The sequence below is a fragment of the Rhea pennata genome, chromosome 4 (assembly GCF_028389875.1).
Source record: "Rhea pennata isolate bPtePen1 chromosome 4, bPtePen1.pri, whole genome shotgun sequence".
NCBI lineage: Eukaryota > Metazoa > Chordata > Aves > Rheiformes > Rheidae > Rhea > Rhea pennata.
Window position 1 is genome coordinate 54,588,961 of NC_084666.1, and position 72,089 is coordinate 54,661,049.

At 40.4% G+C, this 72,089-nt stretch overlaps 1 protein-coding gene across 1 annotated transcript; it reads right to left on the reverse strand.

The window, feature by feature from the left end:
• Positions 1 to 19,632: 19,632 nt before the first annotated feature.
• On the reverse strand, positions 19,633 to 49,974 carry PCDH10 (protocadherin 10). The gene is made up of 5 exons (XM_062574790.1): positions 47,377 to 49,974; positions 45,964 to 46,022; positions 45,282 to 45,388; positions 36,675 to 36,980; positions 19,633 to 19,672 (listed from the first exon to the last, which is right to left on the reverse strand). The coding sequence occupies exons 1-5, from the start codon at positions 49,972 to 49,974 to the stop codon at positions 19,653 to 19,655; spliced, it is 3,090 nt and encodes a 1,029-aa protein (XP_062430774.1). The 3' UTR covers positions 19,633 to 19,652.
• Positions 49,975 to 72,089: the final 22,115 nt, after the last annotated feature.

The window sequence follows — 72,089 nt, forward strand, 5'->3', positions numbered from 1 at the left end:
GACCCAATACTGGCTCAGTTTTCTGTGAGGTTACAGGACCAACAAGCTGTAGGACATATCACCTCACATAGAAAGCAAAAATCTTTTTAGTCTATTATTTCTAATAAGCATTCATAAATGCATCATCTTTCATTCAATAGGTGAGTGGAGTCATTTCATACCTGTCTGTTTGAGAGCAAGGATTCACTTTCAGAATGAGAACATATTTCCCACTGTTTCTCATTTTCTTGAGGATTTTCATATAATTTCCTGAAGTTGCAGGCCAAGGAGAACTACCGTTTGTTTTTTGTTTTTAATAATTTCCTTCACTAAAAGACAAAGGCAATCCCCACTCCTACACTGAGTAATTCTGAGATAAGAGAGCTTACAAGGTAAATAAAGACTTTTGATTAAGTTCCCTCTCTCTTCCTATTACCTGAAATTGGTCTGTTACAGAGAAGAAAATTAATTGTTCATATTGGTGTTCCTGAAGAACAGTTTTCAGCAGAGAAACTAGCACGTAAGAATCAAAGCAGAATGTATGAACCTCAAGGTACAAAGCTGTATCTGATTAACTAGAAATTAATAGCTCTGGACCTTAAGAGCCCTTCAAAAACTTTAAGATTCAAGTTTTCAGCTACTGCTACGGCCTAAGAACATCATTAAAAATCTCCCCCAGCCTTTGCCAAGCTTGAACTGTGGAGGCAGCTGCAGGACTAAGGATCGCAGTTACACCCTTTGCTAAACTCATTAAGGATTTCCACAGCTGAAACAAATCCACTTCCCACTGCGGATGAGTTTGCATTAGGATCCAACCTCGTTAAGTGAGTAACTGAGTGAAGAATATAGAGAAAGGGAAAGAAAAGAGGGTTTCTGAAAGGAGATAAATCTTCCTACTGCGGCAGAGTTCACTGTCCTGTCTCCAATGACAATATCACTTACTGGCTTCTACCATATTCCCAGAGCTGTTTTGACAGTTATAAAGAGCATATCCATCTAAAGGCCTCATACTGAATATCTGTAAAGGACCTTTTAAAATGTCCTTAACTACCGAAGCCTTTTGTCCAGCCTCCGAGCCACACCAAACACAAAAAACACAGTCCAGTAATAGTAACTGGTAAGTGCGCCTGGCTATCACATAACCAAATCCTAGCAGGCACGCATCTTCCGCTTTGTTCCTTTACAACCTCTGATCATCTACAGTCCATTTTCAAGTACTCAAGGAAAATGAGGCTTTTCAATTGGCCTGGCCATTAAAGTCTTAAACGGGCTAGATCAAAGCAGAAGAATTAAATGGAGGTGGAATGAGAGAGGAGATAGAGGGGGGAAAAAAAGAAAAAATAAAGTATTGCCTAAGTTTGTACAAAGCCATCACCACTTGACCATTACAGACCAAGTTTCTGGGATTTCACTCAGTGCTCAGCCCAGAGGCAAAGCTCCTGGGGGCACAACTCGCGGGGCAGGCAGCTTTTGTCGATACACTCGCTGGATCTTGCCATTATTTATGCATTACCGCCAAAGCAGCAGTCGCTTTTTTAGTCGGACCTACTCCATTACTCTAAAAATAGAGACATAATAAATATCATCAATAAGAGGAGTACAGAGGCTGCTTTCTACTCATCAAAGTTAAAAAAAATAAATAAAAATAGTGCTGAGGTCCCATAAAGCCTTGAAGAGAAACGCACCCAGAGCACTTTTCCACATAGCTCCAAGACTACCTCAGCCCCTTGGCTGCAGTGTCTCGACGCTTCTTCTTTTTTTAATAAAAAAATAAATAATAATAAAACAGTTTTCACTTGAGGACGGGGTGCTCCCACGCTGGCGGGCGCTGTTTGCAGCCCGGCTAAAGCAGCCTGCCCCAGCAGCCCGGATTTCACAGCCGTTTTAAGGCAGAAAAGGCCCGTCTGACCCGCCTTTGAACTCACCCACCTCACGGAAGAGGCGACACTTCGGCGCCGCAGACGTCGGGGGAAGGAGGCAGCGAAGCGCCCCTAAACGCCCCACGAGCGCTGCGAGACGCCCCGGGCCGCCTGCCCCCTGCCCTCCCGGGCCCCCTCACCTCCCCCCGGCGCAGCTCCAGCTCTTCTGCCCCCCGCGGAAACGCCGAGCCAAGCACGGCCGGCCAAGGAGCGACCCTCCGCACCGGTGTCATCACCATTATTACTGTCTTATTTTTTTATATATATATATTTTTAAGCACGCAAATGGTTTGGAGGGCCTGAATGCAAATCTTTCCCCCGTGCAAACTCGGATGGAAAAATTAATAATAAAAAAATCTGAGCGATTCCGTGGTCAATGCATTTTAAACAAAAGCGGAATATATATATGCACATAATTTAGCTGACTGCATTAAAATATACACATGAGAAAACATTTCACATATAAAAGGACGTGGTGTATTGCCATTCGTGAGGAAAATCTGCATGGCTTTTCAATAAAGGATTGCTAACTACTTTTGCAATGAATTTTTTTATGCTCCTAAAGTAATGTTGTTTGGAAATGTCACTTGCACACCTCCCAACTCTTTCTTACTCCCATTATACTACTCCTCAAGCTGGGGCTCCGCCAGGAAGACACAGTAACAGCTTTCTCCAGGAAATGCAAAACTGAATTAGTCCTCGTCTGCTAGGCCCCGTCAAAGACCAGAATGAATTTAAGCATCTGTTGTCATTTAAGCGCATGAGTAGTCTCTCTAAGCAACCAAAATGACATATGAGCTTTAAATTAAGCCTGTGATTTAAAACTTTGCGGTATCAGTTCGCCTCAGCTAAAGTAATAAATAGTGACAAGACACCAGTGCGGGCAATAGCACAGGGGAGACAAGTGCAATTCTCGGGTTTCACGGTAACAAATAAACACCCGGAAATGCAGTATAACAGCATCGATCCAGGCAGAAAAGCAGCTTCGCAGCCGCGGGAGGTGGCCGTCGCAGGGAGGGCGACCAGGCCTTTCTTCCCGGTGGGATCCCACCCAGCAGCCGAGGCCCCGCAGCAGCCCCCTCCTGCCTGCCCCCTTCCTTCCCTTCCCTTCCCTTCCCTCCCGGCCCATCCCGGCCTCCCGCCTCGCCTCCGGCTCTCCCGGCTGCGTTTAATGGTTTGTGCCTGTCGCCCCAAACGTCGAGGGAGCCTGAGGGTCGGCGGAGGCCCGTTTCCGGAGCCTCCGCGCTGTTTCGCTCCGCGGAGCGGCGCCTTCGACGGCGAACGCGTGGGGAGCCTCGCGCCCCGGGCTGGCAGCCGGCTCTGCGCGCTCGGCCTTGCTTTTCCCTCCACGGCGGTGGGGCCGGCCCGCGCCGCTCTCCGCCGGCCCCCGACCTTCCTTCCCCGCGTTGCAGGAGAGCCGGGGACGTCGGGCCGCGCGACGGGGACACCGGAGGGTCCGGGCCGCCGGCCGCCAGGCGTCATCCTCCGGGGAGGAGGATTTAAGCTTTTGTCGCGGTGTATTTCTCTTGTTTCACTTCACATCCACTCACCTTTTGGTATTAAAAAGAAAAATATAAACTGATAAGCTATCCCTAGGCAGAGTTTTCGCGCTACCCGAGACGGTCTCTGTGGCCGCAAAGATCCTTCAATAATCTGTCAAAAACTGACATCGCTGTGTAAAGAGCTGTTCCTTTCTATATCTCATTTTAGATTGATGTACGTGCCACTTTTATATCCTTCAGCTCAGTATAACATTTGCCCTTTCATGTTCGCGGTTTAAGCCACTGGGAATTCAAAGCTATTTCAAAGCATAATTATACCAATCTGCATATAAAAGGCTATATGTCCTACCGAGGGTTCAGTGGAAAAAGAAAACTCTTCGAAAGAAGAAAATTAGAAGTAAATCCCACAACTAAGATTCAGTAAAGTTAATACATTTTTCACCTGATGTGAACAGTCTATGGATTTGTAAAGCCACTGGAAAATTGTCTAAGCCACTGTACCGAGCCAGTCTTCGTATATAAAAAAAAGTAGCTGTTACAAGGGGCCCGCGGCTTCAGAGCTTGCTCGCTTCTTGGTCTGCTACAGGGGTCTTCACGGACCTCAAGGCATGCTGCAAGGCCAGCTGGTCTGAACGAGCTCTGAAGGCGCCGAGAGCCTAAACAGGTTTCTTGCCGCAGGCTGTTTTTGTCTCTGGAGGAAGGAAAGATCCACTGCATAGGTAGCAACACCACTTATTTAAGATGTCAGAGAAGGGCTACAGAAGAGGACTTTCAAATAGGTAACTAGATCAAGAGGTCTTCACTTTTTTTTTCTCTCTCACTATATCCTGATAATGCATGGTATGATGTTGTTTTGCTTTGCCTATCATACTGTTATAAAACAAAACTCGAGGTGTAAAAATAGTAGCCGCAAATGCTATATATGCTGGTTCTCAGAAATAAGTTGTTTCATAATATTCCTTACAATGAGCATGCAGTTACTCAGTTAACCTTGTTGATATCATTAAAATGGTAAAAATTATGAGACTGGTTTTGATGATAACTGACTTGTTTTAAGCACTTTGCTTCAAATCCCTATGACAGAAATATTTTTTCTTGATTTAAAGTTGAGTTACACATATTCACAGGACCTGAAGAACATTATAATAAATTAAAAAAGGAATGTTTCCAGCATAATCGTGAGTGCTAGTCATACTGAATTTCTGGGATTATGTTTCCCTACCATGTACCTCTTCCTTTGCTAATTCTCCATTCCTCTTCCTCCCACGCTTGTCGTCATACTCTCCTTCATGCAGCTCAGTTTTCCTTTCTCCTTAAGTCTCCTTCATCAGTTTCTCCTTTCTTCTTCATAAATTTAGACGGCATGTAGGGGTTGTTTTCACAGGAGCATAAAGGCACCGGGAAAGCAGCTCCAGCTGAGCTGCTTTTAGTCTCTCCCACCGACTTCTGCAAACACAGTCACCCATTTTGTCCTCTCTAAGTGACACACCGCACATAAACAAACCCACTCCTTTCCGTTTTTCTAGGAAAAGCCTAAAACACTGGTAACCATTGGTTGGCCGGGAAAAGCATCCCCAAAAGTCAACCCAATATTGTTAATAAAATCCTGGAAATTTAGAAATGCACAGCTACAGGACTTTCCTGTAAAGCTGATACTGGGAAGAAGCTGAAACACAAGATTTCATTTTAAAAACGGCAGATGAGAATAGTCAAGACCATCAGAAATACTGGAACAGCTTAGGAAAGTCAGAAAAAAGAACAGCTAACATTTTTGTATTTGTAGCCTTTACTTAAAAAAAAAAAAAAAAAAAAAAAAAACAAAAGACATATCTGTCTTTGAAAAGGATATAATATTGATTTCTAAACTGTAAGGAAGATCTTTCAATAGGGCTTCAGCTCGGATTATATTTTTTCAGGCCAAACTACAGTAGTAAAATTAATAATAATGATTATTTACTTTTAAACAAATTTGAAAACATACAATCAATTATTGATGCTTCCAATGTGAGCATGTATTGATAAACATGCATTCGTAAAAAAAAAATGCTGGAAAAAAGGTGTCAAATGACAGCAAAGGATTTCTCAAAGGTTTGTGAAAGACAGCGTTCAGTCCTGATTAAAAGTGGTTTTTTGCTTATTATTTGGAAATGCCATAATTTGCCTTTATTTAAATATCCTGTGTATTTTAGAAAATTTGATAACTTCAGGCTTTTAGCATAGAAGCATCGAAGCATATGGTAATCCCAGTCCCAAACACTGAAATGTGCCTGTCTGTGCCAACTCTTAATTACCAGCTCATTAACACTCAGGTGTCAATTGCTGGTGGCAAAGGCAATACTCAGTTGGCCTAGTTTCTGTCATGCACAATGTAATTAAATTGACCTCCGCAAAAGGAGCCCAGTAGTCGCCTGATACCACTTGGACACTGATTGCCGCACTAATCACAATCGTGTAATTTAGTGAATCACACAGTGTAATGAGGGAACGACTCTGGAGAGCACCAAATTGTACTTGCATATGTAATAACGACTTTAAGGACAATTAGGGAAATAATCGCTGCTCTGTTTTCTTCCAGGCTAATAATGAACTGTAGTAACTCTTTGAGTTTGCGTTGTTGATTTAAAACTTTAGTGGCTATCTACTGTTTTAAAATAAGGGTTAGCAGCAATTAAAATGTGAAAAAGAAATATTTTAATACGAGTAACAGAGCTCCATCTTCTTCATTACTGGCCCCACGGTGGGTTAGTTTCAGGTACCAGCTGTCTGTTTAGTAGCTGAGAGACCTGTGGTGGGTTGTGCGTGAGAAGGCTGATTAAATGTGTCCTGCTGGTCTGCAGAAGGGGCCGGGTTGCCCTCACGGCCACGTCACACACGTGTCTTGCACGCGTGATGTTAACATAAAGGACCCACGGGCTGTGGTTTGGGGGGAGAGTGTAGGCATGTTGCTTCTGGATAGGTGGTCTTGCCCTGGTACTGCTACGTGAGCAATGTGTATTGACACAACTACTTGTTTTTAGCAAAATTTTTAAAAAAATGTGCTCTGAAGAGGACTCTTTCCTTTGGAATTTAGGAAGATGGAGGCTCCTAGGCTTGGGAATTTTTGTTACCTTTATGAAGCAGCAAAATTTGGAGCATACCGCTCTCTCTATATAGAGAGTCATTTCAGCGCTGCTTAAATCTCGAACTCCCCCAGCACCCCTCCCTGTCCCTGGTCTGGTTAGCCCTCTGGCACCGTGCACTAACTGGGGCGCTGAACATCGGTGCCTCAGCTTGGCTGGGACGGAGCTAGGCTGTAACCTGCAACCCTGTTCAAACCTCTGAGCACCCCAAAGTCCAGCTGCAGCTTAGACGTGGCGTTTTGTCTTCTCAACGCTCTGAATCCCTAAACAGGTCTCTGCATCTAACACATGTCCTGACCTTCTGGGCTTAGTATTTCTTTAGAGAAAAGCTCTAATCTTCAACTTGTTGCATCCTTGCTCGTTTTACGCCAACCTTTAGTCCATCTTTCCTACACATGGTTTATGGAGTACTGTATAGATTAGATTCCCTCTTCTCACTCTCGGTTATTTTCCTTGTGGTCCTGCGTTTGTACATCTAAATGCTGCTGCTGACTCTAATAATTAGGTTGTCAGGTCACTTTGGGCAGGCTATCTTGTATTTGTGTGTTTGTGCATTATCTAGTATAAGCAGCTCTGTCTATGAGTGGGTCTCCCATGTACTATTGTTTTACTAATACTGACAGATAAATAAAAATCTGATGTCCAAATGAATAAGGGTATTTTGTCCTTGTACTAATGCATTATGTTCCTCAGCAAATCTGAAAATACTTAATGAGAAGCTGAATGTGTGGGGACTTCGGTTTGTGTCAATTTTTAACACAGAGTAAAGCTAAAGACTGAACTCAAAAATTCAAGATTCTGCGATAGGTGTTTTATATACAATAAAAATCCATATCTTAAGACTTTTCTTTTTTGCTGATACCAGTGGGATATCTGAGTGGGATATATGATCAATTAAAGTGTCATGGTAAGTGGTAAAAAAAAAAAAAAAGAAAGAAAAAAGAAAATGCCAAAGAGTGCAAGTCATCTAATGAATACCTAGTGAGCTGGGAGAAGAATAAAGATAAGAAAAAACCCTTTAGTTCCTTGAGAATGATGTAAACAGATTTGCTGACAAGCTTATGCAAAACATGTAGAAGGAGAAAAATCATTTCTAGAGATGTTACAAAATCTAAAGAATAGATGAAAGCATTTTGTCAATGATGTGTTTATTAAAGATAGTGAATTCTGGAGAAGTGATCTATCTAACAGAGAGAAAGCAATGCCGTGTGAACAAAAGGGAAGGATCTCTCTTGAAGAGCAACGGGCCGTCAAAGAAAGACACTTTCCAGTGAAGTGCTAACAGATAAGACTCAGTGATTCAAAGGTACCCAATCTACAAACAAAAGGAATTTAACCCTCTGCTTCATGCATAAGTTCCCACCTGAAGAACAGTGCTAGGAAGGATTGAAGGAATGCACAGTTAAGGGAGGAAGAAAAATCAATAGTACCATCCCAGTAGACATTTGTAAACTGATCTTATGTTTACTGAACAAAGACAACTTATATTGAAAAAAGAAAAAAAGAGGATGGAAATACTATATCCACAATTATGGGGGAAAGGAAGTCTGCCTCTTTTTTGATGTACTAATTTACTTTTGAAAGATACTGGGTATATCTGGCACGTGAAGTATTTTCTAGATAAAAAAATATGTTAAACAACTAATTTTGTTTTGGTCATAGATTCTGAAGGGCCTTTCCCTCAGCCTGCATGAGGACCTACTGAGGGCTTCACAGGAGTCATCTCTTCTCTAGAGCTCTGACTCCACATCCAAAGAAAAGCAGCCAAAAAGTAACTTAACTTTATACTGAAGATAAAGTGAGGTGAGTTCACCACATTCGGAGGCAGGTTGCATTATCCCATCAACATCACAGTTAGCGGCAAGCTTTTGAAACACAGGCTTAACATATGCCAGTGCATTAATTTGCTTATTGTTGTAATTATTGTACAACATAACCACAAATTAATGTTTCAAATAATAATGCCTGAAATATTTAAAAGCATTTTTCATCCACCTTTTGAGAGGCAATACACAAAACAAATTCTGATAGATGTTTTGAGACATGTGATAGATGTTTTGAGACATGTGGATTTTGCTTATTACCCCTATTTATTTTCCAGCATTGTGAGTTGTTCATTCATTACCTGTGTTGTCCAAACCACTCCCTTTGTATTGCATTTTGCTTTCCTCCCCTAGGGAAATCGAGCCCTCGTTCCTATGTGTGTTTTTTCCCCTTCTTTACTGTCTTTGCCTGTCTTTCTTGGCCCCGGCCAAAACTCGAGTCTTGGAGGACTCACTTTCTCCATCCCATTCTTGGCAGGCTGTACAAATCCAAGCTTTCGCTAAGTGAAGTTACAAGAGCACTTTAAGTTATGACATACAAAGGACAGCCAGAAGTGAGTGGGCCACAGTGTCATTCGTTTGGCCGTTGTGTCTGTGACTACACACCCTCTCGGGGCCAAAAGAGAAAGGTGGCACTGATACAATTCAGGGTGAATTTAAGTGTAACGTGCTCTTTTAAGCGCACATTTTCTCCCACTTTATCTTAAATATGTTGAGTAAAAGTGCATGGGGAGTATAACAGATTTTAAAATACAGAACCCATCCTGAGAGGTATCTTACTAGCACCAGGATAAACATCCTCTGTTGTCCCCTTTCTTCTTCAAAAGCCCCAGGGGAATCTCGGGAAATAGGACCGAAGCAGGGAGATGTCCTCACCTCTAGCTTGGGGTTAGCTGGGACAGCTGCTGTAAAACTGACAACATTTTGGCATGACCAGCTTACAGTAGGAGCTCAGAGTGATTCAATAAAATACTCCTTTTATAGTCTTTCATTCTTTCTTCCACCAGGTTGTGAGTTCTGTGCTGTGACCTTTAGGAAGACAACAGAAAATCTCATTTTTTTTTAATTTAGTCTGTATTCATTGTTTATTTATGTGTATTCACTCAACTGTAAAATTGTACACACACAAATGTTTGCTGTTTTGTTTACTGGGTCAGTTTTCTTTACAGTGGACCCAATAGGGCAAGATACTCACCTATAGTAGCCTGGACAAATGCACACTAGTCTTAAGAACCTACTTTTACTCCCCGTGGTTTATTTAGGCTAAACTAGAATTGAGGTAGGATTTTACCTATACAGCAGCAGGTATAGAAAAATTATTCATACAAATTTAATTGTCATGTGTCTCCCGCAATTCCTCTCATAATATTACTTTTTTGAGACATTGTCAAGCCAACGTAAGTGTCCTTTAAGGGGGGGATACCGAAGAAAGAGGGAGGGGCAGGATTTTTTTAGGTATGGGGTTTTTCTTTTTAAGAGGAAACCAAAATGAAGGAGAAAAAAAGCAAGGATTTGGGGTAATGTGCATGCACAGTAAATGTTCTTGTTTGATGTATTTGAAGTAGCTATTATTCTATCATCTATAATAAATTCTATATTCTAATGTTTTGAGACATGTAAATGTTGCTTATTACCCCCTAAATATTCTAGCATTTTACCATGGCGTACCAGGAAGGGAGTCATCATAACGTAAAACCCAGGGCGGGCACTGGGCCACCACCAGTCCTGTTTTTCTAGGTACTCGCTTTTCTGTTAACTTTGTCATTACGCAGCCTTGCTGCTGTGTCCTTTCCTTTTCCCTAAAAAAGGAGATACATATACAAAACATATAGTTGATACTACTGGTGCCATTTAAAATGAGTTTATTACTGCATCATCAAAGTAGCTCAAGGGAGTCAGAGGAAATGGGTAAATCCTCTTTTTATACCAGCAATTCTGTAAGTCACATTCTTATTTTGTTTTTACATTGTGTCTTTCTGGTTTACAATGCAGTTACTCAGGCCAAGGAAATAACAAAGTACTATATCCCAGCGTAACTCGTACAGTAACTCTGTTGTCATCAACAGGATGACTTAGGATAGATTTATCTTCTGGGAATTTCTCAAATTGTCCGGAATTTCTGAACTTTTCAACATCTGCCAGGATAAATACTGTAAGTCCTTCCCAGTAATGCGTCCTGTTAATATCAGACTCTTAGACTGCCCATACTACCATTATGGCTGATATTTTATTGTAATACATTCATCTTTATGATTAACATGTCAGATGTGGTTTGTTCGCTTGCCCTCTCCCTTTGGCAAGAGGACAAACTCTCTAATGGTTATGTCTAGCTCCATCTGTGTGTCACCTACTAATACATATTGGGAAAAAACTTTTGTAAAATACTAAATACTCGCTGAATTTGAAAGCAAGCAAACGAGTCTACATTTAGTCAGTGGTTAGCTGTAGAAGGTGGCACATGCTCCTGCTTCCTGTACCACAAAATGTTTTAAGTGCTTTTGGAAAACGGAACAGCAAAATAGGGGACCATACTCTGCAATTTGTTGTTTAGAAACTCTTCTAAATTGGATACAGTTGCAGAAATAGTTTCAAGTAGAGAGAGACCTGAATACAGAATTCAGCTTTCTCTGAATAAATACTCCAAAAGTCATACAGCCTGCTCGGGAAAGCTTAGGTAACTAGTTTTTCACATCTTGGAGTTTCTGAGGGATCATATTTTTCAGGTGTTCTGAGAAGACACATAATGAACAAAAAAAAAGCAAAGAAGTGCTGATGGAGGCTTCTTTTTATACCATGTTTTACTGATCATAGTGTTTGCCCATGATGTTGGCCCCTGAGGCCAAATCCTTCTTTTATATGGTGGGATCTAAACCCAATTCTCTTTTCCCAAGCCCCTCTAATCGCCAAATCCAAGAGGATTTAGGCTCTGAGTAGAAAGATGAAGGGCTCTTCATCTCTCCCTTTGAAGCTGGCCCATTTTGCAAAGAATAATTACATATTCTTTTGACAGAGAGAGTAAGGGCACCAAATTACATATTGCTCTCTAGACTACTAGTTAGCTCATTAACCTGCATGTGGGGAGATCTCAGTATTGTAGTACCCATGTGGTTTTATATTATTTAATATTATAATCACTGTTGTTGTTGTTCTTTCTTATTATTTTGATTTAGGAACTAGGTTCTATTCCCACCTCTGCAATAAGCTGCATTATGAAATTTCTCAATTATGCCTTCAAAAAATAAAGATAGTGATACAAGCATCTGTCCTAACACTGGAGTATATTTTGCTTACCAGTAAAGTATATAAAACACATAGAATGGCAGTAAAGAGAAGATACAAGTTTGAAATAAGTGAATGTCTAGATTCTCTACTGCTAAAAGTTATTTTTTGGAGAAGAACGATTTTTTTTATTGCTGAAGCTGTAGCCTTGTGCATATTAGCACATATTAGCTGTAGACTTCTCCCTGCAAATAAAGGATTAAACACCTACACAACAGGTCTGCATGCAAACAGTGGTTTCCATTTTACTCCAGATAAAATGGAAATTAGGAAAGAATTTTCCCCAGTCCAGTAAAACATCTTTGCAGCCTGCTAATATTTTTCTGTTACTATATTTTATCTCCTTGTCCCTGAATACTGGAGGTCTGTAAAAGATTTATATTAAAAGGAAAAAGAGCTACACTACCTCATTTTGGTTGGAATTGTTTTTTGGTAAGTGGTACCGCTTGGATCAGATTTACAAAATAAAATGAAATAAACCTAAGACTGAAACAAAGCAACCAACAACAGGGATTAAAGTAGTAAATTTAAAACCTTTAGTATTAATATAAGTTTCTACATGATGAGGGCTGCTTGAACTCCACCTGTAAGTCTAAAGGTTTAAAATACTTTAAAAGTTAAACCGGTAGATCTATTACTTAACTATACACAACGACAGAAACACAAAAAGAAACACAGCCTTAATGGTGAAAAGCATAGCGAATTAATATCCTTTAAAAATTGCAGTTTTAAGCAGAATGTAGTAATGCGTCTGGTAAAGAAATTTGTAAACTCTAAGATTTCACAGTAGGCCTTGGGCCCAAGGCCCTTGCTGAGGTCTGGCTGCGGGGGCTAGGGCAGCCCTGGGAGCTGCTTCCAGCCTGTCCCCCGTCCCCGTCCCCACGGTGGTGCCCGACGCCGGGGCTGCCCCCGGTGCCCTGCTCCCTCGTGGGGCAATGGGGCAGGCCCTGCCCCCGGGGAGCTGCCAGCGCCGGCTCCGGGGAGCCCTGGTCCTCACGGCTGGTCCTGACAGTGGGTCACTGCGAAAGAATGTGGTAGCTCCCACGCCAGCGTTCCTCAGCTCCGCTGCGATTTGTACACATCTGAACGTGGACATGGAGTGGCGAGGGGCTGACTGATTTTTTAACTGGTCTTTTTCAGCAGTTCAGTGAGGTTTAATGCCATCGTTACAAGGTATACTGCATTTTCTCCCTAGACTATATTAATTAACTATCTTTTCCTTCCAGCACTCACTCTCTCTGTCCTGTCTCTTTGTTGGCAGTCAGAATATAAATCAAACCAAGCCTCTTACAAAAACTGAAGAGCTGTGAGCTCCAAGGGCATCATTTAGCCTCATCTTCAGAGGTTTGAGCAGGATAATGTTTGCTCACATTCACTTTTGCAGAAACCATAAGCCACAACAAATATATTGCTCTCATGGTGAAATCTTTCTCTTTCATGGTATTTATGTTCCTGAAGAAAGCACTATTTAAGTACCAATTAATGTTATCTGTGAGACTTGGAAAAGTAGCCCTCTTCCTTTCTTTTTTTTCCCTCTTCATAGCAGAAGACTGACACGTCACTGCTGTTTTGCCAGCAGCCCATGCAGACTCTGCTCTATGTTATTCTGACACCTATCTGGAAAAGCTCTAGAGATGGAGCTGGAATTACTATGGCTGTCATTAGGATTATATTTTGACATCAGACCTCATTTGGGTCTTTTTTCTTTTTTTTTAGTCTGATCAACAGGGAATAGCCTGTGCACTGAGGCGCACACGCAACCTTTCAGAAGATTACCTCGGTACTCTGCTTGTGTACTCTGAATAGTAGACTAGAAAAGGTGACTAGCAACATCTTTCAGTCTAGATCTGAACAGATATTATGTGCATAGGATCTATTTTTTACCTTCCAAAACAAAACTTTCCAAAACAGTCATTATTCTGGTCTTTTCTCTTCTTTGCTTGCTTTGTTCATGTTTTCAGCCATGGTAAGAGAATACTCTGTTTCAATCAATTTTTAATTCTTTGCTCTTTGAAAATAATAATAATAATAAAAGAAAAGTGCATCTTTTCAGGCCTGCACTTCTGTCCTGATCTTTTTGAAAACCTGAACTGAGGTATCATTTAATTGCTTTGTTATTTTGCCTTGAGATAAAGTAAGTAGAAACAAGGCTGTTTGTTTGAAACTCACACAAAGCCTTGTCCAAATTGCAAAATTTGATTGCACAACTTGTTAAAAACAGAGCCAGTGAAGTTTCCTTCTTCTTTTTTTTTTTTTTTTTTTTTTTTTTTGTGTGTGTGTGTGTGTGTGTGTGTGTGTGTCAGATAACTTTATTTTAGGCTGCTCTTGTTTAAAAATGTGTGTGTGAAGAAAGAAATGAAAACTTCCTTTTGCTCACCTTCAGATCACTAGGGCTTGGACCATTGCCTTTAATGGAATTAAGATCTGATGCATATGAAGTACAGCTCAGTTTTGCAACTGAAGGTTGGAACCCAATACTTTAAAAACGTAAGGTTGGTCTGGTTACATTCCCTTCATCATGTTGTCATAAGGCTTTGTTATACAATGTGTTATTCTTCATTGTTATTGCAACCCCATGATGAGTTATTGAAAATGTTTTAAAGCTGATCATGAGATGAACTCTAATCTTTGAAGTGCTTGTTTTCAGAAGCGTAATGTTTCATTCATATTTAGGTTTAACTGCATTTTCCATAGTGTATAATTTAATTAAATATTTTAATATATATTTACCGTTTTTCTCTTCAGCTCTTTTCATTTAGAATGGTAAACAAGTTACCTGAATCCTGTTTGACAATGTTGATGTCTTCTGATTGACTAAAGTGTTTTGCATCCAAAGGACATTTTAATCAGTGCTGACACAGAGAACAAGAAAGTTTAGCACAGTATGTGTCATCTTGACTCAGCAAGATTTGCAGCAGCACTCACATTTGTTACATTTTTTGACAAGATGCTTCTGAAATGAAGCGTTTGCTTTCTGGAGAACTACACCCACATAGACTTAATTTTTCCTGATGTCTCAGCCAACATACAATATCATGAACTTTATTAACAAATTCAACACAATTTCAATTCAAGAAAGCTGTCCAAGTTAGTTCTTGCTCATTTCTTACATATGGGGTATCTACAAAAACACAGATGCTCAACAATGGATTTTTAATGGATATGTGTATGTGTATTTGTTTATAGATATGTATCCATTTCATACCAAGACAGAGTAACAGATTAAAGAGAAAAGAAAATGAAGAAAATCTTAAATAAGCACTTGAGTTCTGGTTGTAGGCATCACTGCAATGGATTTAACTGGCAGTTTCAGAATTTCTCATAGCACAATACTGTAATAAAGTCTTACTGTCTGGTTTTACTTTACTTCAAATAGAATAAACAATTTTATATTCTATAGACACATCTGATGCCAATGTTTTGTAATCAAATTGCAGTGAGTAAATGTATATCAAAGATTTGGACCCTTACTTTGGACCTCAGGTCTTCTTATAAATTTTAATTAATAAGTTCTGGTGCCACAAAATTCGAGACTTGAACAAGGAATGGTAGCAGGATTATGGCCATTTTTTTCTGTGTAAGACATATAAACATTTATGAGTCTTGCAAAATTGCAATGACAATTTATCAGCCTAGGAAGACTATCTATTTATCTGCCCTTTACCCTGAGAAGTGATAATACTGAAAAAGAAAAAGAAAAAGAAAAAGAAAAAGAAAAAGAAAAAGAGGAGAGGAGAGGAGAGGAGAGGAGAGGAGAGGAGAGGAGAGGAGAGGAGAGGAGAGGAGAGGAGAGGAAAGCCTACTAGGAGTAGGTAAAATTTTGCATGTCAAATACTGACATGCGTTTGGCTTTGGGAGAATGCATAAAGAAAGGGATAATTCAAATGCTGAGTGCAAATCTCCATGTTAAGGAAGAAGTCTAACTTTCTAAGGTCATAAATATGTTTCTGCACTTATGTTTGTGTTTACTGGTAAGAGAGTACCCCTTTGAGAAAAAATTCAGTGGCAACTTACCAGATTTTGAACTATAATTATACACACACACACATATCCCCCACATAATGACTATTAAGCATGAAGTATAATCATTACAAATACGTTGTATTTATCTGTGCACTGTCATTCCACTTAACTTTTGCAACAAAACTGTTGAAAAATTACTACACCTTGTTCAAATTGGTTGAGGCTATATTAATGGAAATAGCTTTTTTTTTCTCTCTCTCAATAGGCAGTTTAGTAAAAACTTGTATTAAATAATCACATTTTAATTCCAGTAGCGGAATTATTAAGTTTTGGAAAAATCAGTCTGGAAGAAACTAAAGACTGGTTTTGAAGAAATTGAATAGGCAAGTTGCTTAGAAATCCATTGCTTTACATCTAAACCAGGAATTAAAAAAGAAAAGGTTTATGCATTTGATTCCATTTTCTTATCCTGTCTTCTGCGCTGGAACTCCATCTGATTCCAAAGACAGTTTTTCACACAGGCAGCTTGCTCTATTGTGTTCATGAACTGCAAACCCATACATTAAGTATTGCTTTTGACACCTAACTGAAGGATAGAACATTCTTGCCGCTAGAGCAGTGTACAGATAACCTTCTCCAAAACTTGCTATGCCAACTGGAGAAATTTTACAGAACAACAGGGCTGGAAGTGATCTCAGCTAGTCCATGCTTTTTCTCTGAGGCAAGTTTAAGTACACTTAGATCATCCCTGACGAGTATTTTTTGAACTATTCTTAAAAACCTTCAATGAAGGAGATTCCAGAACCTTCTTGACTAGCCCATTCCAGCCTGTGGTTATAGCTGTTTACCCTTAATTCTTAATCTAAATATTTTCTGATGACTACTTCTGTTAATTTTCATCCAATATGCAAATCTAGGCCTTAGGTATTTGCATTACACACGCTTAAAGGAAGAGGCTAATACAGAAGGCTAATATTTAAAGGCATTTACATACCCATCGCTGCAAATAGGCACCTAGTAGCAAAATCAAAAATATGTAGGTGCTGAACCAGTCAATTCCAATGGGAGTTGACTGGATATGAAGAATAGTTTCCCCAATAAAAACATGGAAATAGCCAACAAATTGAACCTCTGTACTGCTGAATATGGTTCTTAGCACCCTTCTTCGGATACAGCAGCTGCAAACTCTCTTTCAATGTAGTGTCAAGCTCATGGCATCAAATGTTACCATATTGGAATACAGTGACCTAGGGAAATAACCATAGTTAAGTCTTTAAACATTTTGAGAGCCCAGGCAGTAGTACTTAAAAACTTCCTGCTCCTAAACAATTTTGCATCCAACTGTTATTCCCTTTGGGACATTCCTGATGAACTCAGGATTTCTGTGTGTACAAGGACCAATGTCTAGATTGCTTAACATAAAAAAAAGAAAAAAAAAAGGACATGTGTCTATCATATACACAGTTCATGGAAAAAGTGCAATGATGGAAATTAATGACATGGCATGATATGGTTAAGTTTTTAAAAAATGGCATTCAAAGTGTGAAGATAGCTTCATTAAATAAAAACACTTCAACTGTCTATGAAAAAGAAAAAAAATATATATTTTTCCTCACAGAGACTGAAAGCAATCCTAACTTACAGTACATCTCATATTAATGGGACTTGGAGATAAAGAAAAAAGTTCCATGAAGGGCAAGGACTTTCTTACTTTAAAAGCGGAAACAGTAATTTAAGACTCCTTTAAATGAAATAGCTGTCACAGATTTCATTACTATTCTTCATAAAACTAATAAGGCATGTAAGTGACTAAAAGTCCCACTACCTAAAGCTAGAGACACATTTCACTGTTGTGTTTGCTCAGATCAATAGCTATATTACCTGTGCTTTTTTTTTTTTTTTTTTTTTGCTGTTTTACATAATATACACATTTTAAAAAGGATCCCAAGAAATATGTTGTAGTTATACAAATATGCTAGAAATATGCATTAGAAGTGTGGAACAAGCACATTTTGTTCAGACTAATGAAATTAGCAACTTTAGGGCACAGTCCAGGGGTCCAGCTATCTGTACAAAGAACTCCCGCACATTCATTAGAAGTCTGGTTTGGATTCAGGATGATTTCCATACAGATGAGTTATGTATTTCTATCTCATAAGAAACTGTCACTATAGAAAAAAAAAAACAGGAAAAAAGGAAGGAAAACTAACTATTGGCACAGTGCAGTGGCTAAATTCTGGCTCTTGCTCACCCCTCATTCATCCTGTGACAGCATTGGTGGGCCTACCGGAATTCCTATGTAACAGCACTATCCAAATTCCACTGCAATCCATGGGAGGCTTTCTAGCGTCTTACTTAGCATTGAATCATCACTACACACTGGATCAAATTTGGCTAGATATCTGTTGATCACACCATGTTCTATCATTTGGTTTCAACATTTGACAAATATTAATACTGGAAAAAAAAAACACAATACAAAAAGAAAAAAAAGAAAAAAAACCATTTTACTCATTTTTTTACATTTAGTAGATGGTACTTAAATTCCATAGACATGAAAGTAATTTTAAACTTCACCTTCAAAAGTTTGCCTTTTTCAATATTTTATAAAAAAATGTTCCAAGATACCATTTCAGACGAGAGTTACCACAGAACGTAAAGATTATATGTAAGGGCTTAATGCTTTTCCCAACAAAGATGGTAGCCAACCTCTTTTTAACTCCAGTGAGAGAAGAGTCAGCTGAGAACGTTTCATGTTCCTAATTTCAAATCTCGTTTGTAATAAAAGAGTCAATAGTTTGGCATATACTATGCCTTTGTAATTTGACTTCTATCAATCACTATTCCTAGCCACAAGAGAAATATTTGTTTAGGCAATATATTTGTATAGTTTCACAAAACTATGTTGAAGAGAGATGTGTGTGTATATGTGTCTTTGTGTATATGTATGCGTACTTATGAGTTTGGGATGATTTCCTTAAAATACTTAACTTCACTTACATTATTATCTTACATTTCAAAATGTACAGACACCCAGTGTTTTTTTTAACAACATATACAGGTGAGTTCATAGAGCTTTATAAAAGATTTTGTGATTCCAAATTAAAAACCATAGAAATATAATCAAAATAATGGAGAGTGATTTATACTTTTGATAGTACATAACGTTCATTCTGGTAATATTGACAGCTGCATCTTTGGCATTGAAAATTCATTACAACTTTTAGACAAAATGTTGTTGCTCACAGCTTTTTTTTTTTTTTTTAACAAGAAAAACAGGATTGACCAAAATACGAATATTGGGAAGTACTATTAAAGGTTTATTTTATTTTTGTTTTTTAGCAAGGATAGCTTAGGAACCCTGAATTACCTTCTCACTTTAGTGTATGGTGTAGACTGTATGAATCCATTTAAAAATCAACTAAATTGTACCACATTTTTTCGGAAAATTTTATATAATATAATATATATATATTTTATATTTATTTAGAAGCTTTGAAATAGTACAGTAAACACTTTGCAACACGGTGTATAAACTACAGAATGTCTTTGATAATTTTGTGGGTCTTCAGATTAACAACATTTTTATGACCCACAGGTGAAAAGAACATGATCACAATCTCTCTTGTAAAGTTGGAATAGTTTGGGGAACACTTGATCACACAAAAATAATATAAAACAGTCAAGTTTAAAACAGTGATATTGCATTTATAATGCACATTTCTTTTATCTGTACGATTGGCTTCTTGTGGTGAATATAAACATCTAAAGGGCTCAGTGACATTTTGGAGAGAGAAAGATAATATAGTGCTGTAAACAGGCACACACTGATCAGAGAGGCAAGATCAGTTGCCTCTGAAGTTTCTACAGTTCTACACATTTCAACTCATTTCTCAGGCCTGCTGAGAGCAATTAGGTCCTATTGGTGGCCATGATGTCTCCAACAGCACACAAATCCTTCAGTTACACAGAACTGGATGGCCAAGATAATGAAGTTGAAAGTTGATGCTTTTTGTTGGTCGACTTTTGTGCAAATCATGCTGCTTCAGGTAAGTCCTGTAGAAGTGACTAGCATATCCTTTTCCGTGCTGTGGGAAAGAAAGAAAGACACTTCTGAGAAAAAAAAAAAAAAAAAAAAAATCAGTCTCCAACACTTTGTAGGTTTAGTATTTCTTAGAATGTAGAGAAACAATCAAAACTTGTCACAGATTGTCGCTTAAAATTCCCATTGTAGCAGAGCTTAATGTTGATTCACTTCTTAGAGAAAAGTCTTTCTGAGGTTTGATAGTCGGAAAACCAAACTTCACATGCTGTTTTATTATTCTGTCTAACATGTCATGGGAAGTGTTCCAGTGCGCGCACATAGAATCAGTGTAACAGAGCAAATATTCAGACTTCCAGGTTCAATATTAATGGAATTTCAACGCCTATTTTCTCCTAGTTCATCTTGTTATTTGTAGCAAAATCTAAAATTCCCCAAAGATTCAGAAGCTGGTTTTCCTTCCCTTTCAAAGTGAACCATTATCCTCCTCATCAACTGACCCTTTAGTCTGGTTTGACAAAGAGATGAAAAAATGGTGCGTTAGTGTTACAATTCAAACTTCAGCATTTACTGTCATGCTGTAAATTAACTCATGTTACAAAGATGAAGAAGGTCAATGCATTAGCAAAACCCATATCCTAATCCATCAGCTGTGGCAGCTGTATTACTTCAAGACACTGGCTATTTTAAGGGCAATTGGGAGCACAAGTAACAAATGATTTGTACCAGGATTCAGAAAGACCCTGGGTTAAATCCTGACCTCAGTAATACGAAAGTGAGACAAGGAACTGGCCAACTTGTTTAAGTATTATTATTGTTGTTGTTTACTAAAGCTGTAGTAATAAAATATGAAGTTTTATCTTAGCTTCCAATCAACTAAATCCCTACCTGAACTTCAGTATATTGCTAGGCATGAAGTGTTAAAGCTGAAATAGAAGGAGTCTTCCTAACTTTATAATGAATGCTCAAACCAAGCTATTTTTATACACATGTTGATGTTTGCCTTCCAACACACAAATATAACCAATCTCCTTTCCATTTAACCTAAGTATATATGTTAGCTATACTTAGTGCATATTCACTAGTAAACATATGAAATGTTTCTACTGTAGCATAGTGAAGTCAGATTACAGGAAAATATGTTAACATGGGTGTTGTATGTTCAACATACAATTGCCAGATCTAATTAACATTAAAAATAAAACTACATATAATGTTATGTTTTTGATATTTCAGTTGTTTATAAAATTACTAACAGATTTAAAGGATTTTTAAAAACGTCAACAAGATATTTTTATAGCATTTTAGTTAAGCTTAATATGAGACCAGAATCTTCCTGATCTTTTGATGCACATCAATCATGTTTTTAAATAATACAAGAAACAATCATTCAGCTAATAAGAATAACAAGATCTGTATTTGATCCTTAATGTGGTGGCTGGTAACTAAGAATTGCAATTCTCTTGTAAATAAGTATAGTAGTCCAGACTGTTCTCTGCCACTGAGGAACTCATACTACAGTACAAATATAGTAGGATGTTCCAGGGATAAAACTATTCAGTTATGTAGCAGAGGCAATTGTTTTCATGCAGCACTACTTTCCTTCTACTTTCGTCTGATACTATGTGTTTGTGCTCTTGACTTGGCACTCAAGGTACACAGTAAGATCTGTTATTTCTTTCAGATAAGACAGATATTGAGCAACTGGTTGCAATTAGTCTTTTGCCAAGCAAATTAGTACATGTTTGCATTTTTAAACTTTAATTAATGTGCTTACATTATGAAACAATCAGGCCACTTTATAGCAATAACTAAATACAACATGTTAGGGTCCAGAACACCTGCAACTCACACCACCTATAAAAATCCTTATCCCAAATCCTAACATAGCTTCTGCCAACATGCAAAATGCATCAGATTTCAGAGGCAAGTTTTGTCCTCCTTGGTTGTTCCCCGGCACCATCCCTTTGGTACATACACAGAAATTTCTGTGCAAATAATCTCTCCAAGTCTTTACCAGTGTCCCTCTTTTTACAGATGGGGAATATAAATCAGAGAGGTTAAATGGAAAGGAGGATGGACTAACGTTTAAAACAGGAACAGATGTCAGAACTCATGATTTCCTGCCCTCTAAGTAAACTTGAAAAAGAAATACTAAGCCTCTCTGTGTCACAATTTCTCCATCTGTAAAATGGGAATAATATTGCTTACCTAGCTCCTAGAGGTGCAGGAAGGTTTAAGTCACTATTCTTTATAATCCACTTTGAGATCCAGAGATGGAAAGCGCTATAGAAATGGAAGTATCAGAGTCAGTGCAAGAGCTGGAAAAAAACCACCATAGTTCCTGGTGCCTATTTCTCCTCTTAGATCACAGCTCTCTTTTTTTTCATCTCTATTTTATTCCCCATTCCAAATTCTCAAACCAAGTACATAGGGAAATGTCCAGTCTGTGTGAGGATGGGTTTTCATAACAAGTAGTTTCATAATTCTATTAATATAATCATACCGTTTGTCCATTTATTTTTATAGTCTTTGAGGTGATCAAAATGGTTAAATAATCACCACAAGCATTCCAGTTTAAGTTATTAGGGTACATAATTTATAATGCACTGGCTATCGCTCCTTTTCCAAAGGTCTTACACAAAGGTTTTTAGTGTTACAATGAGAGCACTTAATGTATAAAATTTTAAAGGAATTTCAAAAAAAAATGTGAAGAGAATACAGCAAATACATATTAAGATTCATTTGTCTCTCAGTACACGTAAGTAAGCTTCCCGTTCACAGTGGTGAGTTAGCTCTATGCAGATTGATGACAGACAGACGAAGAGGTCAGTGGTACCAGAAAAAGTAATGAAAAACACTAACATAAGAAATACAGAAAATAAAACATGCAGTAATTAGTAAGATGCTAGCTTATGAATCAGAAATAAATGGAAAATAGTGTAAAATATCACCTCTTCAAAACATATGCATGCAATAAACCTTCCTCTCACCCTCTCACGTTGTTTTGAATCATCCTTTTCCATCCAAACTTAAGGTCTGACCTTACAGCCATGAATGCAGTCATATCTATTTCCTCTCCTGGCAAACTCCAGAAAGGGTAGCCTGTACTTCAAGACCTTCTAATTCTCTGAATAGAAACATTCTCCTGCCAGCTCATCTAACTCTGACAGGAAGAAGGCCCTCTGCTTCCCTTCACAGCTGGCAACCAAAGCAGCAAAAGATAATGCTTGGTACACCTAAAGGAGTATAACTCTTGTTTTTACCCTATACTATGTCTAGGAGTTCCATAAAGTCCCTTGGCATTGCATCTGCTGTAACGGAATGGCTACAGAATTCCCCCAAATGCCAGCAATCTGAGGATCCATCCAAACCCACAGATAATCAACTCTCCCAAGAACACAGAATGTCACACACTGCTGATGTTATAGAAATATTACCAATCCTGCTTCATTTAGGAGAAAGACTCTTCAACTGAAAAAAAAAAAAAAAAAAAAAAGCCTTTAAATCAGAGAGAGCTATACAGCAAGTAAAAAGGGGAAAAAAATCAGTACATAAACTGTCAGCTTGCAGTTTCAGATCCAAATTCTGTAAGTTAGTGCAAAGATCCAATATTTGTCTTCATATGGAATTTCAGACATGCTGCTATGAAACCATCCAATTCATTAAGATTTTTTTCTTCTGTGTACTCTCTAAAAAAATTGTGCATCACAGTATCATGTTTATGAAGATCAGGTTGTTCCCATGCAACACTGCAACTGATACAAGAATACAAAAGGCTGCAATCTCCTTGCATTCCACTCAGAGAGAGCCCAGCTATGCAGGCTTTACAGTGAATGCCTTTCACTTGAAGTGAACAATAATTTAAATAGGAATTAATTACTGCAAATACATTATGTCAATGTTGGTTTTAAATTTGCATTATTAATTCTGATTCTCCTCATGTTTTTATGGTTTGCTTTACAGTGTATATATTAACTAGAGCAGACGAAATATTACCCTCATCTAAGTCACGCTGACTTTGACAGGCCAGGGATAACTCAAGTGACCACCAACAGATTGCAAGTTCAGTATTATTGTTTTAACTCAGCCCAGTTCATTAGAGAACATCATTTAAGCAGTGACAGAAGATACCCTACGTGAAATAGCCGGGCTGTTTCAATGCAGCTCTGATTCAGTTATTGATGACTGCATTTTTGGACAGAGGGCAATGAGTGAATGGAAATGCAGAGTAAACTGCCATAATGCCCTCAGCCTTTGTAGTGGTGTATCCAGGTAAAGGGTGAGACACACTGCTGGGGCTGAGGGATATACGATGGGGAAGACGACACTACTGACACCCATAGTCTGTGCATAAAAAAACATTCCAATACAAGTCTTTTTTTTTTTTTTTAAATGAATGATTACTTAAAGAAGTATTGCTAATAATATTTATGAAAACTGCATTAAAGGCATCTGAAATAGTTTTAATAGGAGATTGTCTTATCCAGTTCTATAAGCATTGATAAGCAAATATGGTATTTTTCTCAAGTATCTTTCATCAAGTAGTTTAGGAGGAATTTACTTTTTTTTCTTTCAAGACTAAGATTTTGGGTTTCATATCTGTGTATTCAGTAGAGCACACTTGGACAAAATAGTTTGTGTCCCCAATACCCACATTATGTTTTAGAAACTATATGTGGTTTTGTTAACTCTACATTATATCATACAGTTGACGAAAGGAAGGTGGGGATTAGTTTTGCACCTCAAAGAAAAAAAAGAAAAAACAGCCAACCCTTAATGTCAGTGAATCTATTCACACTGGCAGCCATTATGTACCTTCAAATACATGCACATAAAGTACGCGATGGGTTTGCAGGCTTTGCTCTGTCACCCAGAAAGTTAGATAAAAATGATGCCACTTCCTGTCAGGCATTTACTGGCCTCAGACAAGCAGAAGGCAGGAGAAGCTCCCACATATACACACGCAAGTCCCACCGAGGCAGAATTTTTCCCTTAATAAATACATGAAATTCAGTAGGACTTCAATGTTCTTTTGCGGATCTGCAAAATCTAAAATGTATATATATTTTTCTAAAAGGATCTAGCAACATTTGGACAGGTTGTGCAGTTACCCAATTTAACCTAAAAATCAAAATAAAATGTGAGCATTTGGTCTTCAGGCTGTGAATAAACAGAGTAGGACAAAATGCAGAAGTTTAATAATTGCTGCAATGATTTTTTTTCCAGAAAGTAGACTTGCTTTTATCTAAATAAATATACAGACCACTAGCAATTTTTCCTTTCTTTGAGAATTCATTTTTACTTCCAGAACAAAGGTGATTATATCAGCCATCTTTCCTATAACATAAATAACAACCACATATATCATCCTTTCCTTTCGTCTTGCATTAAGTGCATAATGCATTTCTCTGCCCATAGTCATTTAAATCAGTGTAAGAGTCACTTCTCTGCAGGCAAATCAAAATTTGATAGTGGACACTGCACTGAACATAAGCTATTGAACATGACGAATAGTGTTACATTCTCTCCGGAAAGGGGAAAAGCGCTTCGCCCTTTTGCACATCTTTAAGTGCAAAGTGTCATTTTTCAAATTTGAGTAGCGTAGAATTCTGTATCAACAACTTATGCAGATTATCACTCTTTAAAAACAAGTATATTGATCAAATTTTTGACTGATACATATTGCCACTTACATTAGCTTCACTTCAGCTTCTGAAAATATACGCTCCATAAAATTATTTTTCTATTTGTAATATGTTTTTGATGCTTGGGGCTCAAGTGCTTCCATCAGTTCTTTGAACATGTCTTGGTTGATATTTTTCATATGACAAGTAAGGCTATGTGATGCAAGTGTTGACACATCACAACAGCCACTGTATAACTGCCAACCTGCAGTAATGTTTCTTTGGTGTTATGGAGTGCTCTGAGATTTGTATTCTACCTGACCTTAGATGATCCTCTGAAAAAAATGAATTTCACCTCGTAAGAATAAGTATTCAAGTCCCAGTTTACGCAAGTAAAAGCAGTATCTCTTTCTGTTTAGGACTATCCTTAAGCATATGCTAACCTTAAGCAGTGGCCTTAATCAACATATGCTTTACACTGAACATGCGATTAAGAGGAATTCTCTTTCAAATCAAGTTGTGGCTGTTTGTTGCCGATGTTCTGTAGCGCATACGATACTTCTATGTGTATCTGATTTTCTGTACTAAATGCTGACAATTGTTTTAAGCTGCCAGGAACAGCCCAGTGGCATAGTATATGTCAGCTTTGATTTATCGCTGATTGCCATTACTTACTACAGAAACAATGCTTTTCAGTTACTGCTATTCAGGATAGGAAGGGCTAAGTTATACAATAGAGTACTATAAAAATATGAAAGCCGGTTTTCCCACAAGACAGACTAAGCAGAAGCAAGCATTTTCTATGTTATTACAACCCTAGTATCTACCTGAAAATACTAGAGATAATGACATCATCACAGACAGAATCACAGAGTATTTCTCAGCAGAAGAGTTCTTAGAATTATGTACGGTATTAGGACTAAGTAACTCCTAAATCATTCCTGATGCTCAGACTGAAAACTGAACATGTCCTCTAGGAATATTTCCAAAATCTCCCTCAGCAACTTATTCTAATTGCATACCTGTTCTAATAACAAACTCACATTCTTCCTATTTCATCTTAAGCTACTAATTTCAGTACTCTCCCTATTAATACCAGCATTTGATTCTTCTGTGTTTGCAGGTAACTATCATTTCTTCTCTTCGATTTTTTCTTCTTCCTCCATTTACTCTGTTTTCAAAATAATTCAACATTTTACTGTACTCTTCTGAAATCTACCAATACACATCTCCTTAAGCTGACAAGCCTGAAAATGAACATGTCAGTTTGAGAGCTAAGCAATGCAAAACACACTAAATGCTGGATACACTGTGACTTAAAATTTTCAGTGCCCTGGGGAGAAGAGGAGGGATATGAACCAGTTCTCCTACATTGCTCCTTAGTGCCCAAGTTCCTTGTAGAGTCAAGGCAGAAACCAACATACAAGTCACTGTCTGGTGGCCTTCAGAAGTGCCCAAACTAATCATACTGAGTTGGGTCTAAAATAATTAGATTTAGTTATCCTTACATTAAGTAAAATGTGTTACAGGATCAGATCAGAATTGCACAGTATTGCCACCCAATTTTTCTTAGCCCTGATGTTTTTTCACCACATCATCCTTCTCTCAGCGGCATTATGATCTTGGTAGGTATTTCCCCTTTCCTTTTGTGAACATTTTGTTTTCCTTAAGTACTTTACTTCATTTTTCATGAGTAGCATACATTCAGATTTCTGATAGTCTTTTCCAGTTTAATCAAGATAACGTTATTATTTAAGTGTATCATAAAATTCTTGCAGTTCTTCCACAACTTCTCTTCTCCCCAAAAATATGTATTATTGGCTCAGTTTATATCTGTAAAAAAAATGAGCCCATTAGAATTCTTTGTCCCTTTGGGTAGCTAGAATGAAATGATTCATGTTCACATTATTAAAATTTCTTAGTTGAATCCAGCCATACACTGGTGGAATATAGCATGGCCTATATTGAAACTGCCTTCAAGAATGGTTCCTGGCCCATATTCTAACATCCACACCATGCCCAGGACTTATTAGGGAAGAGTTAGTTGACACAAGCTAAAGGCACACCAAGGAGTGTAAAAGTACAGACCATAGTATTCCAGTGCTGGGAAGGATTCTGTTTAATTTATTAGAAGCAACGCAGTCATATCAGACACAAAACAAGTATAAAATATGTAACACTTGATCTCAAGAAGATCAGGAAAAAAGTTACTACCGTGTTTCATCTGTGAGCAAGAATTTTAGCAAGATACTTCCTATCTATACCCGCAGCTATGTTAAATTGTCATCTAAATGCCGATTTGAAAATAGACTGATGTCAAATTAAAGCAAAACAGATAACTAAAACAGTCAAAGTGTCAGAATTTGACTCGACAAGATGAATCCACAATACCAGCAACTATAAATTCCTTATGAATAAAGAGAGTCTGCATTGAAGCAGTTTCATAATGAATCCTTTTCCAGTGCTGAATGCCGCCATGATGCTGAAGGTGAAAAGATAAGTCAGAGGACTCAGGTCACTTGCTTATATAAGAGTCTGTCACCCCCACAACTTCTCCGGTGAATCCACTCCTGCTATTTATCTAGCCTGCATTCACTTTTTTTCTAATCCACATTACTCCTTATTTGACATTTTCACAGGTAAATAACAACATTTACACATATTATAGATTTACATGTATGCAAGAAATGCAAATTTACTCTTGCAACTCATACATTCACATAATTTTCAGGCAGAATTTATGAAGTAAGTTCTGAAGATTTGCTTTACCATGTCCACAATACTTTCTTCAACCAATAAGGAGTGTTATCCTATCAAAGAGATTGAATTATCTTAGCATAGTTTGGATTTCCAGTGAATCCACATTGCTTAGTATTCATCGTATTTAGTCCTTCCAACAATTTAGTAGGCATCAAAGTTGAATTTTGTATTCGATTTGCCCACACCTTCTATTTCCTTTGTTATAAGAAGGTACCAAACGCATCATTTTCCACTCATTTTTTCTGACTTTACTGTATCACGTTTCTGAAATGAATTAAATACATTGACAGCTACTTCACAGCAGCAGTGATCCTACTGCTAGCATGAAACTTAATTCTCAGTGGCTAGTGTACAAATAGAACTGTTTACAGGCTTGCCGGATAAAGAACAACACTAATCTCTATAGCACACTTGTCTAAACATGGATAGATAAATGCAGTTCCTTCTCTTATTGTCTATTTGTTGCATTATTTAAATAGCCCCCTCATTTTTTTCCCTCCTTGGTTCAAGAAAAATAAATCAAAAAAAAAAAAAAAAAAAAAAAAAAAGTGAAGCCCTTAAAGTGGGGAAATGGAAACAAAAATTCAGAGTTACTGCATGAAGCAGAACAGCTAGACACAAGAATAATTTCCTCTGCTCTGCAGAGGAAGGTAAGAGGCCAGCAGAGAAGAAAAGGGCCTTGTGCACAGAAACCCAAGATCAGGCACTCATTTGAGTTTCCAGCTCCTGACTATCTCAGTAAAGAGGCCTGTAATGTAAGAATAGCATTTACGTATACTGAATAGAAGTTGCCTATCAAAACTAAGTAACTTCAGTGTCTTTCAGATTTAAACATCTCATTGCTTTCTGAAGAGCCTCATGTCTATAAGTGACAAAAATACTTTTGACATAGGATTTAATTATAAAACAAGAGGCATACTGGAATTTTAAACTAGTCTAATGCAAAATAACCACTAAAGTTTCAAGCAGTCTTTCTATCAATTTCTTTAGTATTCCACTGGTAGGATTCCAGAAGACACTATTTCATTTTTAAAGAAAATCTTCCAGAAACAGCATACTCAGGGTAGATATTATCATTCTCAAAATTGACATAAATGAATAAATATAAAACTAGTTTGAGATAACTAGATATATAAGCCTTCTATGTGTTCCCATCAGAACTGGGAAATACAGGCTTTTACAGCTGTTGGGGAGTGGGTGGGAATAGTTTTGATTATATTTTTAAAATAAACTAAAAATATAATTTTTCATTTCAAAATTGAAATTAATCTTTTCAGTTATTTTCTTTCACTATAGTTGCAAAGTGCGCTGGAGTCTTCCTGGGCAAAAGATGCTATGCAAAGCTAGTAACTGGCACTTTTTTTTCCCCATCAGTATTTTGATTAATATTGGGTACTATATGTTCCATCTAAGATCACAGTTACAAAAAGAGATTCAAGCAAATCTCTTAATCTGCTTAAATATAGCAGCTAACATTTCTGACTTGAAATTAAAAGTTTTCAAAAAAAATCAAAATAGTATAATTTATAGGTTTTATTGGACTACAGCCAAACTATCTTTGCATTTTTATGTGCTGCTTTCTAAATCTGCCTTTTGAATTACCCATTTCCTTTTTATTATTGCAATAATACTCTATGTATTCATTCCTTTTGAGTGATAGCTGCAAGAGGAATACTTTTAGATGAAGAATGCAAACCAGTCATGAACGTGAGATAAAAATACTTCTCAGAAGTTACGCAATAATCATTGAACAGTGAATCATCATGAATGGTTTATTCAAGATCAAACCCTACCTACAGTAATGAGTAAAAATACAACATAGCCTTGCTATATACCCTTATCATATCTTAATTTCTATTACTTGCTTGAGTTTTCTTTTAGTTTTTAGCTTAATGTACCTGACAGAGATCATGTATCGGGACTGACAAATTTGAAGTGTAAGTATCTCTCTCTCTCTCAGTATTCCAGGCACAGTTATTAGCAAAAACAGGAATGTTCAATCAGATTTTGTAGAAAAGGACAACTACACAATTAGGTTTCTTAGCATTAGATTCCCACTCAGCTTTCTTTTTCACTGAGCAATTTTGTCATTCTCATTTCTACAGAAATGAGGCCTGTACCCTGTCACAGAGAAATTCCAGTACATAGACAGTGGAACTTTGACTTAACAGAACATGCAGAATATTTAGCTTTGCAGATCATTTTTCAATTTGAAGAATACTATTAAGAATATTTGTGAGCACAGAACTCTACTATTTAAAAATGCATAAATCGTTTCTGAAAAAAGGCTTTTACTATCCATTGATCATTTGTTTATTCACACCTATAAACATTACACTTCAGTGCAATTTTTTTCAATACAGTAGTAAACTATTTTCTTTCTTCAGACCCCCAAGATTTCTAAGATGTACATGCAACTTATTGCTAATTTGTTTGCTTTTGTTTACATGCACATTTACCTCAACTATGTGCGAAAATCATGGATTGAGTTTAAAATGATTAATGAAAGGACCAGCCAGCTCACAGCTTTACTTGATTTGTTTAGAAATCCGATGAACTAATTTTAAAAGCAAAAATGTAGACAGGCCTTATTTTTAAAAATTCATCAAGGACCCTTTCAAAATAACATTTATGAGAAAGTAACGCTACAACGTCTGTCACAGCTGTGATAGAACTATGTAAATAATTTCCAGAAATGAGATGCAACTAAAGTGTACAAAGGTGCACTAAATGAACAAAACTGTTGTTTATTTAACCTCTCCTCAAACAGTATTCTTGCTTTAAAATGTTTTCATAGATTTACATTAAGTGTAAGCTGAAAATGTTCAGTTCCCGCCACAAAGCAATAGGCCTTTGAAATCCTAAATACATTAAAATAACCAAAAAAAAAAATCCATACCTTCATATGCACTTATTTTTTTTTTTTTTTTGTTCCTTTGAAAAACAACCAAAGGATTGAGACACTTCCTGTCTTGATATAAAAATGTGGAACATTTTTCTCATCTAGGTCATTTATTCTAAACTAATTCATGGGATCAATAATGATCACAAGTTAAACTATTCTTTATGGTAGCTCTGTCGTACATTTGAAATAAATTAACGGTCCAATTCCTAAACATTCAACGGTGCCAAGACTTTTGAAAGCTTTTTAATTTTATTTGTAAACCAAATTGACTTAGGTGTGTCAAGTTGTGTCAAGGTGCCAAAGATTTTGTGGAACTAGAACCTCAGGCTGCATCTGTATTTTCAATACTGCCTTGGAGGCTTTTGTTCAGATCCAAGTGTAGCCTGCCTGATCGCATACAGACCTTCATCCTACTGCTACTGTGGAGCGGGCTGATGGATATCCAGGCTAAGAAACAGGCACAAGATGGAGTTGAGCTTCATTTGAATATTTTGTGTAGTACAGACAAGGCTCATTCAAGCCATCTGGCTCTGCAAGCTCAAACCCAGAACTAAGTACATCTGTCAAAGGTCACGTAGATATTTAGCATTCAAGCCATATAAATCAAAATAGGTGAAGAAAACGATTGTGTTTAACTTTACCTTGCTTAGACTGCTTACTCTTTGAGGAAGGGACCAGTTTATTTTATATTTATACCATGCCTCATGTAATAAAATCCTGATTCATACATAAAACATGTTGATAGTGCTGGCAATAATCAGCATAATGATATTGCTTCATCAGTGATGATGTAGCTTAATGCTCGTCTATCTTTCTGTAGAAGGTGCAGCAGAGTTAATGAGGAAGCTGCTTTTGAACACAATTGTTATTCCTCATTAGCCCCTTGCATAGATGCTGTTATTCTGTGTAGAAAACTGTGCCTTTATGTAGTTTGTTTTAACTTGTTTCCAAGGTAGATTAAGCTACACCAAAGTCATTTTTAGAGAAAAATAAGCATTTCCTCCATAGAAAGTTAAGGTACTATGGCAATGTCTGGCTGTTTTGTATATAAACAAATCCTAACCTCTTGCTAGGAAGAAAAACAATTCTACACTAATGTCAGTGCATAGATTTTAGGAAAGCTCAAAAATATTTTAAGAAATACATATCTAGAATGATCTACATGAAAAAAAAAAAAGAAGAGGATTTTTTAAAGCTGAGTCTTATCATCAATTGTAGACTGATACAGTACCAAGATAGATTTAATGGTGCTATTCCCCTGTTATCATCTGAGGACCTGGTCCAAATATTAGAAATAGACAAGTATCAGACTGATCAGATATTCATTGTGAAGACTCTCTCTATAACATACCCTACAGAATGTAGTTTCACAGAATTCGATTCCTGGATTGTGGTTTTTGGCCATTATAGTAAAAATACTTACAAAAATAGTGGCTACAACAACCTCCACTGAGTGACAAATGGTTAGCATCTTTTTTAGAAAGAGTAAGAATTGTTCAAAAGCTACTTTTTCTCAGTGTTATTTCACTTATTTTCTCCAGTTAAGTTCAGAATCCCTTTTATATTTTGTGAACATTCAAGTCATCACAAGAATCAATTTCTTAACTGTTTGCAAAACGTCGATGTCCAAATCACATGGATAAGAAGAAAAAAAGTGTAAAATATGCAGTTAAAAGAATATACAAGTTAGAAAAATCCCAGAGTCACCCTGAGAAAACTATTTTCAAAAACCCTGTCATTTATCAATCCTATGATAACTGTATAACTTGTATTCTTAATAAATGCTTTTAATGTACATTAAACCATTTAAAAACATTCATAAAATATATTATTTAAATATATACAGCTCTGTGCTTGGCCCCAGAATAATATACAGAATATCTATATTAATATGGAAATTGGCCCAATGGTTTAGATATGTAAGGCAAAAATTTAATCATGGGATATAGGCCCATTTGATTTTGAGGATCTGCATCTTCCGCATTATCACACTTTGTAATATAGCAGAAGATGTTTTTGTTTATCCATATGACTTGATTTTTAGGGAAACAAAACCTCTAAATCTCCACTATTAAACTCCTAATTTCAATCATATCCCATAACCATGAGTTTGACAGATTAATGTATTATTTTGTTAAATGCATATCATCTTATCAAATCTATATTACCTTATTAGTTCATGAGCTGGTTGTCCTTCAACTGTTTTGTTGCCTTGCTGCTTTCTTTTTATTCAAAATGGCAAATGAAGGTACCCAGCTTACCTTCTCCACTTTCATTCATGCTTCTGTTTACTTCATGTCCCTGTCACAGTTTCTCTAAGTTAATTAGTGCTAAGCTTTGAATGTATCTTTGCAGAGAGGTATTTTCAATTCCCTGTTTTCTGTTTTTCAGTTTCTGTTGTTATGCTATGCATTTCTAAGAAATGAATAGACTGGCTAGAACACAGTGATACCATCTGTATAATGACTTTATAATATTATTTTTAGTGTATTCCATTCCTTTCTTCCACCTGAAATTTCACTTCCTATTTGCTAACTCTGTGCATTGGGGGACACTTTTCAGGGAATTGTTCCATGATCTTTTTTTCTCATGAATACAGGAATTGTTCCAATTTCTCATGATAATAATGCATTACCTCCCCAGTTTAGCTTTTCTAAAGTTCCCCACTGAACAAGTCCATTGGAAAACAGTGCACGGATCACCAAGTAGGCACAAACGAACAGATACACACTCACATAGCACAGTAAAAGCTCCATATAAAGCTACCAGTTTCATTCGTAACTGCTGCACCAATGGCACTGTTTGAGCTAGGAAGCTCTCCTAGCGATTTCACTGTGCTGATGCTGCTCTGTGACTTGCAACTCCAGAACAAGCTAGGCCAGAAGCAGACTGGATTTTCAGGATCATATTTCACTGCACAATGTGGACATACATAGTCTCTTACAGATTTGATTGAGCTAAATAGTTTTGTGTCATCTGCAAATACTGCTCCTTGTTTTCACTCACTTTTCTAGATAATTAATGTTCTAAACTCTATTAGCTTTCAGATTGAATCTCAGGGAGCTCTAATTCTGCTAAAACGATACATTTATGCTTACGATTTTTTCTGTCTCAGATACTCAGAATCTAATAACGCTTTAACCTGTGACAACACTTGCTTATGTCAGTAACTTCAAAGGTTTTTTTTATCAGTTCAAATACACAGTATTGATTAATTTTCATCATCTCTGTAAGAATTCTAATAGACTGAAGATCTGTTCAATTTTCCTGTACAGATGCCAGCTATCATGTTTCTAAAACCTTTCAGTGATAATTTTAAGCCTTGTGCTATACTCTCTCACAGGTCTTTAAAAGTACCTTTTTAAATGATAAACAACTTCTGACATTCTTTGGTCACTAACTTTTCTTCAAAACCAAATATTACAAACACACGTGGATTAGTCTTGTTTGAGTCAGTTATTAAAAAATAACTTCTTCTGTGACTTAATCTCATGTTTATAAAAGGTCATCTGGGATGGTCATTCTTTCTCCCACTCTCTCATCGGCAAAAGACCAATGCACAGAAACTACTTAGCCTCTACGCAATGTCCTTGTCCACACTAATTGCAGCTTAAGAGATCCACCAACTGGGCTTACTACATTAAATATCACAAAAATTGTCTATATTTATTCTTATGCCTTTGACACTCGCTTTAAGAAGTTCCTCTTACGTCTCCTAATTTCTGTCTTGAAGTTTACTTGCTAGATCTTATGATTTTTTTCTGATAGTTGTACTTAGTATCTCTATTTTTTTAATAAAGGCCTGTTAAGTTCAAATAGCCTTTGTATCCTGCAATATACTGTTCTTTGCTACTGTCCTCTTTTTCCTCTTGCCCTGTTCACTGAATACGTTATTAGTAAGGGATTATTTACTCATTACTAAAAGTGTTGTGTTCATTTTCTTTTCCTTGTTGCTGTTATTTACTATAAAATTTTAATCTAAAATTTTACTAAAGGAAATATTAAGTAAGAGAGAATAGAAGAAAGAAATATTACCCTTGGCTATGTGGTAGTTTTAGCTTTGAGGTCGAAAGAAATAAAGTAAAACTAAATTTGAATTCTCAAGTATGGATTATGTAACACCACCCATTGATACTATTTTGTCTACTGCCAATGTTTTACCTCCAGTATTTTATGTACTGAGACCAGAAAAATAAAACATGGACCATGTATAAAGAGATTGTTCAACAAAAATACTAGCTGAATAAAATGTAAGACCCCTAAATTATAAATAAAACAAATACATGTTTCTTTGTTATTTGAAATAAAACTGCCAGGCCTAGAACAAAACCACAGAACCACTACAATGGCAGTTCTAGACACCGGAGATCATCATCATTCTACTGTACCTAGTACATCAGACCACTCTTCTGACTAGCCTGTCAAGGCTCAGAAACTCAAAAATTTTAACTGAAGTTATAAAGATGAAATTAGTACTGCTAGATTATGAGTTAGTACCAAAGAATATTTCTTAGCCTAGACAAGGTATAGCTGTTTGTTTCAAGTGTTTTTCTCTCTTAAGGAAAAAAAAAAAAAAAAAAAAAAAAAAAAAAAAGCCTTACACATCTCAGAAGTCAAAATTTACAAGCTTTCAGTAAATCAAATCTAAAGGCTGGCATGGTTTGACCACCCCTCTGAAGCACTGAAATACCTGGACAGAGCTAATTGAGATAACAAGATAACAGAGATGTGTGCTGAAAATGATCTTTCATAACATAACTGAAAATCATCTTTCTTCACAACTACATGTTTTAGAAATTAAAAACAAATAAATAAATATCACCCACAGCAATTTATTTCTTTTCCTTATCTTCTGTCCTGAGAGACTACTGTTGCTTTAGAAAAAGTCAGTATTGGAATGTTAATATCCTTGGCTTATTTGGATGAGATAAGCACCATAAACTCTTGAAGTCAAGGAGATTAAAGGCTCTAAAAAAATACAAAAGGCTAGCAAACAGAATGAAAAATACAAAAGGCTAGCAAACAGAATGAAAAACATATTAGCTCTAAGTATTACTCAAGGGTTCTACATCTGTCTCACAATCCAAAATGAACTATGAAGGTCTTTTTGAAATCTATCACATACTTTTGTGCCACCCAGCCACTGTCAAAAGGTGACTAAAGAAAGAGGTAAGATTTCTGAACGAGACAGAAGGCACTTAGTAGCATTGAGAAAAGTCAATACTGTGCTAGCTGAAAGATGATCAGACTGAAGGCAAAAAGTTCCTTCTTCCCTCCAAATCCTTAATGTTAGCTATGTAAATAGTTACTTTAATATAATACACGTACTGATTATTCATGAGATACTGCTCAGTAACATAAAGAATCTAAGATAGTTGAAAGAAAAAGTTTTCTTGACTTAGTTTTATTCTTAAAATTGTTAGTCTAGCCATGTCTGTTTACACTGCTTATCCAAACAAACTTTGAAAATAATCTAGCTTTAGAAAATAAAATTGAACAATTCCTCCCCACACAACACTACCAGCTGATACTGTTTTGTTGACAGTCACATCACACTAACAAGAATCAAGGTCTTGTCTTTTTTTTAAAAGGCACTGCACAATGCCTTCATCACTGGTGCCAAAATCCAAGGGAAGCCATTTTCCTCATTGTTTCTAAAATTGCATCTGTATCATTCCTGCTATGAATAGTAGAAAGAGCTAACTTTTATTCCCGCAAAGGGAACACTTTCATACAGCCTTTGGAAGAGTACTTACTCAAATATGGTGGTTTGTAAGGCGCTCGTGTATTAGACAGCAGTCCATCCAACTCCTTCCTCTCCAGAGTGTTGTGAAGGGCCTTCTCTTTGCCAAAGGTGGAGAAGGACCTTTCTGCCCCAGGCTGGGCTTCTGGTGTTTCAAACACTTCAGTGTCTGGAACAGAGTCCATGCCAGGTACGTGCAGATTGCTGCGGTAATCTGCAGCTTGGCGTCCATCAGATGGAACAAAGGAAGGCATCCAGCACCGATCTGAGTGGCCCAGTGCTTTACATTCCTCCGTGCAGTTGGAGAAGAGATCCATGCCTGCAAGCATGAGAAAAAGAAGAAACTAGAGATATAAGCTTCAGCGTCATGAATGGCTACTGACAGATAAAAAAGACCATGCCAAGAGGGGACAGAAATGGGAAGAGAAATCTTGTAAGAACTTTTTCCACTACCTTCATCTCAATAAAGTATCTGTCCAGTCTTCATAATTCAATGACACCATCTAATAAGCACATATAAATACCTGAATGTCACACAATTAAAAAAAAAAAAAATCACAAGAAGGGTATTGATGATTCCATCACACAGTCTCTTGCAGAGCTTTCTGTTTTAGAGCCCATTCAAATAAGGATTAATTCAACTTGCAGGTGATGGCTGTGGTTCAGCAGTTGAAGATAATTGTTTAAGATCATGAAGGAAATTTAATTTAAACATATCTCTGACCAAAGAAATGAAATGCCCTGATGGAGGAATTTTAGATTTCGTTTATGAAAACGAAACAGTGTTTCCTGTAAAGGAACCATCTGTGCATACATTATTACACAGATAGAGCCTGTATTAAAAGCAGCTCTTACAAAGAAGAAACCCAGGTTTTAAGTGATCAGGATGACTTAATAAATTGTTTCATCATTCTTTCGGAGATAATTTTCATTGCTACCACAGCAGTCCTTACTATCATCAAGCCACTCAAATAACAAAACAGAATCCTATAGTAAATTACTGTAATTAGTGGTACTAAGGTAGCTTTAGTCCGATGTAACATTGCAGTGGATACTACTGACAAAATTGTTAATGCTTCCGCGGTATCATCAGCACACGTTTGTCCCTGCCAACAAAAAAAAAAAAAACGTTCGCTTACGAATCCTTTAGTGTATTAAGATTTCAAATGACAAGCAATGCTTCCATTGACAACTTCCACATTGGTGTTCCAACAGAGTATTTTCTGACAATAATTCACTAAGTTGTTAGATTAGACTTGTTTTGAGAGAAATTGTATATTAAATCTTTGGTGTAGGGTAAAATAAATACTAACATCCCCAAGTTGATATTCAACAGTATACAGAAGAGCAGAACAGTAAAGAAATACCCTTGTCTTGTACTTATGAAGATAATTGGATGTCTTATTGGACTGAACTAAATCTGTTACAACTACTGCGTTCACAAGCATTGCATTACAATTATGAAAAAAGCCACAACTCGCAAGAGAAACAGAAAAAAAAAAATCAGTGTCTGTAATAAGGTTCATGTAATGTAGCTCATTCACCAGTCAACTCTGTAAAGAACTTGATTAGCTTGATATCTAACGTGAAGATTACTATTAAGAATTCTACCACTATTCTGAATCATAATTTGATTTATGTTAGTAATATTTATGTGTCATCTTACACTACAGAAAACAATCTCTTCAGCAAACAGGAAATTTCTCTGACTTATCAACAAGTGCTTAAAAACTGAAAGCAGTCACTTAGGCAAACAGAAAAGCAAAAAAATGAAAAAAAGCTTTTTATCTCAGATTAATGTCACTTTATGATGACTTTTTAGTTTTAATTTAAGTAACATACAATGCTAGGTCCAGTTTTGATTATAACCTTGCACTGATAATTGGTATGCAGAAGTCTAGAAATAAATTACTGATCAGTGGACTGTTGAAGAATGCAAACGTGAACTGCAGATACGATGAAGGAATAAGATGAACAATGGCATGCAAGACATACAAATAGCATAGCTTTAAATTTCATGATGGTAGCATCTATCACTGAAAGGAGATCAAATGCTGAAAAGAAAAGGTTTACAAGCAGGCTTCCAAGAAAGAAATGAATATAGAGCAATGCTTATAAAATGCTGTGTGCGTGTTTGTGTGTGCGCCATATGTATAAAACTATCTGAATAAAAACCTTTTATGCAAGAAAAGATGCATTTTATAATTCAAGCATTTTTGCTTTTCAGAAAATTCAAGTGATAGTTAACATAAAACATTTTTTTCACTTTTTGCATTTCCTAGCAAAATTGCACGTAAACAAGCAATAGCCTTATCTTTAATAGGAAAACAATTACAGTTACATTTCACTAAGAGTGTTTCAATGACTGTACTCATTTAATGTTTCCTGACTTGAAAGGGAGCAGGAGAAAGACAAAAACTTGTGGATAAATATTAAATTATATTATTTTGCCAGTGGAGAAGGAGAATTCAAGATATTTATTCAAGGATAAACCCATATTTTTCTTCATGTATTTTTATTGCTCCTGGAAAATTATCCTCTATTTTGGTTTCATATCAGTTGCGAAACTGCAAAATGTGTCTATTCAAATATTACTTTTTAGTTCCCTTCTGAATTACGCTTGTCTACTGCAGTGCACTGAATAGTATTACATAACAGCTTATTATAAAAGAGATGTTACAGCCACCATAGATCAGGATTTTGCATAAACAAATTAATGAAAGTTGGGGATATAAAATGTAAGCTTGTATGACAAACTTTTGTCCCCTTTGAAGAACAGGGGAAATTTTAAAACAAGATTGAAAATCTGAAGTACAATATCCACTGCTGGAACACACAGCTAGCATGTACACGCCTGTTTCGGAATAGAACAAAATGTTCAGAGAGGACTAGGCTGGATTCTACTCCTACTTGAGTCAATTGTAACATTCCCAAAGAGTTTAATGGATGCACAATCAAGCCCTTGGTCTTAATATCTTGAGAGACAAATAAATTCAAATTAGCACCCTGATTTTAAGATCCCTGGGCACTTAACGTGTATTTTCATTAACTCTGATACGGATGCTGGCTATTCTTCCTCCCCCTTTTTTTTTGTTTTGTTTTACTATGGCTGATATATCATTCTGTTTTAATTGAAAAATATTCAAAAAAGGGGGGGGGGGGAAGAAGATTTTTTCTATTTTACAAGAAGAAAGGATATATTATGGTAAAGGAAGTAAGATATCCAGCACAGGACTCCTTCATACGCCAAGAATCATATTCTTGATTTATAACAGAAGAAAGCTTCAGCAGTATAACACTTCCATCTCACCTCTCTCATAAATCTGTTTTTTATATATATAGTCTTTTTGAATTAAACTATCCATCATAATTGCTAATCTGTATTAAAGAAAAAATGCTTTACATTTTTCATTTAGTTATCATATTAGACTTTGCATGCAGAAAAACTGAGATTTTAAAGGTGACTGAATTACGAATTTCAAATGTCCTCAGAGTACTGAAGTGCTGGAAAATGGTAAGCACTGCACTAATCTAAACACAGTATACATATAAAAGCTCATGGCAAAGGCAATCAGTTCATTACTAATCTTCCTTCGTTCAAGTCTTATTACTAGATAGGCCAGTAGGCAACGTGACCTTGCAGATTCTGAAGAAAAATAACCCCTTACTCCCCCCCCCCCCAACCAAAAACTAGGAAAGGAGTTAAAGATCAATTTTTCTATTTGTATCTCAATTTCTCAGATGCAGGTGGTTTGAACAAGATACTTAGTATTGTTTAATTTCTAAAGCATATTCCTAATTTGTTTCCTTTTCATATTTCAAAAGGAGAAATATCAAAATTTCTGTGTGCATGAATTTAATTGATTTGAAAAACTGCTCTGATCAAAGAGAAAATCAGGCCTAAAATATTTTTTTTTTAAAAATTCATTCTTTCTTAACTTACTTACAGGAGAACAGCTGCACACCAAACCTTTAGACTAATGAGTGAACATGTTCAGATGTATTACTGAATAAATAAAGTAATATGACAAAATATTTTCATATTATTATTACTGATTTCCCCCTCCCTCCCCAATGTGTGCCATTTTCTTCACAACTTTGGCTTTTGTTTAGAATTAAGTGGCATTTGTCATTTCTCCTGTGGTAGCTTTCTAATGATTAGATGGGAGACAAGTGTGACTTAGGGAACCAGGACTCCTGTTCAGAGTTCCATTACTCGATCAACCACTCATTTGGCTAGATGAGCAAGTATGAGTAACTATGAGCAAGTTACTCATTTCCCCGTGATTCATATTTTCTGTCTACGAATGAGAATAATGATTTTAACCTCTGTTGCAGAACAATAACTACTGAAGAAAATGGACTTTCTATGAAACAGTTATCATTCCTTCTTACTAAGTAATTGGTGTGCTGCCTTGGATAAAACAGACTTCATCTGCATGAGAACATGAATAAAGACTTAAACATCTTCAATATTCAACTCTTCCAAATCTCAACTTCAAAGTCCTATCTGGACCACTGAGATGCAAACATTAAGTATGCAGCCCAAAGGAGAAAGAAAAAAAAAAAACTCAGCTAGAGTCAAAGCACTTCTCTAAGCCATTTTTATGTTCACTCTCATTTTAGCTGAGACAGACTCTTAGCCCAGGTGATCTTCAAAACAGTATTTAGCTGTCACTCTACTTAGGCTCAGAAGAAATACTGTTTTTCTCTGTCCCTTTATCTTTAGGTTTTTTTCTTTTGACTTACCAGATTTTTCTTCTCATGAAGACTGAAATATTGTGGCCCTTACACATCTCAGTAGTAATGTATACTAACCATCTTGGTTTTTACTACAACTGTACAGGTGTGAAGTAATGTTTCAACCTGTGCCTTTTTATTACCCTGCAACTCCCTTCATAAAGCTCATCAGTCTAAAGACTTCAGCCTATCACAGATGTAAACTGCCCAATATTGCACTGAGTAGGTTATAATATAGGTTGGCTCATTTTAGAGTACATACATTACAGAACATTTATCTTCACATTTAAGATATTCCTTCCTTAAGCATATCTGAGCGACCATGCCAATTCAGCAAAAAAAGGTGAAACAGAAATAATATTAGGAAGTCTGCATGTTTGGAGTGAGAAAGCAGAGTAACTAGTGACCAACCATATGAAAAAAAGTTGATGGCCTGAGTCCAAATCTTAAGAGACAGGTGTCTAACCATACGAATTAAACATATCCACATGTAGAGTATTAATTGGCACCCAAGTTGGCAATTTCAGAAGAGAAGCCAAGAATTTAATCAACCACAGAAAATAAACCTACTTCATGCTTAGAAATGACCCCTACAGAATGACTGAAATACAATGTGATAATGATAGGTAGTAGTGTTGTATTAGTTGCATTTGTTCTAGAACAACAACAAAAACAGCTTTTGTCCCCAAAAATCTTCAGACAGAAAAAGGCACTAAATAAGTAGGGCACCAGTCTCAGGTTTGAGAAACCCTTTCCTCTGTCTGTCAAAAACTTCTCATTTGACCTTAGGAAAACCATTTTCTGGAAAGTTCAGATTCCTACCCCAGTCAATGAAATGCCTAGTCAACTCACAAAAATTAAGCTCCTGAGCACTTTTGAAATCCCATTACTTGCCATTCCCCACCAAATGCAGATGACAAGTTTCCTAGTTCATGAATATTAAGGTAGGTAAGTAGGTAGATAGTTATGAGGAATTCAGGTGCCACTTTAATAGGAGTAACATGAATCCCTTACATATAAGCATTCAGTACAAACACTTTTCAAGCTGTGATTAAATCACTATTAAGAAAGTACATTCTGTAAAAAGGGAACTAGATTCTTATTTCGAAATGTAACAATGTATTTTATGGTAGCTACAACAGCTCAGTTTAGAATTCTTCCTAAATGGTCGTACGGGATAAATCTATGACACAGTAATACATTTTCATCTTGCATATTTTCCTTCCCAAATAATAATTCACCATGACTTTGACAGTCAGCTTAACTAACAATGGACTACTACAGAATAGCTTCTCGTATACCATCAGACTATTTGCTGGTGACAAAAAGACATGCACAGAAAAATGAAAAGATGTTTCGCAAGCAGAACATGTTGCTGATGAAAACTGGCAAGGGGTATGTTTCATTTGACAATGTGAATTGTCCATTAAATATTACCAGAAAAAAATACAATGCTTTTGAAAACTAATATGCTGCTGCATGATGGCAGGTGACCACTTAAAAAAAACGGTCCAGCATTTTGCCATGTTATCATGGCACTGAAAAGGCACTCCCTCAGACATTTCCTCTAGCCATTCAAGATCAAACAAGATTTACTCTCATCTTTTCATAAAATTTAATGTCAAATACTAACAACAAGAGTGAAGTTTTCATATCAAAATCACTTCCTTGTCATCACTGAGGTCAAAAGGCACATTGTTTGCATCATGACAGCAAGGTTCAGCACAAACATTATTGTACTTCCCCAAAATTAGAGCAGTTTCTTTAGAGATTTCTATTTAATTATCTATTTGAAACTAATGTTTAAAAATCGTTCATGCAAATTACCCTCAAAGTACTGCAATAATATACTAAATTTTAAGACCTGTGTGTTTGAGGTTTCAGTTCAAACTGTTAATTATGAATAGACCAAATCTAACCATCAGCTTTCATTAATTCATATGTAATTTCCATTTAAGATACAGAAGCCCATAAATCACATCAGATTCTTAAATGATTTGAGATTATTTTAAAAGTATGGAATAATTTCTTTTTCCTATTTCAATAATATAGAAATAATAAAGAATTTACCTGGCTAAGAACTAATGTAAATTCTGAGAATAGTTCCAAAGTTCTTATCTGAGAAAGACCATTTTAAAAATGAAGAGAAAGAATAAAGAGGAAAAAACAATAACAGCAATGGATGCTTCTGAAATAAAATAGATTTCAGCTGATACAGAACCATATGATTCTATTCCCACCATCAGTCAAATCCAGCCCCTTCTGCAGATATTTATTCTTTTCTCTCCTGTTTGGTTTTTATGGTTCATTATGTTGAGGGACTGAAATGATTGAAATGTTCACCGAGATGACTGCTGCAGTAAAATGAGTAAAAGAAAAAATGTAACATGGAGGGGGCAGGAGAAGAGGGAGCTTTTTATAACTCAGTAGCACTGACTGCTGCATCAGAAACAGTGCAAAAGAATGGGTGGGGGGAGAGGCTAAATACATGGCTTTTTAAGACAACAATAAATCATACGCCATATATAGGCCGAAAAATGAAAGAGGCTCTGTGTTCCGATGTAAACTTCTGGCAAGATGTGGTTTGTTGTCAGGTTCCCAGACACAAAATAGACACTCTGTTCACTTAGCATGAAGCCCTGCAAGAAGCAGGGAGCTCCGGAGACTCTTGGCTCTTCTCAAGTCTCATTAGGTCTGCATATTAATGACTTGCAGCAATATAAAGGGGCCCTGTAGCAGCCTCATTTTCCCCTGGCGCCAGGTTTCCCATCATTAAGGGGACAGTGACTATAGCAGCAAGAAAATAGAGGATGTTAACAGACCAAGTGGGTGAGACAGCTCTGGATGACAGTACTGAGCCCCTTACTCTGACATCTTTTAAGATGGGATCAGGAAAAGACAGGATGGAGGACTGGAGAAATTCAGCCATCATTTTGTGCAGTATTTTCATAGCAAATCCCTCTATGTGACACAGCACAGAAGGAAAAAGGGGTAAGAAATCACTGTATTGAATCAAGACATACCAAACCTTCAGAGACTGTGGTAGGGAAGAACACAAAAGCATTTCTGGCTTAGACAGTGTGAGGGTGAGAAGGAATTGTAATGCACAGACACTAAACAAATGTCCCCTTTCAAGAGAAAAATGACAGTGTGAGAGCAAAGACAGCAAGCTGCACACAGGAATAACAGTGGAAATGATACACTTAGATGATTCAAGTCACGACAATATGATTTTAAAGTAAAGCTTTCAAAGTATTTCTTTCTTCCATTATGACTGAAAGAAGCATATTTAGGAATACCTTACACTCATTAACATGGAGATCACTTATACTTTATGGTGCTTTAATTTGAATTAAAAACAATCCACAGAAAAATGCTAAGGTATTACACATTCAAAAGAACCTAATGTGTCTCCACTGATTCCCAGCAAAAATCCTCACAGTCTGGCTGTCATTCAACCACTGGGTTCTTTCTTTCTCTTGGGAACTCCTCCTTCACACTGCCATGTCAGCCAAAGTCCCCACTGAACAAAGTTGCCTAATGCTTTGAAATCCTGCAGATCTGCAGTAGAAAAAAACTGCACTGTAAAACGTACCAAGAACTTTGTTTCACTGTGCAGGAAGTTTTGCTACAGCCAAAGATGCAGAATAACATACTAAAAACTCCCAAATCGAAAGAGTAGAATAAACTGTTTCTTCTAAAGTTTCAAAATCATCTTCTTGCACAGGTTACCATAGCAGTAAGCTGACCTAAAACCAGTCCTCCACAGAACAGTCTCACATTATTTTATGCCACTATTGTCTGACATTCCTGTATGTGACTGCTCTTTCTAGTCCCCTTACTTAAAGATCTACTGTTTCCATTCTTTTATCAGACTTACCAGAGGATTGACCTCGATTAGTGGCATCATGATCACTGTCTCCTTGCTCACTGTCTCCATGACCACTGTCCTTAGAGCTTACTATGTCTGCTTCCTGGAATGCAGAACTAGACACAGAAACATCTTTACATTAGAATAAAAATGAAAGAGGAACTTTTAAGACATTCTTCTGCCATCACATGGCCAAACACGGTGCTGCATTCACCCGCTCTTGCATGCTGCACTGCTTCTGCAGAGCCACTCTGTCCATTATAAACAAAACTTGTGTTTTCAGACATTAGTAATCCAACTGAAGCTGGCAGTAGCCATCATTACTCTGCCTGGATTTCATGTAATTGTTATGAATAATTTGGTAGCACTTATGTAAGCTGGATAGCTAAACTTTCACTCAGAGAGGTCAATATTACCTGGCAGAGGATACAGAAGGATTCTTAGAGTATATTAAAGCATGTTTTAGACTAATACAAAATGTGATTTTTGCTTTCATCAGATGGCTTTGAAATAGCTTCAGAGAAGTCATAATCCCAATTTATTTAGTTGATAGTGTTTTAATTAGTATGTCTACATACATTCGTTTTCCCATTGCTTGGCTACTATTTTATGTCTGCAGTAAACACATTTTTGCATCGCATTCACACTTGCTAAAGCACACACTAGCAAAACAAGAGTAAGGAGTTCATACCTGTTTACCCGTCGGGGTCTATCAACTAGATAACTGAGCTCAGCACGCTGATGTTTTGTCTGTAAAAAAAAAAAAAAAAAAAAAAAAAAAAAAAAAGTAAGTAGTAAGTTTGGGAAAACATTTGAAATCTTAATACTTTTGTACCCAGCACCTGAAAATACACTAGAGCAGCTCACTAGATTGACTGTAAATGGGAATGTTTAGTTACAACTAGGCCTACACAACTTTTTTCTAGGAGTGTGAGGGAAAAAAAAATGAAAAAAACAAAAAACCCTATCTACTCTTAATCATATACATATGTGAAAGCATCAGGGATTTCTTCTGAGTTCTCTGCAGTTAGATTCTGGAAGTCCCCCCCACCCTCCCCAAGTACATGCTGTCAACAATCACAAGGACACCCAGGAAAGTCAACTGAACTATTTCTGGAGTTGCATGCTACTGACTCAGAAAAACTTGGTGTAATCTGCTGTTCAATCTGTTCTTAATTTCAGTGTATAAAACAGTGGAGACAGTATAGCTATTGCACCCTAAGGAAAAAAAAAATACACTGAGATATGCTCCAGCCCTCAAAAAGGCAAGAGAGAATACGAGTTAACATACAATTTGAAGAAAGGTCAATATAACAAGCCAGTGTCAAAAATCTTACTGTAAAACTTAAACTGCTTTAGAAAAATACCATTCAAACTGCCCTGGCCAGACTGGACAGCATTCAGGTTTCAGTATTCAACATATAGAGATTTTTTTTTTTGCATTAGTACACGTATTAGCTAACATAGTAGAAAATGACTAACAGGGAGTATTATGACAAGACGTATGTTTTGATAGGAATTCTCTACACACTAGATAACATAGTACAGACAACACGTTTAACAAGAGCGACATTAAGTCTCCATAGGTAATTTCGTGGAAATTTTTTCTTGATGTTTTTCTTTGCAAGCTCAGTTTTGGGTTATAAAGAGCTGTTCAGGCAGAGTGAAGAAGTCTATTAATAAACTCCAACTCACAAATTAAAGTTCCTGCTAACTGTAGAGATTTTCACAGTCTCGGGGGGGGGAGGGTCGCCCTAAACCTTATTTGGGCATACAAAGATTGCAGGAAGGACACCCCCTACACACACAGACACACACACAGTCTTAACATTTTGCGTCGGAAGACCCTGTAATGATTCTTCGCCTCCTTTCATTACTGCCAGTTGCTGCCATTCTGGGAAAAGCAATACCCCGCCCGGCAACACACGGGCGGTTTAAAAATAAAGGCGGTGCCGGCGGCGAGCCCGCGGCGCGGCTCTGACAGGAGGGGCAGGGGCCGGCCGGTAACGGTCGCCTAACGGTCCCCAACGGCCGCCGCGCGCGGGACCGCGGCGGGGGGGGAGGGCGGCGGGGAGGGAGGGGGGACACGCGTGCCGGACCTCACCTCGCTGGACAAAATGCTGCCGTTGGAGATGATGTCGGGCTGCTGGTCGGCGTAGCCGGTCACGATGGCCCCGCAGGGGTTGTGCTCGGTGTCGGTGCTGCGGGAGGGGCTGCAGGGCTTGAGGAACATCAGGTCGGTCTTGGCGGACTCGGGCGTGAGGCAGACCTGGTAGCAGTAGTTCTGGTTGTGGTGGTGGGAGCCGAAGCTGCCCGACTCCTCCACGGGCACTTGGGCCGGGTTGCTGGGCACGTTGGAGCTCTGCACCAGCATGATGTCCGACTTGCTGAGCTTCTTCTTGCGGGCCCGCGCCTGGCGGCTGCAGCAGGGGCAGCAGCAGCAGCAGCCCAGGCAGCAGTCACTGGCCAGGCAGGTGTAGATGTTGAGCTTCTTCTCCTTCTGGCAGCGCACGGCGAGCACGATCATGGCCAGCAGGAAGATGAAGGACACAGAGCCCAGAGCGATGATGAGGATGAGGGTGAGGTCGAGCGAGGTCTCCCCCCCGGCGCGGCTGGGGCGATGTTCGCCGCCGCCGCCCCCGCCCCCCGCGCCCGCCCCCGCGCCCGGGCCGCCGCCGCCGCCGCCGGGCCGCTCGGCCGCGCCGTCCACCAGCACCACCTGGATGGCGGCGGTGGAGGAGAGCGGCGGCTGCCCGTGGTCGCGCACCTCGATGACCAGCTCGTAGGGGCGCTGCGGGTCGCGCTTGGCCGGCACCCTGCGCGCCGTGCGCAGCTCGCCGGTGCGCCAGTCCATGCGGAAGAGGCTGGCCTCGTTGCCGCGGGCGATGCTGTAGGTGAGGCGGGCGTTCTCGCCGTCGTCGGCGTCCACCGCCGCCACGCGGCTCACCAGGTAGCCCGGCTCGGCGCCCCGCGGCAGCGCCTCCCGCGCCGGCGTGCCGTTGCGGCCGGGCAGCGGGCTCACGATGGCCGGCGCGTTGTCGTTTTGGTCCACCACGACGATGTTGACGGTGGCGTTGCCGGCCAGCGGCTGCGGCTCCTCGCCGGCGTCGCGGGCCTCCACCTGGAAGCTGAACTCCTTGAGCTGCTCGTAGTCGAAGGAGCGGAGGGCGTAGAGGAAGCCGTTCTCGGAGTTGATGGAGACGTAGGTGAAGACGGACATGCCCTGGATCTGGCTCTCCAGGATGGAGTAGGCGAGCTGGGCGTTGGCGCCCTGGTCGCGGTCGGTGGCGCTGACGGCGTAGATGTAGGCGCCGGGCACGTTGTTCTCGCTCACGTACACCTGGTAGACGGGCTGGCTGAAGCGCGGCGCGTTGTCGTTCACGTCGCTCACCCGCACCTGGATGGACTTGCTGGTGCTGAGCGGCGGCTCGCCGCGGTCCCGCGCCACCACGGTGAGGGTGTAGGCGTCGCCGCCGGGCTGCTCGCGGTCCAGCGGACCCTCGGTGACGATGGTGTAGTAGTTCTTGAAGGAGCTCTTGAGGCGGAAGGGCGCGTCGCCCTGCAGCAGCTCGCACTGCACCTGCCCGTTCTCCTCCGAGTCGCGGTCCGAGACGCTGAAGAGGGCCACCACGGTGCCCGGCGCCGCCGCCTCGCTCACTGCCTCCTTCACGGTGGAGAAGCTGATCTCGGGCGCGTTGTCGTTGGCGTCCAGCACCCGCACCAGCACCTTGCAGTGCGCCGGCACGGCGTTGGGCCCCAGGTCCTTGGCTTGCACGTACACCTGGTACACGCTGCTCTCCTCGTAATCCAGCTCGCCGCTCACCTCCAGCCGCCCCGTGCGCGGCGCGATGCCGAAGAGCTCCCGGGCGCGGGCCGAGATATGGCTGCTGAAGGAGTAGATGACCTCGCCGTTTTGGCCCTCATCGGGGTCGGTGGCGTTGAGCTGCAGCACCAGGGTGCCGGGCGGCGAGTTCTCCGGCAGCGACACGGTGTAGACGGGCTGCTCGAAGGCGGGGACGTTGTCGTTGGAGTCCAGCACCCTGATGGTGAGCAGGGCGGTGCCGGTGCGCTGCTGGGGCTGCCCGCCGTCCACCGCGGTCAGCACGTAGCGGTGCACCGCCTGCTGCTCCCGGTCCAGCGGCTTGTCGAGCACCAGCTCGGCGAAGCGGTTGCCGTCGCCCTGCGTCTGCACGTCGAGGGAGAAGTAGCTGTTGGGGGTGATCTCGTAGGTGCGCAGCGAGTTGGTGCCCACGTCGGGGTCGAAGGCGCTCTCCAGGGGGAAGCGGGTGCCCGGCGTGGCGCTCTCCGAGATCTCCACCGTCAGGTCGGGCTCCGGGAAGGAGGGCGGGTTGTCGTTGATATCCAGCACCTCGATCTCCACCCGGAACAGCTCCAGGGGGTTCTCCAGGAAGACCTCCAGGTGCAGCAGGCAGGAGGGGCTCTGTTTGCAGATCTGCTCACGGTCGATCTTCTCGTTCACGTACAGCACCCCAGTCTCCAGGTTGAGCTCCAGGTAAGGGCTGCGGGAGTTGGGCACTGTCTGGAAGCGGCGAGCCGAAAGTTTTGTAATGTCCAAGCCCAGGTCCTCGGCGATATTCCCCACGAACGTGCCATGCTCCTGCTCTTCCTGCACGGTGTAATGGAGCTGGCAAAGGACCCCCTCCACCATCCAGAGCAAGGCAAAGAGGAATAGCACAATCATCTCCAAATGGGGAAAGAGAGCCCCCCTCCCCAACACCACCTCCTCCTCCTCTTCCAAAAGCCACCACCACCTCCTCCTCCGAAAATACACACAGTACAGTGTGTGCGTGCCTGCGTGTGTGTATGTGTGTGTGCGCGGCTGCGAGTGTGCGGATAGAGAGGGATCGGGGGAGGGGGAAGGCGAAGGGGTTTTGATTGCGGGGGTGTGCGCTAGGTATTATTTCTTCTGATTCATGTTAGGATTTTCTTTCCCTCCCCCATCTCCCTCCTTTTTGTTACGAGTATTATTGTTTCACACGCTGACCAAATGAAGAAGACAGGCGTCTCCACTTCATCTGTGATCTTCGAAATAAATGGCCAACTAATAATAGCTATTAGCTGGATGTATCTATAGATACACAGTAGCCCGCTTTTATTTATTCCGAGAGTCTTGGCACTGCACCGCGGCAGCAGCAGTGGCGGCGGAGGCAGCAGCGGCAGCAAATCCCAAGGAGGAAATTTTTATATTTCAAGATTGTCCTCGGGTTGTCTTCCTGGTGGGAGCTGGAGGGGTAGATGTTGCTGGAAAAGCCGGTGGACATGCCCCCTTTAGATGCGAGAAAAGAGCTGAAAACCGCAAAATTAAGAAAATACATATAAGCCGCAGAAAGATTTCATATCAAAAAAGACAGAAAGCAGCTGTGCTACCCGAAACTTTCATTCTCTGATTTCTCTGGGATTTCCTCCTTTTATTTAAGGATCTTAGATTTTCTCTCTTCTATTATTTTCATTTTCTTCTGTTATTGCTATTATTACGTTCATCATCATCATCACTCTGCTTTTTGTGGATGTGCTGATCAGTTTTGTTTTTTCCTCCCTCGCTGCTTTTGCGTCTAACCCCTCTGTCTGTCTGTCTGTCTCTGCTCGCTGCTGCTGCTGCTGCTGCTGCCGCCGCCGCGCTCCTCCCGTCCCGGCTGCGGTCGCAGCTCCTGTTCCAGCCCGGCTCCTCTGATCTCTGCCGGCAGTTTCTGAGCGGCGAGCGCTCGGCTTTTCTGTTTTTGCGCAGCGCTCTGCTCCTGCCAACCAATCAGCTGGCAGCAACGCCCCCAGGGGCGGCACCCGATTGGCCACGGCGCACGTCAAGCAGCCCGCATCACAGAGGGGCGAGCGGCCGGTGGCCGGCGCTGGGGCCGGGCTGGCGCGCGGCGGCGCGCCGCGAGTCCTGCAGCTCCCGCGGCGCTGGTGGGGATGCCTCCTGCCTCCCTCTCTGCCTGCCTCCCTGCCTCCGACGGGGACTGTTCCCCCGCCGCCACCGCCGCGGCTGGGGAGGGAGAGCACCTCTCGTCATCAGCGCGCACGCGGGTAATGATAAACAATCGTCTCCTTGGAGAGGGAATTTCCACCACTACGAAGTTTCCTACCCGATACCTGGCTCCACAGCGCAAAGGACGTTTTTAGAAAAAGCATAAACAAAAGGAAACTTGATTTTTTCCCCCCCCTCTCTCTCTTGGGCTGCCTTAGCAAATTTGTTTGGCTGTGGAGAAAGTGCAAATTTCCACTGTATGCCAGTACGTTGTTTCCAGCCCCAGCCAATTTAAAGTATCAAAAGTCTGTGCCGCATTTCCCCTCTGATTTACACTCTTTGAATTTCCACTAATGTAACAGGTACGAGCCGAAAAGGAAACTGGTCGTATATTCTGTCACTTGAGTCCTCAGCGTGGCGGAAGGGGGAAGGGACGCGCATCACGGGGCGGGGGGATGAGGAGGAGGGAGGAGGAATCTGTAGAAGGTCACAGCCATCGATTTGTTTATTTTCAAGTGAAATGCTCTCATACAAAATATCATTGCTTGCTGCATTGGTGTTTTCCACGCTGTCAGCGTAGGTAACATTGATAAACGTTCAGCAGCTGTTATTTTACGCTGAGGGTTTAGAGCAGGCATTGGTATCAGTCACTGAGACACTGTTTTGCAACTCCTAATCTGGCACATTTCAGTAAGACACGTTGGAAAGCCTCCTGCCTCATAATGCAATAGGACATTTCCCTTCCCCCTTTACCCTGGACAGTGAAAAGGCAGGTCTGTGCTAAGTAAAGCGAATTCTACCGTAGCGTCTATAGCACCTTAGGTGCTCGACACATTTATAATCAAGGCATTTTGAACGTGCACCTACGCTGGCACTGGTTAGGAAGCTTCGAAATGAGAAATTAGAATTCGAAAATTTGAGACGGTTTTTCTCGGATCTAACCCAGTCATATTCGTATCCCATACTATGCTATGGACTTTTTACACTTGAAGGTCTGCGTCCATAACTTTCCAGAACGGGGGGCGGGGGCAAATGAGCACATAGGATGAAATACAACTTTTGCATTTTTACACAACGCTGTTTTACTGTTTCTTAGGAACATCACGTAGGAGGTAGGCGTAGGTTCTGCTTTAAAGATGAGTGATTCGTGACCCCACCTTTGATCACTGACAGAACAGCGGCTCCCTTTGGTATGTTTCGACAAAGTATACACGCAGATCCATCTTCTGCTGCAGAAACACAGGACTCCCCATTTCTGAACTTCTCCGTGCACCAAAACCATCTCCGTCTTTATGCACATTTGCATCCGTCCGGCCACCCCGCCGCTCGCCGCAGCCTGCTCCCGCCCTCTCCTCCCCCGCCTCCCCCCGCCCCGGTCGCTCCCCAGTGCGCGGGTCCCGCCTTCGAGCCGCTAAAACGCCGCGCTGCCGGCAAAAATGGCTCATCCGGCTCCAGCGGCGGCGAAGCTGCGAGCGGGGGAGGCCGCGCGAACGACGCCGCAGCCGCAGCGGGCTCGGCCTCACGCCCGCGCTCCCTGAAGGGCCCGTGCACCGGCGGGCGGCGCCTTGCGGCTCCCCGCGGGGGCTCCGCCGCTCCCGGGGGCTGCGCGGCCCCGCGCTCGCTGCGCGCCCCCGCGGCGGCACTGGCGGGCGGCGGGCGCCCCCCGGCGGCGGCAGCGGCGCACTGCGCCTCCCCCCCCCCCCCCCCCCCCAGGCCCCAGGCCCCGGCGGCGGCGGCGGCGGCACCGGGCTGCCCGGGCGGCGCCGCCGCCGCCACCCCGGCCCCTCTCGCCGGCGCAGCTGCCCCCGCCGCCGCGTCGGGCGGACGCGCTCCCTCCCGCCCCGCTGGCTTTGCCGCGGGGGCCGCAGGCGGCAGCAGCCCCGGCGGGGGCCGAGCCAGCGGTGTCACCCCTCGGTGCTAGCCACAGCGAAATGCAGCCTTGCACGTCCTGTCCTACCCTGCCCGTCCTTCCCTCCTTCCTTCCCTTCCCACCACCGCTGCCCACCCCGCGGCGCTTACAGCACAGCTAGGTAGAGCCGGCGGGTCGATTTCGGTGGGTGTTTTCCAATAAATCGGATTTCGTCAGAAAAGCCCGGCTGCTTCTCCCTTTTCGGATTTGGATCGGCAGCTTGTTGCCTCTCCTTTGCGTTTCGAGGCGCGACCGCGCATCTCGCCGGGCGGCGCAGCCAACTTCGCGCAAAGCCGGCGGAGTGCGTGCCCGGGGCCGGCGTGCCCGGGGCCGGCGGCTGCTCCCCGCCACCCAGCGCGCCCCGAAAGCAGCCTGTGCCTAAGCGCTCCTTGTCGCCGAGAGCTCCGAGGCGGCGGGTGCGCGGGCGGAGCGGGACCCGCCGAGCGGAGCGGAGCGGAGCGGCGCCGGGGGGCCGTGCGCGCAGGTAAGGGGGCACCGCCGCAGCACGCACGTGCGGAGAGGCCCACGCGGGAGCGGGGAGCCGCGGCGGCGCGTGGGAGCGGAGCGCGCCCCGCTGCGGGGCGGCGGCGGCGGCGCCGAGCCGGCCGGGCCGCCGCGGGGCCCCACGAGCGGCCGCGGCTTGGCCGCCCCGCGTGTCCCGAGGAGCCGCGCGGCCGCCCGGCGCTGGGCTGCCGCGCGGGGTCCGCGGTCGCGCGGGGCCGCCGCGGCGCTGGAGCCGCCGCCGCGAGCTCTGTGCGAGGCAGCCACTAATGCAGGGTGACAAATTGCGCTCAGGCAGCACAGGAACGAGAAGATGATTTATGGATTTTCACGACGGTCTGAGCAAATGAAGGCGACATGAATTATACATCCTAATGTGCACTATATCACTTTCTAATAATACTGTTTCAGTTCTGATGCCGCACGCTGCTTTCTTCGATAGGCGGTATTGATTAAATAAAAAGTCCAGGGGCTATCTTTAAACTGGACGCGTATCTCTTGCAGGCAGCAGCTGAGGTTTATATATTTACTTACTGCTAAAGCGGGGGGCAATCGTCAGACCCCTGACACCGCGGCTCATAGTTTTTCCATCTGTCATCATTCAATTTGGCAGCTGCTTCACCAAATGAAGACTAATCTTTCATATCGCTGCATTTTGCTCCATGCTGCGATTTAGAAATGTAAATAGATGGCATCAGGTTCGACAAATCCGCCAGGCGGACAGAAGTAGCACCTTGGTAAGTCAAACCTTTCCTCCCTGCCAAAATCCTCACACGCCTCCTTGGCACCCTAAATACCATGACCACCAAAATGGGCATTTTCCAGCAAGAGCAACATACGATAAATAATATTCTTGCTCGGCTAGAACTTTCCTCCTACTTCTGTCTACTGAAAGTCACTAATTTTCCTAAAGAGAAAAGACTTTGCATTTGACTCACGCACACTAGAAGAGAGAACCAGGACAAAAAAAACCCAAACCCCTGTGAGTACGTGTGTGTAAAGGGAGGGAGAGCTGTCGGACGGGGAGGTGGCTGAGCCCCAGGTGCAGCCTGCATTGCAGCGCACCGAGGAGGCTCCTGAGCGCAGGGTGTCCACACTCTCACTTCGCCCTACAGCCCACAGAACAGTGACGTAAACTATGAATATTCCCAGTTTTTTTCAAAGGTTCTTAGGGTAAACTATCACTCATTAGTAACAAGGGCAAGCAAGACCAGCCCTAACCACGGACAGCTTCAGAACAGAGCCGGGGAACTTGGAGGCAGAGGATTAACATATTCATTTGGGGGCTAATTCAGCGATTACCGGCGAGGGGTGAGGACAGACTTCATTTCTCATTACCCAAATGAAGCATTTCCATTGTTCAGACACAAAGGGAGTCACAGAAGTCAAAGATGCCCCCAAATGCTGTGTTTTGGACTGAACAATCGTTTTCCAAACCTCGACAACTGTAGTCATGGGGGTAGAAAGCTAATACCAATTGTTTAGTACGATTGCCAAAATGATTTTCTGGTTCTGTTTTAGGTGTCAGTCTTGGCCAGCCTCTTTGTTGTTTAGATTTTAAAAACGTGCTTAGATTTTGCATTTGGTTCCCCCTCTTCCCCCACTTCCCCTCTCCTCCTCTTGGAAAGCCTTAGATTGTCATTACTTGGTTTAATCTTAATTGTCTAGGTTTAAAAACAAAAACAAAACCCACCCAGGTCTTCTTCCGAGAGAATTAATAACAGCTCTTAGCGCAGGAAAGATTATGGGAATCAATGATGTGATTAGGATTGTAAATAAGAACTGAAAGATGTCGCCATTAGAAAAAAGCCTGCTTTGCTACCAGGAAGATGGGTATGTTTTACTCATTGGGTGAAAATCCCGCTTCAAACATAGGTCGATACAGAACAATTTCAGGAATTAACTAAGAGGCCTGATTAAGGTTATTTGTGTCAGAGGAAAAGGTTCATCGCCACCACTCCCTCAGCGGGTTTCTTCCTTAACTGCCAATGAGGACACAAAGAGGGAAGACCAGACCAGACCATTCGGCTAATCAATAATAAAAAAAAAAAATAATAAAAAAGCTCGCCTTTGCACTTGCCTGAGGAGCGCTCCGTGGGTCAGATCAATACTGCAGCCACCGAAGCTCTCGCAGAGGTCACCAGCGATCAAGACAGCTTCTGCTGCTTTCTCACCACCACCAAAAGCCAAGCATCTGCAGCAAGCTTGTGAATGCAAGCAGAATTGGAGATACGGTGTTAATCACCACCCTCATACTTATGGGAGGGTTCCAGGTGATAAAAACAACTCCTTGTATTTATGACCTTAGGCAACTGTTTTAATAAATGAAAATAAAGTATTACTTTGTTATGTGCCCTGTACTGATCACCCTGTGCTGGTGATCAAATATGATGGAGCCTCTCCAAAAGGCACGGGGAGTCTTTCTAAATAAGAATTACAGTGGACACGCTGCAGATAACAACCCTTTAGGGAATTGTTAAGGCCAGTTTATATCTCCTTTTCCTTGTCCTCTAAATATTAGCATAGATTTCATCAAGACACCTCAAGCCGTGAGAAGCTATGCAGTATAAAGAAAGTAGGATGCAGTCCATTGCTGTTATGCCACTTTCTCCAACTTTCAGGCAGATTCTATCATAATGTTTATATATATAACAAAAATAATTGCAGCCTATTTTGATGACTTCTGATTTTAGCCAGTTCAAGTCTTTTTATGTCTGCCTGAATTACAAAAGCTCTAATTTTCCACAGTTATCAGGATTTTCTAGCAACCAGGCTTTTTTAAAAGTGCCCACATCAGAGCACCCAAGTTCCAGGTCACTCAGAAAACCCCTCCTCACTTCTGCATGTCTGGCTAATGCTAACCAGAGTACATTGGGTCAGATTCCTATAAGCTTGCCTCATGCTTTGTAATCTTTATTCATTAATTAGTGGCAAATGTGGCAAAATTGAACTTGTTTATGGTGGCATTACAGATGCAGTCTATACCAGTGAAAATCGCTTTACACAGAGTCATCAGCCAAAATAAAATACATATTCTTTTTAGTTCATCTGTTTACTTGTAGAAGACAGGTGACATCTCTGTATGACACTTACCTAGTACAAGATATTTCTTCACAAAATGCTTTTTAGTAAGGCAAATTACTTATGTAAGTAGAATTTTCAGAAAGATCTAATTAGAAAACTTGTACTTCATCAGCTGAGAAGCAAGAGTATTTTCACATTTATCAAGACAGGCATCATCAAGCCACGATTTTCATTTCCTTTTTTTTTTTATGATATGGTTCAGCCAACTGCACCCACTTCTTTGAACTTATTTAAAATACAGTTGAACTGTATCTGAATTTAACAAATGCTGCTAAGCTTTTTTACCTTTTTTTTTTCATTTGGGAAGAGAGCATACATCTGAATTTTTGTAATTATTCTAGGGGGAGCTACTTTCATTGCCAATAGTTCAGAGTGCATTTACCTGTTTGAATCTTCCCATGATAAGACCATGCACTCCAGCACTTGTCTTCTTCCCCTTCAAGCTTGAATCAGCAAGTATCAGCTTTTCTGTAGTGTTACTCATCTCAATTTGAATATTTGAGAAAGTTCCTGCTGGAAAGTGGTTTAGTTATTTCTGGGGCAATAATCAAGGAAAATAAGGTATTTTGTCTATGCTAAAAATATTACAACACTCAATTCAGAAATTTTACCACCTCCACATTTTGGAGGTGTGACTTTAGCAGACAGCAGATGGAGGTCTCAAAAGTGCTTTTTGCCATTCTCAGGAAGATATACCAAAGCAGTAAGTCCTTGAAGAGCATCAGCTTACATGCTCTTAGAAACTTGTAATTTGGGTCCTTGAAGAACCTACATTAGGCATATCCCCTTGCAATTTCTGCTTAGTGACAGGATGGCATGACAACAGCTAAACAAGTTCGAATGAGCTACACAATTGCTGTGGAGGGTGAACACCTTTTTCCTCAGAGTAATTGTTTCTAGGGTTTGCAGGCCCCTGTGGAACTGAATATAAGTTCTAACCTGTATTATCCATGCACTTAGTGAACACAGTGCTGCAGGAGAAAGGAGAAAAAGAAGAGCACGCACACAGAACATGCATAACAGCAGGAAAAGAAGGTCACAAGAACAAAAGTATAGAGAAAAAAACTAAAAATGTATAAGTGCAGCAAAACAGTAAGAGGAAAAAATGAGAAAGAATTCCAAATATATACACCTAATCAGCCTATAACCTCACAAATAAATACACTACCAGACATCTCAGCAGCTTCCTAAATTTCTGCAGTCCTACAAAAAAGCTACCTCAGTGCTCCCTCTTTCCCTTTTATCAGCAAGCTTCATGTACACGTGCGGAAAAAGCTCACAACTGCTGGCTGTTACTTAATTAGGTGAAGTAGCAGCAATCTGAGCTGTAGATCTCAATGGTCCACACTCTGTTCACTATGCAAGCCGGGGCTTGGTGTTGCTACAATTACAGTTTTTCAATTAAGAAATCAAAATGCAAGATTGTCTCAACAGTCGAGTTGCTCTGTCCATGCTAAATTGGGGCTCTCTGGGGGCTGTGCCAGCCTGGCAGCCGGTTCCTCACGCACCTGCAAGGTTGCTCTTACCAGCACGATCTCGCAGCTATGAGGGACAGAGATGATACGCCTCACTCAGCAAAACTTCGCAGAAATCATTAACTGAGTATGAAAGCTGCAAAATCAGACTTAATAAATGTTAGATTTAAAAGTTAACTGATGTTGTTGCTTCTAACGTGCCTATGTTTTTTGACAACCTTGCATTAAATGATCCTCCTCTGTCCCCAGTAAGTCCTGCAATTTTCTGGTTGGAGTGAGGGGCTCCAATAGTACCAGACTTTTGTTCTGGGACAAGGTCTTTCCCAAGAAAGCCTTTTCTGTTTGACCGGCGTACACGATGAACCGCACTGACGATGTTCAACCAGAGCTGTTCAGTACCTGCAGGACTTCAGCCTGTGTTACGGTGAACACTGCACGAGGCCGGTAAAACCAGGAAGGGAAGGAAGGATCTTGTACTTAAATATGATGAATGCCATATGTTATCGTGTTAACATATGTAACATGCGTTCCTCAGGTCCTTAGATTTAAGAGGGGGTACAACAGTATTGCCACGTGTATTTTGCCATGAATTGATGAGAACATGTAAAGCGCTTGGGGTGTGATGGGGAGAACTCAGGAGCACAATTTTATTGGAAGTTTGCACGATACACGTTGCAGAAGCCTGCAGTCATATGTGATTTTCTCATAACGTGCCCACAACGAGCAGCTGAATCACTGGTGCTTTCTCATTTTGCAGGCTTTACTATGCAAATCCTTTTGAAGTAACACATGCATATACAATTATGTACCTATGCTTGTATGCAGTTACATGAACCTTGATGTTGAGCCTGAAAGGAAACGACAGTACTGCAATATGTGCGTGGCGGGGATGCGGATGCAGCCGAGGCGGCCAATGCAAAATTGATCCTGCCTCTCGCGGGAAACAAGCTCTTTTCACTGAAAGCAGCTCTAAGCTCGGGGGAGGCCGATCAGCTCCGCCACCCAAGACTGCAAAGCGTTACCCCCGCAGCCGGCCGGCTGGCCGGGACGTGCCGCCCTGGCAGAGCTCGGCACGCGAGCCGAGGCCCTCACGTATACATATACTTTTGACCCTTTGCTACGCTTGGCTCGGCACGGAAAGGAGCCAAGGCACAATTAGGAAGGAGGAAACAGCCCTTTCGGGATCACCAAAATGCCAATAGGTAGCTTCAGAAATGCTATTCTCATTGTAGACCAAGACAGGAACACCAAAAAATAATTGTATGCATTGATTTTGCAATATAACAATCAGCTTACGAGGTAATATTCAAGATTATTAACTGAAAATCCTTGACCAGAATTCAGAAAATTTTAGCATCACCGAAGTTCTTTATCTACAGAATAGTATGTATAAAACTGATAAGTTTTAATGCCTCTTTTTAGAATTTTCAACAGGTAGTAAATATTCCTAACCTCCTTGTGTAGTGGTCTCTGTGGCAGGAGGAAGGATAATACCTGATTGTTATTCTACTCTGAAAAAACACAAGAAATGTGGCTAGAAAAAAATAGGGGTCTAACCTTTTTTCCCCTTTTTTTCTGCTGAAGTGACCTCTCTGCTAATAATCTGACTTTAGAAAGTTCTAGAAGTTGCTGCTATAATAAAACAGTTTGCAGAATTCATGTATTTTTAGGGAATGGCCAAAATAGGTATTTGATGTACTGCTGAAGTTGAAAGACTGAGGTTTGGACCATTGCTTTTGTCAGTGATTTGGAAGAACTGCTTTACCTATCTGCACCTCAATCTTTACATGTGTATAATGGGGATAATGCTATTTCTCCCTTATGAAGAACTTCTTAAGATGCATGAGTGAGGAGGTCCTATGCAGGAACCGGACTTCATTCCTATGCATAAGCCTATCTGAGAAGCATTCTCTGTAAGTGCTCCCAGTGAAATGACACCCAAGAAGAAATGTCTGCTCTGGGCATCCTAGCAGCAGAAGTTTATTACAGAAACTTAGTATGGTTTGGCAGTACCAAAAAATCAGTGTTAGAGCTTCAGTGCTACATCAAAAATGCTGTGGTTGTGGCCAAAATACAGCCTGACAGAAACACATTTGGCTTGTTCAGACATTTTAAAAATATTTAAATAAGTTAATTTTGTTGCCGCAGGGTTTACTGTTTGTACACGTCAATATAACTGGATGCTGGATAGTTATCACCTGTCTTGACTTGGAATTTTATGTTCAATATCGCTTCATTTATTTTTTGGAAATGTGATTCTATGATTAACTTGAATTGGATCCACCTTGTTAGTGCTGGATGATCAGATATCAAATATATTATCCATGCAGTCATGTATAGAAGATGATAATCATATGTTAATGATCTAAAAAACCTAGTCTGAGTACCTATAGAATTAGAGTAGAGGTTTCCTCTGTAGCATCTGGTCACCAGATGTGACATTAGGCAATTAAAGTCTTCAGTTTGTGAGAGCGGTAGAAAAAAATCAACAAAATGGTTTAACTTTTCTGTCTGAAAGGCCAACATAACTTAGATGTCTGTTCTACTCCCATTTAAATCACTGGGGTATTTTTGACGCTGATTTTTACTAGAGATGATGAGATTATGCTTGTAGATAAGACTTCATTTGACCTGCAAATTTATGTGTGTTTGTCAGCTAGTGACATCAGTTCTTTAATCATGTTTTTTTTTTCTCTTTCAGGAACAGCAGGAACTTACTCTCTCTGGCCAGAAATGCACTACAAATAGTAGGAGCTTTGCCTGAAATAAAGAACGCTTGGTATCCAACTTGTATATGTTTTAGTTAAAATTTTTTGGTACAATATACCTTATTTTTATCATTTGATGCTATATACATTTTTCTACCTCGCTCCCTAATATACATACATGTACACACCGACATGGAAGTACAAATGGAAGTAGAGTTGCAGAAGTCTGACCATGCATTTACTGAACACCTGGGATTCTTAGGAAGAGTCAATAGGTCGTTGTTACGTGCAGGAAAAACAGAATCGGGACACTAGAATCAGCGATATGCAGCGCATATTTTAAAAGGAAAAAGTTGTCCCACTCCATGGAATTTGAGAAATAAATTTTGGTTCAAAGTCAGACTGCTGGATAAAATAGCAATCAGTTTCACTGTGAATGGTGATACATCTTAGAATAAAGAACTACGCTTCTATGTCTCATTTTATTTTGCTTTCTCTTCCTCAGCCCAAATGAATTGGATTATATTGTGGAGCAAAATGCTGGAAGTTTCTGTTTTAAAAGCTGCAGAAAGTAAAGTAGATAGAAAGAAAGCATGTTTACTTTTTCATTTCCTTTTCTTCCCCCCCCCTTTTTTTAATGAAGGTTATAGGCAGAGTTGTTTTCTTAGCACTTTAAACCGAGTTGTTAGAAGCCTATGGTCACTACAGAGTCACTGTGGACCAGATCCAAAGCTGTTTGAGTGAATGGCAAGATTTCCAGCGAATTCACTGTTCTTTTGATCAGGCCCTCAATCTTCAGGAAAATGCTGGGTTTAATAGGACTATTGTGTGTGTGGTGCTGACAGCCTACAGAGTTTGCTTTTGTGTTTAAATGAGAAGAAGATGGAGATTTACTAACTGATTGTCTGTAAGTATTGTTTTACTTCTTTGTCATTCTATCCCCTTTCCAGCTGTTTTTGTATATAAAAAGTTCAAGTAAATCCGCTTTAAAAAGCCTGTCTTTGTATTAAAGTACTTAAAGTTTAACATCTCTGTGTCAAAGAGCTTTCATGAAAGAAGATTTGTCCAGGCATATCCTGTAATGAACATCTGGAAACTGCAGGGCTCAGCCAATGGTGACTCTATAGCAAGAATACAGTTTAACTGGCTGGCTTTACCTTAGGATTACTTTTCCCCTTTGTTGTTGTTGTTTTTTTTTCCCCCTTTTCTAATCTTCTTAATTCACTTATTTATTTTGTAATCTGAATATTTATGTCCTATCATAGTCAAGTGGTCTTAAATAGCCTTCTGGTGCATAGGTAGTATAAAATGCATCAGCCTGGACTGTTACACTGAAAGCTGTATGAGAGCAGATTACACCTCTGCATGGTATTCACCGATTAAGTGTTTGAAGAGCAAAGTTGCTGATCTTTAAAGACAACTTCCTTTAGCGCAAAACACATAGGAAGATGATTATTTCTAGATAAGTCAAAAGCAAACGCTGCTGCCGAGGTAATAGGCATCATTAATATGTGGGCCAGAGGTTTAATTAAGATTAAGCAAAACAGAAAACTGTAGAGCTTTATCCTATCTGATACAAAGCAAAAGTGAAAGCTCTTAAATGTTTTCTTGAGGTGTTGGGGAATTTAAGGTTTTTATGAAGAAGGAGGGGAAAGACAGTGACTAGTTTCAATAGTAATAATGAAGATGACAAGGAACCACAGAAAATATCACAAAAAGGTAATGAAATATAAATTTGTAAAAACTCCAGAGGGAAAATTAGGTAAGGGAAGCTCTAGCAAATAAGAAATAGAGTATGGAGTTGTAATCCTACTACTACGTTTATAGCCTTGTGAATGGTCTAGCAAAAACATAACCTTTATTCTTGGATATGATGATGCTGAGGGGTAACGAGCTGTAATGATAGAAACACAGTCAAAGTCCTCAGATGAAAGCAAAAGGTTTTAGAAAACAATTTTACCTGTATGACTTAATCAGTAATTCTTGGAGAATTATTACTACTGACAATCCAAGAACAGATTAGTTGAGGATGTGGAAGAATAAAGTTATCAACATCCCAAATCTAGCTGCACTTACCTAAAGTAAGTTTGACTCTTCAACAAAATAGGGCCAGGTCAGTAAGGGTGGAACAAAGTAAAGTGAGTCAACTCTTGAACAGAGACACAAAGCTGGATATAATCTACTGATGTAAAACAAGGAAAATTGCATTTCCACACATTGCTATCGCCTGCTGGGACAACACGCAAAGAAAGCTTTCCAGGAGCCTTACAAGGTAGGTAGTGCAATGGAGGGAGAGGTGGACTGAGCGGACCCAGAGGAAGCTGGTTCCTTTCAGGACCTAGTCACCACCCAGAATAACTTCCCCCATGCTGATTCCCTACAGGCCTTCTAGCAAAACGAAGGCTTTAATTACTTTGAAGGAGGGGGGAAAATAAAGATGTAAATGAGAAATATATGTGGCTACAGATACTTGCAGGTGTTCGCTGTCAATCCTTTTGTGTCTTTCAAAAGTCTTCAGTCCTATTTGATTCTGAAGGGGGAAAAAATCTGCTTGTGAGCTATTTGAAAGTAATTTTGCTCTCATTTATGTGGGAAGATAAACTGTGCTAGTTATGAAACTATTTCATTTTAATTGTGCATTTTAAAAGATGTTTAGCATTCAAGGACCATCTAGATTGCTAGTCTTGGAAAATTTATCTTGGTGCTCTGTTTATTTCACCTGTGGATCCAACCTGAAAAAGCAGATTACCAAGCTGCAAGCAAGGTCTCATTATGTTTCTCAGCTGTGTTACTTCATTTTTTTTTTTCTGAAGAGGCCTACTTTAAGAGGCCTCACTTTCTAGGCACATGGACTGCCTTGTATCTTGAACTGCTAATAAATGCTAACTAGTAGTAATTATGGGGTTGGTGTATGGCTCTAATTAGGAACAGCAGGATTACTTTCAAAAGTGGAGCAGCTGCAGATTACTAGGAGCAGAGTCTGTTGCAGTAACACGAGAGGGTAATGGGTCTTCCCAAGCTGGGGTCAGCCATAAATAAAGTCTTTCAGGCAGGACTGTGTGGGCTTGTGCCTTTTGAGGTTAATTAGTGTTCATGTGGTGCCTCTCTTTTCACCATCAAGTTTTAGTGGAAAAGAGAATGGGGAAGAGCCATGTGGAAATGAAGAAATTGCCAAGGTTTGGGCTGTGGCTACCCCGTGGGACCTGCGAGTTCATGCTTTTATCGGTCTCCTGAGCCCACGGTGGGGTAAGGCTTTGGTAGGTACTAGCCCCTGACCTTCTCACCAGCGTGCTCCAACGAGCCCCTTGACCTCAGCGTGGACATCTTTGCTGGACTCTTCTGCCTCTATTGCCTCTCTATGAATTAGCAGTTTGCTTTAACCCTTTCTCTGCCCCTTCCCAAGGTGACGTATCTCAGCTTTGCTTCATACCGATTCCTCTTCTCCCCCTTGCTTTGGCTTCCTCGATCCCTCGTGCGTCCTTACTCCCTTCCCGTTTTGCTTCCATACGCTTTATTCCATCTTAAAAAAAGGGCACGTTCTCTCTCTCTCATTTTTTTCCGCTCCCCCCCAAAACATGATTTGGCTACCATTTGATCGTTTGCAGACATGACTTCAGTCTGAGGCAGTTTGGGGAATCTGTCTCTCTTTGCTGACTTGACAGATTCTGAAGAGGCTGCTTCTGTACCTGAGCACCTAAATTAAGTGCCTAGAGCTGGCCAGCCTGCCTCAAACCTTCTTAACCTACTTCCATGTGCTAGACCAGACATAATATGTACCTCAGATTTAATAACTACACTTTTTAATTACACAGAAGTGTAGTAAAATTTAACTATTTTAAAACATAGGTTAACATTCAGTGTTTAAACTGGTGTATGTCAAATTCTTCAGAGAATTCAGTATTTAAAATAATTGATTCAGATAACTTTTTTCATTAATCCAAAAAGTTAATTCCAAAATATTCATTTAAAATTTTGAAATGAAGTTGTCTTGTGGTTTTCACAATTATAGTTAGTTTCTGCAGTTGCATGAAATAGTCAAATTCAGTTTCGTTCACATGTTGCTATCCTACTAGTTTTAAAATCCAAGGTTTAATGTTAAAGTTAGAACTTGAATGAGATAGGTAAGTAAACATAACTTTTTTTATATATATACTTAGCTTTTCATTCACTCTATGCTTAGATATTCTATTTAACGGTAGTTAATACAGTGATTCTGATCTTGTCCTTCCTGTGTTCGTTATTAACCCTGGAAGGTAATAGAAAACTTATTAAATCCAGTACTGGATATTAGTATGGTGCCTGACTATGGTATGAAAGAAATGAGGAAAAGAGCCTGTAATTAATTGCCTGACTTGGTAACCAGTAATGTGCACGAGTAACATCTACTCATGCCACTTGTCTCAGCAAACTCAAAATTCCTCAGATGGGCGACTGCAGAATGGGACCATAAATCACACCTTTATAAAAGTCAGAGCGATGCTAATGGGAAGGTACCCACAAGGTGCTATAGAAATTTAGTAAGTTTTCAAGAACAGTATTTTAAAAGCATATATAGTTAAATAATGGTACTGGCCAATGTTAACTTTTTTTAAAAAAAGTAGTTAATATGCCTTTAAAAAAATTATATATATATAAATTAGCCAGCAGCTCACATATTGCTATTCTTTTTATTAAGAGCACCTCTGATGGCAGAATTAAGGTCAGCTGTCCTGCAGAAGTTTCTGTGCAGGGATTTGGGACTGCACCCAGGCTAGTGGGGAGTTCTTCGGTCTCTCTGTGCTGTTGCTGTGTGAGGTTCCTGTCATCTGCACCCACCTTTTTCTAGAGGCTCAGCTTGCACTGCAAGGCAACCAAAGCCCCCAGACAGGACTTTCATTTACTTCACTGGCCTGCACTGCGATAGCATCAGCATTTGGGCAGACAGCTGAGTTGTGGAGGAACCTCACAGCCTGCTTCCACACAGGCAGAAATGCTAGGGAAAACGTAGCTGGGGGCTGGCTAAAGGTGAAAATAGCTGAAACCCTCCTGGACCTTCCTGGTGTGCCTCACGTACGTGAACGATGCGGAAATTTTCTGCTGGAAGACAGTGAGGAGCTCATGGCCAAACCCAATAGCAGCCTTGGGGCAGGTGGCCTCTTTAACCAGCAGGCTGCAGGTAAGTGATTATCACTTCTCTTCAGGGCCAATTTGTTTGGGTATCTTTAGTGAGGTGCAAAGACACTCTGCAAGCGGGATACGCTCACCTTAAAAGTATAAAGCAATTATTTGTTGACCAACACACACAAAAGACAATGAGGGTTTCACAAGCTGTTAGTGTACTCACTACTGCTGGTGAGGTGCTTGAGGCATCTTTGCTGGCTGAGCAAGTATTGGACAGGATGGCAAAGGTTGTCCTCCATAGCTCCTTGTTGTCGTCGGTGTTACTGAGTTGCTGTTGTTCACCAGCTCCTTCAGCTCTGATAACTTAACCAGCTGTTTCTTGCTGGCCTGACTGGATTCACATTTTTTTCTTTTTTTTTCCCTCCCCTTCCCTCCTTTTTTTGGATTATTTACTTTTCCACATTGATGTTTTGTCTCTTGAATCCTTGAACTGCTCACAACCCCGGCCCTACAACCCTACTTCTGTCTGTGATTTTTACCTTTCTTGTTTCTCTGCAAACTTCCTCGCAGCTCTTTCTCACAACTTGGTGATTTAATTTAGCAGCCTGAGCCAAGGTTGTGCAGCTGCCTGGTGCCAGAGTGAGGTCTTGGATGGCTGCTACACAGGCAGCCAAGCTCCTAGGAGAATGAGGGTTGCAGCACAGGAGAGGGATACAGCACGGGTGGGATTGCTTCTCCACCAGCCAGCAGCCTGCCACTCGCAAGCATCCCACTGGCAGGTTGTCTGGATCCTACATCAGCCAGAGGATTACCAGGCCCAGTAATCGGATCGGCACTTGCTAGCTATCCGTCATTTTGGTCCTCACAGCTGGCCGCAGAAGTTGAGCAGAAGGTGGAGGAGGAGAAAACAGACCTTTCCAAGGACAAGCCCCAGGGGCTGATGCTCACTAAACCTACAGAACTGTCATGTGAAGAGCGAGTCTTTTTTTGTGAAGAGTGAGTCTTTCTGTGTTTTCTTCCCTCTGCACTGACAATGTCTCATGAAGGCCAGGGTGAAGCAAGTTCCTCTTCAGGGCAGCCCCCCTCCTGCCCCTGCTTAAGCAGGATGGCTGTGGCCTCTCCTAGACCAGGGTGCTGACAGCACATGTACGTGGCTGGCTCTCCAAGGGTCCATGTAGCCACAGGCAAGACCTCAGTAGGGAGCACAGCCATTGCAACTGATCCAAACCTCTCCTAGAAAATGGCTGCTGGGGAGGTGGACCTTGACTCCACCTTGGCACTTGGCAAATTAGAATAGCCAGTAAAATATCTCTCTTCTGGACAGCCTAGGAATACCAAGCACAGGCGAAAGAGCCTATGTATAGAAAATGGCAAGATTTTACATGCTATCTTTTCGTGCTAGCTTCTCTCTTTGTTCCCCTCTAGCGCTAAACAGGTAGGCTACCTAAATGCAGAGACTGCTAAACTTAATCCAGCTGCAGCCTCCCTTGACTCTTTATTGACTGTTTTCTGAACTGCTGTGCTGCCCAGGGAACTCCTTCACACACAAATCATGAAAGGAAGTTGGCACATGCTTTTTGTAGAAAGAATCTGATAAACGTGTCAAAATATGGACTTGCTGGAAGAATAGTATAATAAATAATGAGGAGGCTTATACTCTGCAGAATTTGGAGAGCTTGGAAGTGAGTGACCTGATCCATATATTTCCTCTAGCTGATGGTTTGGATTGATCCATCTGTTTTGCATTTGTGGCAGATGGCCAAGCAGCAGAAGCTGTGTCAGAACTGGCACACAAATCCTTGTGGCAGGTTATGGGCTTGACCATTAGGAATGCCAAGACAAGCGTGATGCCCAGGGGAGATAAGGCTCTCAGGAACTGGACTGACAGTTTTGGAGGGAGATCTTCAGCCTATGGACTTGTCTTTCTATGTTACTGAGCACTGTTACTATGTACTAAGCAGCCAGAAATCCTGGTTGGCTGCCTTCCTGGGTTCCCCAAAACCCCAAACTTCAACATCATGGATTTTCAGCTGGCTGAAAGTATACCCAGAATGGCTGGTGTACAGTCAGAAAGCTCTAGAGGCCTTAGGGGAGAGACTTAGCAGGGTCACGGGCAGAAGTGCAAAGGAAAGCTACAGCCAGGTTTTGCAGACATGAGTTGCATCGTACTTTTATTGCAGTTTTTAAATGATGAATTGGTCTAGGTGGTATTTTTTTTTTCTTGAAGCTCTTTTCTTACATCTTTCATTATTACTGTGAACATGTAAAAAGTATCCACAGTCCCTGTCATCTGTGATGCACTCTGAAGCTTGTGTTGAATACTAGGAGGATGCTGTGGCTGGCACAGATGAACGATGCTGAGTGGACCTTGTTCTGTGAGAACCAGGTAAGGTCTGCAGCACAAGTCTCGTGTGTGTCTTTCTCTCCTACTTTTTCTCCTCGTTTGCATTTTGCAGACAGCACTGTTCCATAGGGTGGAAGATGCATAGATATTGTCCCACATAGATACGGTGGGCCACGGTCTGATATGGTTTGACATGGTTATCACAAAGTCAGCGTGTGGAACCAAGTCAGTGGCAGAAGCAGAGCTTCACTGAGTTTACATTAGGAGACTGAGGGGTGCCTATAGCCTCTGAGGGCACCATACCACGAGATGAACCTAGCTGTGTACATTTGGATCTTTAAGCATGGAGGCAAGAAAAAACACTCTATCCTTCCCCACGTAATCATGAAGGAAAATCTCAGAAAAGTATTTAGCTAGAAGTCAAAGGGAGACTAACTGACAGTGAAGTAGGTGGACTAGTTTGTGAGGAATGCCATTTACATAGCATATAATAATCATTAGAGCACATCATCCACATGAATAGAAGCAACTGGTGTTAGCTTCCAGTGCACCTGGTTTTGCTTTGCTTTTTGCTTGTGGTGACCAGGTCATTCTTAGAGGGTAGAGAAACTCAGGCCTTGGCAAATAAAATGTTGGGTTGGTCTTCAGAAAGGTGATTTTTCACATGGCACAGGTTTCTCTCCTCCTTTCCAACGGTTAATGTATACTTAGGATGCTTACATTAACTGCTGTCATCTTTTCGTGTCAAGTGACTAAATAATTGGCCAGGAATGTTACATGACCACAGAAAGGAAAGCTTTGTACAGAGAAAAGGCAGCAGCCCTTCATCTCTCAAGATGTGATCACAGTTGAAGGGGTGTGCTTGTGGGGGAAAGACCTGTTACAAATAGAGCAACCAGAGTAGGGAACAGTAACCTTTGCTCCTAAATGTAGGCAGTAATCTAATTTGAGCTGTGGAAGCTGACTTCTTGAACATTTGGTGGAACTTCTAATCCTTCTGGAGAAATAACTGTGTGTTAATTAAGAGCTAGAATTCCACAAGGCTTATTAGCTGCCTAGTTGGATCTGAGAAGTGGAAGGTTGAACAGAGTTTAACTAAAATTTAGAACTGTTAATTAGTCTCTTTTCTTCCCGGACTCCTTTTTATTTTCTTGTTTTCTGGTTTGTGTAGCACACTTTGAATGACCCGTGAGAAACTACTGTGCTTCTGACATGATAGCTCCCAATTGTAAATGCTGTACTTTACTAGCTGTGAAAGAATAAAGCTTTAAAAGAACTTGGCTTCCTTTAGCTACAAGCTAGCTTGTTATAGAAGGAGAAATGACAGAAAGTGGAAAAAGCAGGCTGGCTAATCTTGTTAAATTGGCTGAATAATGTTGCATTCATGATTTGTGAACTCCATGCTGGAACACACAGATGCTTTAATAAACTTTAAATGACCTCAGTTTAGCACTTTCTACAGGGTTCAGAAAATCTTTTATAAGAGTAAAGGAACCTGAACGTTAAATGTCTTCTTTATAGACCTCCATTCTGATAGCTATGAAGATGGGAACTTGTGAACATGCCAAGGTCACACTTCGCTGATATGTACCTGGACAAGATCAGGGAGGGGAAAGTAGACACTGAACCCACCATAATATCTTCAAAATTTTGTTGAACAGCATACATAGAAATATCAATTATTTTGTGTATTTTTGTTTGAATAGTATGATTAAATCTCAAAGGGGAGGGGGATGCATGAGCATGAAACTCCCTTGAATTCTGGATGCCAAGTGAGCTGAGCAAAACAGCTGCTATTTCAGCTCAATAGCCCCTGTACCCCCCAGTGAAGTCATTTTGTGCCTGCTGAGCAGGAATGGTTTAAAGGTCTATTGTAAAAGACACAAGAATTCTATTCATTAATTAGACTTGTCAGAGTCTGCTTTGTATTTGCAACAACGAGCACCATTTCATTCCAGGGTGTAGCTAAGGCCTTAAGCTAATTTGATTTCATTCTCCGTTCCTCTTAAGTTTAATGCCCCACCTTTCACATGTTTTGTTTTTCTAATCACTGAAATGTTTATATTTTTCTTCTCAGTTTATAGCATGTCCAGGCTAAGATATTTGCATTAAAATAATTACCTCAATGCAAGATCACTGCATATGCCAAACACAGACATACTGTAAAACAGAATATACATCAGCATGACTAATCCTAGTAATTTAACTGCTTTCACATCAATATAATATATGTATATTGTAGATCACAACTGCAGGGTGAGGGCCAAGTGGAAAAGAGAAGTAGAATAAGTGCAATATAGATGGCCTCTGAATCATAAATGAAAAACTACTTAGATCTTGTTTAAAAAACTCTAATCATGCAGATTAGAGTAACTGTGTAGCATGACCAGCATGCTTCTGTAGTCTTCTTGTTCTCAAGTATTTGGGGGGAATGTATTTTTTTTTTCTTCCTTATTTCTACCTAAAATTTACTAATTATTTTTCCATGTTTTAAAGATACAGATTTACCTATTAAATATTGCCTAAGGATAACTCGTAAACCTAAATTTGAGGGGCACTTGAAGCAACAGAGTGCCTGATCTTACTTGTGAGATTCTACATATGTATGAACAGGAATCCTAAAAACTGTGTTCGAATGTGCGCTTATTGTGTGATTCTTTCTGGCAGCATTTCGTTTAGTCTAGTACTAAAGTTTAGGTTGGTTTCTTGTTACTGTACTGGGTTTTCTATCAAGTTTACTGCATAGCGTTCTGATCTGACAGCCACTTGGCAAGAGCTGCTTGTTCAGAACAGTACTAAATACTTCTCATTTCATTTAAAAATTAAAGACTTGTTTTATGAAGAGTTGTTCTTAATTATATAGAGATAAGGCTTTAAACGGTACAGTTTCAGACAACTAAATCGCTTTGGTTTTTGAAAGAGAAGAATCTTTTAAAAAATATAGTAGATTTGTCATTCTCATCCTCTTTAAATGACAGTGGTTTGGGGAAAGCAGTATTTGGATGAAGAAGCTCAGATTGTAAGGCGAACTGCCTAACCCCATTTGATTGAGAAGCATCTCTGCCTAAATGCTTGTTTTGTAGTCTCTCTCTCTCTTTTTTTTAAATGACTTTCTGTTCTCTGTTTACACTCTTGAGACACTAACTCTGAACTCTCACTGACATTTACTGTTTCCCAGTCCATGCATTTTCACTGCATTATTGGAATATTCTGGATATATTTTTTTCCATTCCTAAGTTACAGGCTCCTTTATGTGCAACATAACTGTAGGCAAAAGTACTGCATTATCTTAACTACATCAGCTCGAGAGAAGCTCAATGTACAGGGGCAATGTAAGCTGATAAAAGTAGGGTTAAAAGAATATCAACAGAAGTACTAACAAATAAAGATGCACTGAATTTTAATGTTTTGAAGAAATACCTTTATAGTAGTACAGGTTGAAGTGTACCTAGTTTCAGTCAGGAAGCAGCTGATTAGTCTTTCATCAACATCTTTTAAAATATATTAACATTAAAAGAAAAAAATCCTTGTTGAGAAATATGCTAATAATGTGGATATATTGTATTATAAAAGATCATTTAAAACATTAAAGTTATTTACTAGAGCATAACGGAAGATATGTATATGCACGTCTACTGGGAGATATACAAGTGCAGACCTGGATTAGGTGAGCCTGTGCTATAATGCCTCTGGGATAATTTAGAGCAGGACAA

Bases quoted from the DNA above. Each gene is read 5' to 3' on its own strand.
- PCDH10 (XM_062574790.1), bottom strand. From the start codon at position 49,974: ATGATTGTGCTATTCCTCTTTGCCTTGCTCTGGATGGTGGAGGGGGTC. The intron at 45,389-45,963 runs GTATGAACTCCT...TTCTGTGTCTAG, and splicing joins AGACCCCGACGGGTAAACAG to TTCTGCATTCCAGGAAGCAG. The intron at 36,981-45,281 runs GTAAGTCTGATA...TCATGCTTGCAG, and splicing joins TAATCGAGGTCAATCCTCTG to GCATGGATCTCTTCTCCAAC.